General features: G+C 45.9%; 5 protein-coding genes across 6 annotated transcripts; 4 read left to right on the plus strand and 1 right to left on the minus strand.

The window, feature by feature from the left end:
- The first annotated feature begins 4,144 nt into the window (after positions 1-4,144).
- Positions 4,145-14,685, plus strand: LOC124470841 (metabotropic glutamate receptor 2-like). Its single transcript, XM_047024998.1, has 4 exons — positions 4,145-4,932; positions 6,856-7,919; positions 12,487-12,664; positions 14,236-14,685. Exons 1-4 carry the CDS (start codon positions 4,227-4,229, stop codon positions 14,307-14,309), a joined length of 2,022 nt encoding a protein of 673 aa, XP_046880954.1. The 5' UTR covers positions 4,145-4,226; the 3' UTR covers positions 14,310-14,685.
- A 1,504-nt stretch (positions 14,686-16,189) lies between these two features.
- On the plus strand, positions 16,190-22,480 carry parp3 (poly (ADP-ribose) polymerase family, member 3). Its single transcript, XM_047024999.1, is given in 12 exon segments — positions 16,190-16,408; positions 17,270-17,467; positions 17,567-17,692; positions 17,783-17,912; positions 17,915-17,961; positions 18,841-18,979; positions 19,620-19,861; positions 20,000-20,158; positions 20,260-20,346; positions 20,558-20,735; positions 21,012-21,155; positions 21,393-22,480. Coding segments are annotated over 11 exon segments (1,599 nt in total). The 5' UTR covers positions 16,190-16,408; positions 17,270-17,290; the 3' UTR covers positions 21,563-22,480.
- Positions 22,481-26,158: 3,678 nt separating this feature from the next.
- Positions 26,159-27,466, plus strand: gpr61l (G protein-coupled receptor 61-like). The gene has a single exon (XM_047026482.1). It carries the CDS (start codon positions 26,159-26,161, stop codon positions 27,464-27,466), a length of 1,308 nt encoding a protein of 435 aa, XP_046882438.1.
- A 10,304-nt stretch (positions 27,467-37,770) lies between these two features.
- On the plus strand, positions 37,771-40,845 carry cav3 (caveolin 3). The gene is made up of 2 exons (XM_047026008.1): positions 37,771-38,061; positions 39,716-40,845. The coding sequence occupies exons 1-2, from the start codon at positions 37,903-37,905 to the stop codon at positions 40,055-40,057; spliced, it is 501 nt and encodes a 166-aa protein (XP_046881964.1). The 5' UTR covers positions 37,771-37,902; the 3' UTR covers positions 40,058-40,845.
- Positions 40,846-40,935: 90 nt separating this feature from the next.
- Positions 40,936-51,670, minus strand: oxtra (oxytocin receptor a). 2 transcript variants are annotated; one of them, XM_047026007.1, is made up of 2 exons: positions 51,589-51,670; positions 40,936-43,156 (listed from the first exon to the last, which is right to left on the minus strand). In XM_047026007.1, exons 1-2 carry the CDS (start codon positions 51,599-51,601, stop codon positions 42,903-42,905), a joined length of 267 nt encoding a protein of 88 aa, XP_046881963.1. In that variant the 5' UTR covers positions 51,602-51,670; the 3' UTR covers positions 40,936-42,902. The 2 variants fall into 2 exon arrangements, with proteins under 2 accessions (XP_046881963.1, XP_046881962.1); XM_047026006.1 differs by lacking the exon at positions 51,589-51,670 and adding an exon at positions 49,505-50,822.
- Between the last annotated feature and the right edge of the window lie 19,555 nt (positions 51,671-71,225).

Consider the following 71,225-nt stretch of genomic DNA (forward strand, 5'->3'; position numbering starts at 1 on the left):
ATGCAGGAGTGTGTGTGTGTGTGTGTGTGTGTGAATGCAGGAGTGTGTGTGTGTATGTGTGTGTGTGAAGGTCTGACCCAGGGAGTGTGCTGAGGGAGGTCTGTGTTATTGCTGCTTCTCCTGGGAGAAGCAGATGGGCTTTTCATGTTGAAAAAATCATGACGTCTACATAAGGTTCTCTCTCTCTCTCTCTCTCTCTCTCTCTCTCTCTCTCTCTCTCTCTCTCTCTCTCCCTCTCCCTCTCCCTCTCCCTCTCTCTATATTGCTCTCTTAATTCCACTCTCAGTCTCACTCCTCTCCTTCTACATCCCCCAATTCCATCTCTTTCCAGCCTCTTTATTTCTCTCAATCTCTCCTTCTTTCACGATCCATTCCTAGGATGTCCTGAGGCTCTCTGTCCTTCTGAGGCCTCAGGCTTCAGTGTGGCTCACCCAGACCCCTGATATGGTCATCTCACCCAGACCCCTGACATGGTCCTCCCACCCAGACCCCTGATATGGTCATCTCACCCAGACCCCTGACATGGTCATCTCACCCAGACCCCTGACATGGTCCTCCCACCCAGACCCCTGACATGGTCATCTCACCCAGACCCCTGGTACAGCCTGGCAAGCTGGATTCCTGGGTTTCAGCAATCCCATATAGGGGAGACAGACAACTTTGTCATCGCACACCTTACACTCCAGCTGTCACACGTATTACACAACACACACGTATTTGGCTGGTGCAATAACAAAGGCATTTTACATGTTGTACCTTCATACTGTTCAATACAACGAAATAGAGTCTGTCTATTCTAGTTTTGTTGCCTGCAGAGAATCTCCTTGTGAATTCGTAACTTTGAAATGGTACAGGGCCATGCTGTAGGCAACATCAAGATGTCCATGTCAGAAACCTTCCAACTGTGAATCCCATCATACTGAATCCCATCATACTGAATCCCATCATACTGAATCCCATCACACTGAATCCCATCATACTGAATCCCATCATACTGAATCCCATCATGCTGAATCCCATCACACTGAATCCCATCATACTGAATCCCATCACACTGAATCCCATCATACTGAATCCCATCATAATGAAACCCATCATACTGAATCCCATCATACTCCCTTGGCAAAGGGGAAGGAAGAAGCAGCTGTAGTCACAATGGTGATTCTGATTTCAACTGCCTGTACTGTGAACCTCTAGTCCATATCCAATAGTTTCAGGACCTTTATATGTTCTTTTTCTCCTGCTGTATTAGCAATGAAGCGATGTTCGTGTAGCTCTCTGCTATTTCCAGACTGTTCTCTCTGTGGTCTTTGTGTGGTGTTTTTTTGTATAGTTTCGCTTGCTCTTGGAGGGAGGGAGGGGTGGGTTTGAACCTGTGTGAGATGAGCTGCACGTCTAACAGACCACACCGAAGGCTGCAGCACGGCGTGAATACAAAGTGATATTTAGTCACCAGGGTTGGGAGTGAAACTACATGAAGCAGAGGAACGCTAGGCCGCACATCCAAACCTCTTGCAATTCCACTTTACGTCAAGATTTGGAATTCCGTGCAGTGAGGTGCAAAGCACTTGGATTGTCACCCCTGGGAGACAAACCTACTGTTGAAGATGAAGGTGACTTGGATGAGGAGGACAGGGATGAAGGTCTGGGATGAGGAGTACAGGGATGAAGGTTTGGGATGAGGAGGACAGGGATGAAGGTCTGGGATGAGGAGGACAGGGATGAAGGTCTGGGATGACGAGGATAGGGATGAAGGTCTGGGATGAGGAGGACAGGGATGAAGGTCTGGGATGACGAGGATAGGGATGAAGGTCTGGGATGAGGAGGACAGGGATGAAGGTCTGGGATGAGGAGGACGGGGATGAAGGTCTGGGATGAAGAGGACAGGGATGATACCCTCTGTCTGCTTCCCAGTTCCCCTTCATCCCCTCAGGGTCTCTTGTGTCCGCCTGCCGCCCTGGAGTCTCTCCTACGAGGACGTCAGACTCTGACCAAACTAGCGACAGTTGGTATATGGAGTTTTAAAGAATTCCCACGGCCATCTTTTCCACTGGATGCCCTCAGAGTTATCTGCTACACTGCAGAAATGCCCTTTCAAATTTAATCAATGTTTGCCAAATTACTTAGGAGCTTTCTTGTGCTTAAGACAAGTACATGTGGCTGCCAGTTCAGTGCATTTCATTTGATGAGATTTATTCAAAGAATGTTTTTCAATGTGGTTCAATCAAGTCAAAGGGCCAACACTAGATTAGCCATTCCCAATAGAAACAAATCCGACTAGATTTAAAATCTAAAAACAACATTATCACTCTCAGGTAGATGTCCAGTTTTTGAGGTGTAGAATCTCTCCAAGGACACAGTTGATTGCTATAAACACAAGGCAAGCAATACTATCTTAAACATCCTGCCCGGATCAAGATCAAACTCTTCAAACTCTAAATTAAACAACAAACAGAAGATCTCAGCTCAGTAATCGCAGCACCACTACAGAGCTACAGCTCTCGTCTTGAGTCTGACAACATGTTGCCCGTTCATCCATTAGAGAGGATATAGTTCATAAATTTAAAAAAAAAAAAACGTTTGAAAACAAAAAATTAACTTCCCTCTTCACTTAAAACACACTGGATGTTGAAGAAAGACGTGCGGGAAGAATCTCAACACCTGTGCTTCATCAACAGTACATGTCTGTCGCCAGCAGTTAGGACTTCTAGCTCACTGAGGTTCTTCAAACGCCTCAACATGCTGATTCAGCAGACAGCTGTTTTGCGACCCTCCAGTGTAAATGAGTTTCTTACTTCAACCTCACAACTGAAACATCGTGGAGCGCCCCTGCAATCCATCATCTGTTATCCAGTCTCCTGCTGACAGAGTAGACCTGCCCATCATGTGAGTGTTTGTGCATGCGCGTGTGTGTGTTTGTGAGAGAGTATCTGTATATTGCTGATATATACATTAAGCTTGCATACAGAAGCTTGCAATCATAACAAACACTTCCTGGCTGTGCTTGGTGGGGATCGAGACGTCAATTGCAGCTCTGTCGCTATCGACAACACGCTGCCATCGGAGTAGGATCGAAGTCGCTGCGGTGCATCCAATTAGCGTTCGTCTGAAGCTTCTATTTCTGGACTGCTCTGGAAAGTTTGAAGCAGGGGCGTCGTTAGAGCCTTTTTACTGGGGCACGTGCCCCAGTATAAATCTGCTGTGCCCCAGTAAAATCTAAAGTTAGAGTTTTAACAATTTACTTTATTAGTCAGTGCATTAATTTAGATTGATAATCCCGGAAAAAATAAAATGCAGTATCCCAATCAACGCTTGTTAAATCAAAGCAGTTTAACCGAAAACACAAACCGATGCTGGCAACTCTGTGACCTTGAACACTTTTCAGACAAACTGTCTTAAATGGTGAGATCTTTCTTTTTTTGGGATTGCTTGCTCTTTTTATTTCTCTCCCAAAGCACAGATCTGTGGTTCAGCATATTTATAATAATAAAACATTCTACATTCTTGCGTCATTCTACTAAAACACCAGATACTGTAACATATTTCTGTAGTTGATTGATGGACCGTGTTGACAGGTTGGCTGATCCGATATGACAGGTTGGGGGTAAAGCTACACAGGCAAGCTGCCCCCGAAGCCTATTTCAACCCCAGGAACTAGTCATGTGATCGGAAGAAGATCTGATGTACAAAGAAGTACAAATGTACAGTATATCTACATTGATATAATATGTTTTGTGAATGGTGTCAGTGCAGTTTGTTATCAGTTTTCTCTCAGTGAAATATTAGAACAGTGTGCTGTCTTTCTTTACTTGCTTTGATAAAACAACAACCCTCATCAAACAACAGTCATAACCATGCTCTCTCTCTCTCTCTCTTTCCCTCTCTCTTTCCCTCTCTCCATCTCTCTACCTCTCTCTCCCTCTCTCTTTCCCTCTGTCAATCTCTTTCTCTACTACTCTCACTATCTTTCTGTATTTTTTCTCACTGCTTCTCTTTCCTCCCTCCCTCCCTCCCTCCCTCCCTCCCTCCCTCCCTCCCTCCCTCCCTCCCTCCCTCCCTCCCTCCCTCCCTCCCTCCCCCCCCCCCCCCCCCAGGTGGCCAACCTCCTCCGCCTCTTCCAGATCCCTCAGATCAGCTACGCCTCCACCAGCGCCAAGCTGAGCGACAAGACCCGCTACGACTACTTCGCCCGCACAGTCCCCCCGGACTTCTACCAGGCCAAGGCCATGGCGGAGATCCTGCGCTACTTCAACTGGACCTACGTGTCCACCGTGGCCTCGGAGGGCGACTACGGCGAGACGGGCATCGACGCCTTCCAGCAGGAGGCCCGTGCCCGGCAGATCTGCATCGCCACGTCCGCCAAGGTCAGCCGCTCCATGAGCCGCTGGAGCTACGAGGGGGTCATCCGCTCGCTGCAGCAGAAGTCCAACGCCAAGGTGGTCATCCTGTTCACCCGCAGCGAGGATGCCAGGGAGCTGCTGGTGGCGGCCAACCGCATGAACGTGAGCTTCATCTGGGTGGCGAGCGACGGCTGGGGGGCGCAGGAGAGCGTGGTGAGAGGTAGCGAGGCGGTGGCCGACGGGGCCTTCACCATCGAGCTGGCGTCTTACCCCATCCCTCAGTTCAACGACTACTTCACCAGCCTCAACCCCTACAACAACACTCGCAACCCCTGGTTCAGGGAATTCTGGGAGAACCGCTTCCAGTGCAGCCTGCACGACCTGGGCTGTGGCAAGCACTCGCTGAAGGATGGCCTGTTTGAACCCGAGTCCAAGATCATGTTTGTGGTGAACGCAGTGTACGCCATGGCCCATGCCCTCCACAACATGAGACAAGCGCTCTGCCCCAACTCCACCAAGGTGTGTGAGGCACTGAAACCTGGAAACGGACGCAAGTTCTACAGAGACTTCATCCTGAAGGCTAAGTTCGACGGTAGGTGGTTTGAAAAGAACGTAAAACTTTTGCGTTGAGTTATGCAGTTACAGATAGTGGCTGTTCGACCAATCTGGGTTCGAATCCGGCCCAGGTTTTATACTAATTACTGCCCCCTCAACAAAAAAAAGCCTGTTCAAACTGTTTAGATAATAGTTAAAAAATATCTGATTCGAACTGGTCAATATCATCAGCTCTGTGAAATCTTTAGGACCTTCCTTTCCCTATCCCTATAATCTTTTAATCCTTTTCACCCAGAGTTTTAACAAAACAGAATCACTCCAGGTTGTCTTCTCGTATATTCTACCTACCTAAGTACCATATTCACCGATAAGTATAATTACAGCACATCAACTCAGAAGTATTGTAGCAGTAGCTGCTATTACACCGGCTCACAGGGAGATATGGAAACCGTCCAACACTAATCCCAGTTGTTTTAATGCTGTTGGTGTAGATAGCAGCTTGTAAGGATTCATGCTGCTGGTGTAGATAACAGTTTATAATGATTCAATTTACCAAAATGAAACATCCATTTTCAGCCTCAAGCTTCCAAGCTTGTTTTTTGTTACGCATCTAACTCAGAGTGTGGGAAGTGATTTGAAAATGCCAGATAAGGATCATAGGAACACTCTCATCCGTGCACACGCATGACTGCATCATACAGGTGCTGCCAGAGATAGCTGTGAACTGTAAAAGAGCGATTATATAGAAACATTCGCTTCAACAAAATGTTGATAACACACCCTTACCGACTGAACCCTATCCCTAAATGGAATTTTTGATCGTCTGTTCTAGAGGGTGTTGATGAGGAGGGAACGTTGGGTGGGTAGGATGGGTGGGGGAGGGAGGGAGGGCGGATTAGGATGGGGGTGTTTGTAGTCCATGAAGCGCTGCTTCAGTCCATCTATCTATCTCAAGCATCCGTGTTAGTGAGATGAGCTCCGGAGGGGAGGTCCTGTCGGTTGGGATTGAGGTGGATTACAAGCCCCTCGTCTCCCAATGCCCTTGAGGATATGGACATGGTCACAGAGAAGGCAGAACAGCTGGGGAGGATCACAAATCACTTGTGATGCACTTTGAAACCCGCTTCAGTTTTAAGCGAGACATGTTCTCTGTGTAGCAGCTACTTACACGCCGTCTGGGCGTGCATTCAATTAACGTGTTGCCAAATCTGGGACATGTATAAAGGGTATTTTAGTGTGCTTATGCCTACTGTATATAGGCATATATTGTATACATATATTGTATGTAAAATAACAAATAACATGCAGTATATTATACCAGGAGCACTCTTTTTAATACACATCAATTCATTTAATTGACATTGTCTCGACTCTAAACCCTCAGTAGATGGATCTAGAATATAAACATTTCCAACCAATGAAGACTGTCTTGGAGATTTTTCTTCCAGGTCAAGTACAATGAGATTGTGTCTGCCAAGAAGCCTGGCTTCAATTATGTAAATGTGATGTTCACATCTGTGTCCAATATAGCAGCCTCTGCTCATTTCGATGTAAAGGAAATAGAATTTTGTTGAGATATTCTGATTGATTCAAAAATATACAATGAAGTGAAAAGAAAGAAAGGAAATCCTCCTCATATCATCACATGCATATTCTGAACACTCAGTATCTAGGGAAGGAAAACACAATCAACTGAAAAGTCTAAAACGAATGAGTCTACCGAGGTGATAACCCTTTTTTTCTCCCCTCTCCTCCTCCCTCTGTCTCCTCCCCCCTCCTCCTCCCTCTCGTCCTGTCTCCTCCCCTCTCCTCCTCCCCTCTCCTCCTCCCCTCTCCTCCCCCCCATCTTCCTGTCTCCTTCCCTCTCCTCCTTCCCTCTCCTTCTCCCCTCTCCTCCTCCCTCTCTTCCTGTCTCCTCCTCCCTCTCTTCCTCCCTCTCTTCCTGTCTCCTCCATCCCAGCACCCTTCCGCCCTGCCGACACGGAAAACGTTGTTCGTTTCGACGGCTTCGGTGACAGTCTGGGCCGGTACAACATCTTCCACTACCACCGAGAAGACAGCCGCTTTGTCTATCGCAAGGTGGGCTACTGGGCCCAGATCCTGACCCTGAACACCAGCCTAATACCCTGGGTGGGAACAGGGCTGCCCACCTCCCAGTGCAGCGACCCATGCCGGAAGAACGAGGTAAAGAGCATGCAGCCCGGAGAGGTGTGCTGCTGGATCTGCATCCCCTGCCAGTCCTACCAGTACCTGCTGGACGAGTTCACCTGCGCCGACTGCAGCTTCGGTCAGTGGCCCCTGGCCAACCTGACGGGCTGCTACAACCTGCCGGAAGAGTACATACGCTGGGAGGACGCCTGGGCGATCGGGCCGGTCATCATCTCCTGCCTGGGCATGCTCTGCACGCTCTTCATCATCGGCCTCTTCCTCAAACACAACGAGACTCCCGTGGTGAAAGCCAGCGGGCGCGAGCTCTCCTACATCCTACTGCTGGGGGTGCTCATGTGCTACAGCATGACCTTCATCTACATCGCCAAGCCGTCCGCGGCCGTGTGCACGCTGCGCCGCCTGGGCCTGGGCACCTCCTTCGCCGTGTGCTACTCCGCTCTCCTCACCAAGACCAACCGCATCGCCCGCATCTTCAGCGGGGTGAAGGACGGAGCCCAGCGGCCCAGGCTCATCAGCCCCGCCTCCCAGGTGGCCATCTGCGGGGCGCTGATCTCCTGCCAGCTGGTGGTGGTGGTGGTGTGGCTCCTGGTGGAGGCTCCGGGCGTCCGGAAGGAGGTGAGCCCCGAGAGGAGGGACGTGGTCACGCTCAAATGCAACAGCAAGGACTCCAGCATGCTGCTGTCGCTCACCTACAACTGCATCCTCATCATCCTCTGCACCGTCTACGCCTTCAAGACCAGGAAGTGTCCGGAGAACTTCAACGAGGCCAAGTTCATCGGGTTCACCATGTACACCACCTGCATCATCTGGCTGGCCTTCCAGCCCATCTTCTACGTGACCGCCAGCGACTACAGGGTGAGTTACTTAGGAAGAGGGTCTCTGGTCTTTTTTATATTTGTATTATTTTTCATGTTGCCGTTTTCATGCTTCATTGGCTAGAGACAGTTCATGTTCAGGGCAGAGGGGGGAGGGAGGGGGGGGGGAGAGAGAGAGGGGGAAGAGAGAGAGAGGGGGAGGCCATGCAGCAAAGGTCCCGGGCCAGATTCGAACCCAGGCTGCCGAGGTTAGGCCTCGGCCCACTCACTATGTATAAGCCAAAACAAAGAAACCAAACTCTCTCTTTCACATGACTTAGCACTGCTTTCTTTTTTACACTTATTCTTTGACTATTTAATAGTGTTTCTGGTAGTTAGTTACCAGACCAAAATAACCACTCTTGAATTTCGCTGCATTCCTCCATTTTTTATCATTTTTTAAATACACAAGCTTACACAAGCTTCTTTTTAAGTTGGGCTTCTTTTCCGTGACAGTTCATCAAGATGCATCTCAGACACCCCCACCGCTTGGGGAACAAAAGAAAGGTGGTTGTTGTGTCCCTATAGTGGCAGTCAGACAATATGAGCTTAGTGAATCCTCTCTTTCCCAGCACCTGGCAGTGAGTTGAGATGACAGATATCAAATTCCTTTGATCGACTGTCTTCACCCATGATAAAAGCAGCCACTCTCTTTTCATGTGTTTGAGAAATCTGTTCCAGTTGAGAACAAACGCGATGGGAAGATCCTATCCTGCCAATTGCCGGGCTTGAATAGGTGGAACAGAAGAAAGCAAGTTGTTGACTTGATCACAATCACACGTAGCATACCCTAAACATCCCCTAAAATTCCCTAAACGCAATTCCTCTTGGAGGATTAATAGCATGGTTTCATCTGAACCTTGTGTGTGCAAGTCGTTCCTCTGACAGGAACAGTACTAATAGGATTACAGATGCCGGAAAACATTCAAAAGTTTTTATTATACAGCCAAATAATAATAAAAAGAAAAATAATAGTAAATGGCTCATTATTTTCTTGTTACCATAACGACGTGTTCATCGCGAGGAATGTGGTCTCAAGAACACGTGTAACGTACTAAACAGGTCCGTGCACATGTATGTACACATGTATGTTCTGGAGAACTTTTATCATGCTGTGTGGAGCTACGCAGATGGGTTAGTTCAGGGTCAAACTGGATCTGTTTAACCCAGAGAGAGATCCAGAGATCCTGGGTTCCTGGGTTGTTTGATCCCCCGAGGGTCTCCTCTGAGTGCTTGGAGAGAGGGGGTAGAGGGGGTGTGGGGGAAGGTGGGGGGGGACTTACCTCTGCAGACACAGAACATGAGTGGAGGGGTAGGGGGGGTAGCCAGGAGAAAGCAGCCAGGGACAGGATGTTCCTTCCTGTTTGTCCGCGTGCGTAGCTGTGTGGACTGGAGTGTGAAAGAGAGGGACGCGTGGTTCCAGCTGTGCCCATGCGCTGGGGGACCGTGGGGGGGGCCCTGGGGGGCCCTGCCTCCGGGGCCCCACGGGCAAGACGAGGGGGGTAGGGAGGGCATCTGAGCGGGGGATTATAGCATCTCGACACAGCTCTCTGACCCAGCAGAAATCACCTATGGAACAATGGGAGTGACACGACGGGTCAACCGAATTTCATTTCTTATTTATATTTTTTTTAAATGACTTTTTTATACATACTGTGAAGGGACATTTTTGGGCTGTGTTACCCTAGTTGAACACTCATTCTTAGAATATTCTCACAGTTCTGAGACTTTTGAACTTTCTGTTAGAATAATCACAGATTAATTTGCATGTTGTCTGGGATGAATTGTTAAAGCTAACAAAATATGATTCACTGAAGCATGAACGGCACATTTGATTATTTAATAAAATATTAAAGATTCTTCATACCCGGGGGGGGGGGGGGGGGGGGGGGGGGGAGAGAAGCTCTGCTTTACTAACCTTCATGAAAAACAAGTGTTTGCCATCTTATTCCAGCAGCAGATGAAACATCTCTAGTGGAGCACCTTGTCACCTTGTGAAAACCCATCAGGGAATGATTACGAAACATTTACACACAAACAAAGACACGCACGCTACCGCACTCAGAGCCGTGGTCTAGACCGTGTCAGACCTCCCGCTGGTTTGAGTCCAGACCTCTGCTCTACATCTCCAGGCACTATCCTCTACTCTCCACAAGAACCATCTACTGCATTATTGAAACCACTTAGTGCCTCATTCCTATGCAACACTGTCATCGTTCCTGTGTTGCTGAACACTATTCTAGCACAGAACACTGGACACTATTCTAGAACACAGAACACTGGACACTATTCTACAAGACAGAGCATTGGACACAATTCTAGAACACAGAGCATTGGACACTATTCTAGAACACTGGACACTATTCTATAACACAGAACATTGGGCACTATTCCAGAACACAGAGCACTGGACACAATTCTAGAACACTGGGCACTATTCTAGAACACAGAGCACTGGACACTATTCTAGAACACAGAACACTGGACACTATTCTAGAACACATAGCACTGGACACTATTCTAGAACGCAGAACACTGGACACTATTCTAGAACACAGAGCACTGGACACTATTCTAGAACACAGAGCACTGGACACTATTCTAGAACGCAGAACACTGGACACTATTCTAGAACACAGAGCACTGGACACTATTCTAGAACACAGAACACTGGACACTATTCTGGAACACAGAACACTGGACACTTCTAGAACAAAGAGCACTGGACACTTCTAGAACAAAGAGCACTGGACACTATTCTAGAACACAGAGCACTGGATACTTCTAGAACAAAGAGCACTGGCCACTATTCTAGAACACAGAACACTGGACACGTCTAGAACAAAGAGCACTGGACACTATTCTAGAACACAGAACACTGGACACTTCTAGAACACAGAGCACTGGACACTATTCTAGAACATAGAACACTGGACACTTCTAGAACACAGAGCAGAGGGTCTTCATGCCCGTCGGTGATGCTGGACCATCTTTTGTTAATTTTAAGAGATTTTGTTTTGATTTTGAGAGTGTGCTCAACGCTTACACCGACATGAGTCTCTCAGTAGACTCATCATGCAAGCTGTTACATCCAGTTCTGTTTACGTTTCAGTTGAAGTTTAGATTTACCTTTTGCAATCACATAAGGATCACAGCTCACACTTTAGAGAAGGGCTCCTGTGCAGGACACATGTACAGAGTTGGTACTGTGGCGTTGAGGAGAACGAGGCCAGTGGTCTGATCAGGTCCGGTCGTGTCCCAAGTAAAGTGTTTACAGATCAGCCCTCCATGACCACCTAATGCTAATATTGAAATTAGTATTCATAGAGATGGAGAAACACAGCTGCTGTTTCTGGCAAAATTATTGCCGGGGGTTTTCTGGCAAGATGCATACAGTTCCCATCATGCAACATTGAGACGCACATACTGTGACAGTCATTTTGTAAAAAATGAAAGACAAATATCTTCGGATTGAAATCTGATGACATGTAAACGCATGTGGACGGATGGAGGGAGGGGAGGTAGAGAGGGAGGAAGGGAGGGGGATGGAGAGAGAGAGAGGGATGGAGAGAGGGAGGGATGGAGAGAGGGAGGGATGGATGGAGAGGGATGGAGAGAGGGAGGGATGGAGAGAGGGAGGGATGGATGGAGAGGGATGGAGAGAGGGAGGGATGGAGAGAGGGAGGGATGGAGAGAGGGAGGGATGGAGAGAGGGAGGGATGGATGGAGAGGGATGGAGAGAGGGAGGGATGGAAAGAGGGAGGGATGGATGGAGAGGGAGAGGGATGGAGAGAGGGAGGGATGGAGAGAGGGAGGGATGGATGGAGAGGGATGGAGAGAGGGAGGGATGGAGAGAGGGAGGGATGGAGAGGGGAGGGATGGAGAGAGGGAGAGGGATGGAGAGAGGGAGGGATGGAGAAAGGGAAGGATGGATGGAGAGGGAGAGGGATGGAGAGAGGGAGGGATGGAGAGAGGGAGGGATGATGGAGAGGGATGGAGAGAGGGAGGGATGGAGAGAGGGAGGGATGGATGGAGAGGCGGGCGGGGGGTGAAGTGAGCTAAGGATGAGATGAGGAATTGACAGGCAAATAAAAATCTCGTTTACACCACCCTCAGAAGTATGCTGGCAGCATCAACGCAATCTTACTTTGTTGCAGAGAAAGTCTAAATGCTGGATTATAATACTGACATTAGGTTTACAGCAAACAGGTTAATTATAAAAGGAAATTAAGGGCCCATTTGAAAGCTGTAAGGAGCAGTATTAATGATCCCTCTTTTAAACTGTTCTAATATCTGTCATCTAATATCGTGGCTCCGCCATGGAACCTCCCTGTGTTTTCAGAGGGTTGTGCTGTCTTCTTGTGGTGCATGTGAGGTACACTATTAACCCTTTAAAAACGTTCTCTTCCTTTCCAACCCATATGCCCTTTCTCCCCTTCACCTCTCCTCCTCCCCTCCACCTTTACACTCCTACACTCCTACCTCCCTTCACCCTCCTCCCCTACCCGTAACCCCATCACCCTCCCCCACTCCTCCCCCTCTCTTCCCCACCACCCTTCCCCCCCCAGGTGCAGACCACCACCATGTGTATCTCGGTCAGCCTAAGTGGCTCAGTGGTGCTGGGCTGCCTGTTCACCCCCAAGGTCCACATCATCCTGTTCCAGCCCCAGAAGAACATCACCACCCTCAGGGTGCCCACCACTCGTTTCAGCGTCACCACCGGCCCCGGTTCCAGCTTCTCTCAAGGTACCCCCACACAGCCGGCCTGCATGCTCCACACAGCCGGCCTGCATGCTCCACACAGCCGGCCTGCATCCTCCACACAGCCGGCCTGCATGCTCCACACAGCCAGCCTGCATCCTCCAAACAGCCAGCCTGCATGCTCCACACAGCCAGCCTGCATCCTCCACACAGCCAGCCTGCATGCTCCACACAGCCGGCCTGCATCCTCCACACAGCCGGCCTGCATCCTCCACACAGCCAGCCTGCATCCTCCACACAGCCGGCCTGCATCCTCCACACAGCCGGCCTGCATCCTCCACACAGCCGGCCTGCATGCTCCACACAGCCAGCCTGCATCCTCCAAACAGCCAGCCTGCATGCTCCACACAGCCAGCCTGCATCCTCCACACAGCCAGCCTGCATGCTCCACACAGCCGGCCTGCATCCTCCACACAGCCGGCCTGCATCCTCCACACAGCCAGCCTGCATCCTCCACACAGCCGGCCTGCATCCTCCACACAGCCAGCCTGCATCCTCCACACAGCCGGCCTGCATCCTCCACACAGCCGGCCTGCATCCTCCACACAGCCGGCCTGCATCCTCCACACAGCCAGCCTGCATCCTCCACACAGCCGGCCCGTCTCAGCGCAATCCTCAGCATCGTCAGAATAGTCTCTCATCATGTCCTAACTGGACACGGGCGTCTGACTATACCCTTGGATACTCCCTGTCCACACTGAACCCGTCAAACTCACTTCTGTTACGTTGTGTAAACTGACCACGTTCCTACGACACAGAGTGCTACAGACGGGATAGTCCGACGCTCGCTTCCAGTTAGGAGACGGTGTCAGAAGTTACATGGAAGAGTTATTGGTTTCCAAATGAGTGAACCAGGAGAATACTGGTCTGATTCAGGGGTGCTGTGTGGCTGTACCTCCCCGAGACCACACCTCTTGTATGAGTCGCAATACCAGGGGGTTCAGCCCTGGTCCTCAGGGGCCACCGTCCTGCATGTTTTAGACGTGTCCCTCCTCCAGCACATCTGATTGAAATTAACCATCATTACCAGGCTTCCAGAGAGCTTGATAAGAGCCCATTCATTAGTATCAGGTGTGTAGGAGCAGGGAATCATGTTTTAGAACATATAGAACATGCAGGATGGCAAACCCTGATGACGAGGGCTGAAGGCCCCCTGCTATATGCTAACACCTGTGCTTGAGTCGCCTGTGCTTGAGTCGCCTGTGTTTGAGTCACCTGTGCTTGAGTCGCCTGTGCTTGAGTCGCCTGTGCTTGAGTCGCCTGTGTTTGATTCGCCTGTGTTTGAGTTGCCTGTGCTTGAGTCACCTGTGTTTGAGTCACCTGTGTTTGAGTCACCTGTGCTTGAGTCGCCTGTGTTTGAGTCGCCTGTGTTTGAGTCGCCTGTGTTTGAGTCACCTGTGTTTGAGTCACCTGTGCTTGAGTCGCCTGTGCTTGAGTCGCCTGTGCTTGAGTCGCCTGTGTTTGAGTCGCCTGTGTTTGAGTCGCCTGTGTTTGAGTCGCCTGTGTTTGAGTCGCCTGTGAATAATCACCAGACTAAACCTGTTCTGTTGTTGCAGTGTCGGCTGCCAACATTGTGCCAACGGTGTGTAACGGCCGGGAGGTGGTGGACTCCACCACTTCCTCCTTATGAGCAGGAAGGAGGCTCCGCCTGTCAAGCGTGGTACACTTCCACTGAGCTCTATAATCACTAGTCAAGAATCAGGTGTTTCAGATATTAGGAGGTCACACAGAACACCGTCCTGATTCCGTGGTCCTCTGAGTGCTGTGAGTACAATGTCCCGATTCTAGTTTTTTTGTTCTCTGACTAGTAGTGGTTTTGAAAAAGAGATGCCAATTAAAATTCAGTATAGCCTTTTTTATTGACCATTCTACTTGCGACATGGATTAAATAATAGTAAATCTGTTAAATGTAATATATACAAGATGTTTTTCATGTAGATTTTGGTGAACCGGTTTGTGTTTTTCTTGTAATTATTGTAAATAAAATGTGTTTTTTATTAATATGGAAACTACCAGTGGTTTGACTGTTTTTTCACAAAACGAAGAGACACCGATGTAAGTTAAGCATAGAATCTTCTATAGATGCTTTCAACTCTAACAACATACACAAACGGTACAGCACATGTGGTTGTTACGGCCCAAACTCTCAACCGAAATCATGACAGCTTCTGTGTTCCAGTTGCATGGATACACACTCTGTCATCGACTCCTTGTTTGCTTGAATCACAGTGGGGAAAGGTAAATTAGACTTGTGACATTTAATTACTGAATACCATCACCCTGGAGCCTTCTGCATATGTAGCTAACCATCTGAATTCCTTCCAAGTGGTTCACATTCTCTAAACGGTTGGCCTTTTCAAGCATTTAACAACATGACATTTCAAGATGATCCAAATTCACTGTCTTCGATTGTCCTAGACACAGCTGATGAGAACATGCTAGAACATTTCATACTTACCTGTTATTCATTGTCTGCACTTGTGGCAGACTTTGTTTGGGCAAAAGGAAATAACATAAATGTACATTCTGAACAAATACCTTAACAGGGGAGTATGAATTTGATAGTCATATTATAAACCCCATCAAAACACTGGGTTAAATATGATTCATCAGTTCGTTTTTACACCACAGAAAACAAGTGCAATACAGTACCAAGCATCACACTATGATAATATAACCTTCCAAAATCCTTCTAGGATACACACACACATAAAAAAATGTTTGGAAACTAGGGTAAGTGGGAGTCAGATGGCTGAGCGGTGAGAGAGTCGGGCTGGTAATCAAAAGGTTGCCGGATCGATTCCCCGCCGTGCCAAATGACGTTGTGTCCTTGGGCAAGGCACTTCACCCTACTCCCCTTAGGGGGAATGTCCCTGTACTTACTGTAAGTCGCTCTGGATAAGAGCGTCTGCTAAATGACTAAATGTAAATGTATGTGGACGGCTCAATGCTTCCACGGTCGCACCTCTGATGCAACAATGACATCTCGTGGACTTAGTGGGCAACAACATCAAAATAATGCAGATGTGACTTGAATGAAAATACATTAGCATTAGTTTATTACTGTAATATTTGTACCAATATTACAAACTCTATAAACAAGAATCTAGCTTATAGAGGACATTAAATATACAGCAAATTTCAAACGGCCCTCAACACTCTCATTTATATCTATATATCTATTCATTATTATATGTACGGTAGGTTAGAAATACAAATGGTTAAACCAAGAATTTCACTACAGGTCGAACTGTGGATGGTTATGTGACCAATAAACTCGAATTGAATTTAACTGTAATGTAGCCAATATTTCATGTCATATGACAAAGTATGACTACATACAGGATTTTTAATGACCTTTTTTAATTGTATATGTAATAGGCTATGAATAATAGGCTATGGTCTGAATTAAAGTCTCAGACCAAATGAAGTTGTTAGAATTGGCACCATAGACATTTAGCACGATCAGCTCTTTGTTCGAAACGAGATTTGATTGGAGTTGTGTTCCGGGTTTGAACACACCCAGAAGTACTTCGAGTATCCGCCTTGTGCATCGTTTAAATTTCATAGGGAATACCTCTTCAATTTGGTTATGACTTTGTGTTCGTGACCAAACTAGTTTCAGTCTTGGTAACTCAGTGCGTGTTTCTGCTCGAGTCTCTTGACAGCTGACAGCTCGTGCAGAGTGGCTGTCACTGCACAAGCACCTAATCGGTTGCGCAGATAAAAGTGAGTAATTTGTTTTTAAATAGTTCTTGCGTGCGGTGTCAGTTGTTTAAAGGGTATTTTTCAGTAAGATATGTAAGCATACTGCGGACCAAGCTGACGATTAGTTGGACATTGAGCCACAATCAGATGTCGAGCAGATTGCTAGCAATGGTGCCAAAATTATAGTTAAAACATAAGTAACATTGCGTGTTGCTTTAAAGTAACATCTGAATAGACCTAGTAATATTCACATAAAGCTAACACTCCTGAAAACGTTTACTTATACGAGGCTATGGATGATTGCTTGCATGCTGCTATGTTGTGCAGTGTAATATTAGCTATCTAGCAAAAGTAGCTAGCTGGGAGGCCCTGAACACGTTAGGATATGCGAGAAAAGAGACGACCTTTGCAGTTGATATCGACTTGCAACGGCTTTATTAGCGTAAAATATACGATTAGAACCCATGAAGAGTCCTAGATTTCTTCTAACATAATTTCTTCCGATTTTAAGATGCCTGTTAGTGATCACATATCAGGTCTGTCTTCGTCATGATTGGTCATTTCAAGCGGCCGCTTCGTCTGTAAAAGTTGAACTGTTTCCAACACCTGCGCTCCGCACACACCACATGTTATCTGCATGCAGCGTGTCATGTAACTTGCAAGTCAGGGCTGTCCAGGTAAAGTGCCTTGAGTGGCCGTGTACAGTGTTGTCCTGCAGGCTGTCTGGCACTACAGCATCAGAGGCGATAGCAGGCATGCCCGAGCTTGCCCCATGACGTGAGCTCCCACAACTCAGATGGAAGAAAGCCGGGGCGTAAATTTCATTATACTCTTTTAGTTTTGCTAAATCTTTCATGAGAGAACACTACCGTGCGTTTGCAGGAGGGTAATTACAGAGGGAAGATGGCGCCGAAGAGACGGGCAGCGGCATCTGCCAAGAAGACAGGGGCTAAAAAGGTGAAGCAGGAGGAACCAGAGAAACCCAAAGACGCCTTCACCTCAGCCAAGGAGGCCCTGAAGGCTGCAGGACCCCAGGTGAAGGCCAAGAAGATTGACCAACACTGCAATGTTGAAGGAGAGGTGAGATAAAGATGTGAAGATGCAGCGGTTAGCCTACATAGGAACCAGCCGGGCCGCACTTTTTCAGATTGTCGTGTGTTGCGGTTTGTCATTCAACAGATCTACGAGGATTATGACTGTATGCTGAACCAGACCAATATCGGTCACAACAACAACAAGTTTTACGTCATTCAAGTCATCTTATCAGATTCCCAGTACTATTGTTGGACCCGATGGGGGAGAGTGGTAAGATTTGAAATGATTTGCCTACAGGTAGCCAATAGTATTATATTGTCTTTAACTATTATAAACCATTTTTTTCCTCTTTACTGCCAGGGCGAATCGGGACAGTCCAACCTGTCTAAACTACCCAACGCAGAATCATCCGTCAAAATGTTTGAGAAAAAGTTTAAAGAGAAAACGAAGAACAACTGGAGTGACCGTGATAATTTCCAGTCCCATCCTGGAAGTACACCCTGATTGAAGTGGACGGGGATGAGGATGCAGAGGTCAAGGTAACTGAACGTTCTGGAAAGCCGAGGGAGTCATGTCATGTGACAGGAAATAGGAAGAAGGGCAGTTATAGATGGATCTGTACCAAAAACGGTAAAAAAAAATAATATTTTTAAATAATTTAAAAGCATTTTGGTTTCATACCGTAGCACCACCCTAGAAACTACAAGCCTCATTACACAGAATATAGAGATGCCTAAAGTACACGCATCTTTCACTGGAGCAGAAGGGGGACTACAGGTAGGCCTTTACTCATGTTTAAAAACACTTGAAGTTGAAGTACTGACTACATTTATTCACTCAAGTTAAAGAAGTGGGCTCTTATGAAGTACTGTAATCAGAAAAATCTACTTAAGTACAGTAATAAAGTATTTGTACTTGAAGCATACTAGAAAACTAAGAAGCTTCCTTGTCATTCATGGCCACCTTTCTGTACTGCAAGTGCAGTGTTTCCCCTACCATTATATTAGGGGGGCCCCCGCCACCCCAACGCCCCCCCTGGAAGGTCAAGTATTTTATATATATATATATATATATAGCGACAGATCACAAAATAGGTAATCTAAGGTTACTTTTCATATAAAACAGGTCTATAGCTTGCTCTTTTATTAAACAAACTAAATGGCCTTATGTTATTTATCTTATTTACACGACGGCATGTCATTTCTGTCTCTACATGGTCAGTCCCACGCCCCCCCTCCCCTGTATACCTAGGGGAAACACTGAAGTGACATGTGTCTCCATAGCAACAGTAACTGCCATTCTTTCTATTTCATGAAACACAAGAGGGTAGTCATGTTGTTATCACACTTGGTGGTCATGTTTATGGAGCTTTCACACAAACTTCCATGTCAAACGTATTTCCTGTGGTTCTGGTACAGGTGGATACTGTCGATGGTGCAGCTGTAGCGGTCAGCAGGAACGTCCTTCCATGCACCCTGGACCAACCCACTCAGAAACTCATCGACCTCATTTTCAGCAATGACATGTTCAAAGAAGCCATGGAGATCATGAACCTGGGTGGGTCTCAGTAACAGTCAGTTGGATTCTTTCAGCTCCTTGAAAGAAATGTACTAATGTCTTAAGTGTTCCTGTCAGTCAGTGTACTGTAGGTTCAGGTGGGTAGGTTAGGTTAGTGAACACAAGCTCTGTAATATTACCTGTTGCACTGGTTTGATGTTGGCACTGCTAAGCTTTAGGAATGCAAGTGTGAGATGGTGATGGTGTGATTCCCACAGCTCTCTGGCAGTCCGACTCAATCCAGTCAAGTTCAAGGTTCCATCTATGATCCAACTGACAATGAGAGATAATGTCAGGTGATAAAAGGTCACTAAAAACCACATTTCTGTCTAATGTACATCTTTATTTCCTGCGGGGTTCTTCCGTGTAGATTTGGATGTTCGTGCAGTCGATAGGATTATGACAAGCCTAATCAACATTGAGCTAGCAATGTAGACTACGTTGTTCTGTCCTTGACAAGGTTCTTAAGAAGAGTTTTTACGTTTCTTAAAATCAGTTTGGCAGAGAATTCATCCACTAAGTGTCCCATCGCTTTCCGTTCGTCTGGTTGTGTATGTGTGTTTGTCTGATTGTGTGTGTGCCCGGCTGGTTGTGTGTGTGTGTGTGTGTGTGTGTGTGTGTGTGTGTGTATGGGAAACAGACGTCAAGAAGATGCCACTGGGGAATCTGAGCAAATTGCAAATCGCCAAGGGCTTCGAGGTGTTGGAGGAGATCGAGGCGGCCTTAACCAGCAGCGGCAGGTCTCGTCCAAAGAGATCGTCCAACGTGCTGGAGGAGCTCTCGTCCAAGTTCTACACCACCATCCCACACAACTTTGGCCGCCACAGACCAACCCCCATCGACATGATGGAGATACTAGAGAAGAAGAAGGAAATGCTTCTGGTGAGACCCTCCTGGCTCACGTTTTAGCTGATTTGCCAGAGAAAATCCCAAAGACTCGGGAGTACATCTCGCCTGCGAGAGTGTGGGTGTGGTCGTTTGTGAGCGTCATGTCTGTTTTGCCTCTGCTGCCCCCTGCAGGTGCTGGCGGACATCGAAGTTGCCCAGAAACTGAAGGCAGAGACGGAGAAGGCCCAGGAGGAGATGAAGGTGGAGACTGTTCCCCACCCTCTGAACCAGAACTACGACTCCCTCAAGTGCAGACTCAGCTTACTAGGCCGAGACACTCACGAGTTTAAGGTAGCGTCACTCTACACCCAGCTCTAGAATCCAGTAAACATGGAGTGTGTGTGTGTGTGTGTAAAGAGTACACACCCCCTGTTGTGTTTTCTTATTTGAAGGTCATTAAGACATACCTTGATGTCACAGCGGACACAGACCGAAAACCTGTTATCATTGATGTCTGGGAGGTGGACCGTGAGAGCGAGGTGGGTCAAACAACAGCATGTCAGTTAGAAAGAGCAGCTCCAATATCAGTCTTCTGCACCTCAGGACTTGGTGTTCCAGTAGGTTCACACCACACAGCAGATGCCTTCGGAGCCTTGGAGCCATCCCGTTCACTCAGTTTTTAAAAGCCTTACATCAGCGGCTTGTTTTAACCCGTGTTAACAACGTAGCCCGTGTCTCCACGGCTCCTAGGCGGAGCGCTTCAGGGCGAACGACAGCCTGGACAACCGCCGCCTGCTGTGGCACGGCACCAACGTGGCGGTGGTGGCGGCCATCTTGAAGAGCGGTCTGAGGATTATGCCGCACTCCGGCGGCCGTGTCGGCAGAGGGATCTACTTCGCCTCGGAGAACTGCAAGTCAGTGGGATACGGTGAGACGCCCTTTACCCCCAAATGCTCCAGTCAGTCCCTTTACCCCTTCCTCCAAACGCCCCAGTCAGTCAGTTAGCCAGTCAGTGAGACTGTACTGGGTGTGCCATCTTGAGATCTTGTCCCTTCGATAATGTAACAGAATATACGTAAATACACTATGTATACACACACAGTGAATATACTGTATATTGTGCATCTATGATGATGAGATGTAGATGATATCTACGAGAAAGTCTGGCTGTAGTTTCAGCGTCTGTTGCGTGTGTTCTCCACAGTGAGCACCTGTAAAGGGACAGGAGTGATGTTCCTGAATGAAGTGATCCTGGGGAAGGAGCACCACATCACGTATGATAACAGCTCCCTCAGGAAAGCTCCGCAAGGCTACCACAGTGTTGTGGCCCGGGGCAGCGTGGAACCAGGTAGAGTACACACTCAACTCAGTACACAACCTACACTTGGACTTGTCATCGCTCTTTCAGTGGGTATTCATGAATGATCTGAATTTGAAATCTGTCATGATTTGGGGGGACTCCTGTGTTATAGATCCACACCCAGTTTGGTGTGAGTTCTTTGAGGGGCGGAGGGGGGAAAACTGATGTCCTGGGTAAGAAGCGTGGTGCAGATGTGTGGTAAACACGTGTGTGTGTGTCTTACAGACCCCTCTAAGGATGTCTCCATCACCCTGGATGGTAAGAAGGTGATGGTGCCCCAGGGACCCCCCATAGAGCAGCCCCAGTTCTCCGGCAGCTCCTTCGATAACAGCGAGTACCTCATCTACAACGAGAACCAGTGTCGCATTCGATACCTGCTGGAACTCAAGATCTAGCTGGCAGGACTCAGGCTGAGGGGATGAGATCCTCCTCTCTGCTCGACGACACACGGTACAGATTACGCCGTTAGAATCTCCCACTGCCTCTCCCTCCCAAACCCAACCAAAGTGTCCTGAATGTTTAGAAGACGTTTCCCTGTGCCTTTTTCCCGCTCTCCTGGAAGGGCTTGTTTCTCTCCTCACAGATATTTCTCATGTGTGTGTGTGTCACAGTATCTGCTGTCAGATTGTACCGCACCACGTGTGTGTGTGTCACAGTATCTGCTGTCAGATTGTACCGCACCACGTGTGTGTCACAGTATCTGCTGTCAGATTGTACCGCACCACACGTGTGTGTGTGTGTGTGTATGCATATGTACACAGTACCTATGTTTAAGAAACATTCTTCAAGGCCTCTCAATATTGAATCTGTCAACTGTCACATAACGGTTGTGCTTATTTTGCTCGCTGCACTGTCAGCCCTGCTCCTGTATATTAGCTGTATAACAGCTTAGTCTTGAGTTGACGCTACTGCAATTTCCACTGGCTTGAGGGATATACTGTATAATAACCAAAATGTTGTCTATGCACGATGAATAATATTCTATACATGACTGTATAGTGTGAAGTACGTAACGTAGAAGGTTGACCTCCACACAGTATGTATAAACTGTATGCCTTTAAGTTTTTCTTTTTGGAAGTGTATGAAGGATGTTTCTGCTATTAACCGTATGCAAGGCCCTGAAAGTGTCTGTTAGTGTGCTGCAGTGTCATGTAGCCTGGGTCATTTCTCTGTCCTTAGGACCTGTGTTTAGAGCTGGGAAACACTTCCCTGCCTCCCCAGCAGAGGGCGTCTGCATTAGTGAGCTAGAGATTGAGGATGTTGGACGCAAATCCCTTATTATGCAAAACATTAAAGACAACAATTATACTACAGTCAGTGTCATGTTGTTTATTTTAAATGTATTTGAATTGATTATTTTAACCTGTGAGTATTGTAATGCAGTCACATACTGATCACTGTGTTACTTTGCTACATGTCAGTGTCATTTATCTCACCTCAGTTTTCATTTAAAACGCAAATTACATGTTTCATATTAGCCTTCAAACAGTCGCCATGGTTATCGTGATGGCATGGCCTGTGAAAGCCATGGAGGGAAGATGAGATCTGTTGCCTACATCAGGGGTTTTCAACCGGGGGTCCGTGGCGGCATTGCAGGGGTCCACGGCCCCCTGGTGGTCTGCGGCGGCATTGCAGGGGTCCCGCGACACAAGCCTATGTTGATCAGTCCACCATTGATTTTTTTTCAAATATAAATTTGCTACCCAGATTTTTCTAGATTTGTTTGAGTTTTTCTTTTTTTAATATATATATTATTAGTGTTCAGAATCTCACATACACATTTACATTTTTCAGATTTTATGTATATTGTTTGAGGTTTTTAAGTAGATATTTCTAGATTTGTTTGAGGTTTTTAAATAAAAGCAACATGGAAAACCAAATGTTAAAACTTCCTTCTATCCACATGCAGGCACACACACACGTAGGCACACACGCGCAGGCACATCAGTGGGCCGTGGATTACTTTCTAGTAAGGATGGTGGTCCCTGGGACAAAACCAGTTGAAAACCCCTGGCTTACATGACTGACATGTCAACTCAGAACACGTGCCATCCATGTGCATGTTTTTATTCTCTCGTTGTATGACTGTTTAGCCTGTGTTCTGCACCTCTCTTTCACCAACCGTCTCTGGAGGAGGGGTCACTGAATAGCTTCTACCAAGGTTTCTTCCATTTTTTCCTCAAATTAGTTTTAACTTGTTGTTTTTTCCTTGTCTTGCTTGAGGGTTTAGCTTGGTTGAGGTGCAGTTCTATGGGCGTAAAGCTCTCTGACAAAATACACAAAAGGGCTATATAAATAAGACTTGATATACACAGGCGTCGGTGATGACAGTCCTGTAGAAGTGTGCATCAAGAATCCCCGATACTCATCTAGGCTGTAGGATCAGGGTCACTGATATTAACATGCAGGTAGGCATCATCTGCAAGTGTTCCATCCATAATACCTGCACTCCGAACATCACCTCCTGTAGATAGAAACTAGGGATGATTGCCAAGGCAACCATCAACAGAATGTACAAGTCTCTTGTCTCACTTGGTGTGCACTAGGACCCAGAGCAGAGCTGTTTCTGGAGAAGACACAGAGGAGTGAGTGTCTGTTTGAGGGGGGAGAAAATGATCACACAGAACACAATGTGTGACAGTCACAGCTATACACAGGACAGGACAGCGATGGAGTGAAAGGAGGAGGAGGGATGAAGCGAGAGAGAGGGAGAGAGAGAGAGACAGAGAGGGAGAGACAGTGAGAGAGAGGGAGAGACAGAGAGGGAGAGACAGTGAGAGAGAGAGAGAGAGAGAGAGAGAGAGAGAGAGGGAGAGAGGGAAAGAAAGAGAGAGAGAGATAGAGAGGGAGGGAGAGACAGTGAGAGAGAGGGAGAGAGAGAACCCACATTAGATGGAAGGCAAAGCTCCGTCCTGTGTGCGTCCTTCAGGGATAAACACCGTCTTCCCTGAGTGACCGTCTGAGTTGTAACCAAACTCAGGCAGGTGCTCACCACAGCAGACCTGGACTGTCGCATGGCCAAAGCAGCCGTCGAACCTTTGGTGATCGCTGGAAAGACGACCGAAACCTTGATATTTATTCTTGGACCTCATCTGGACAGCTCCCTGGACCCTTACGCAGGGACACCTGCAGGGCTCAGTGGAGGAGGACTTCCTAAAGACACCTGAGTTCTGAAGCGTTACCCAGTTGGAGCTTAACTGTTGTTTTTAGGGGGGCTGGAGGGCTCGTGTATGGACTTTACTAGGTGCGACATCATACACCTTAGGATAGCTGCCTCTTTCAGACTTCTACTGGAGTCTGCTGGAGTCTACTGGAGTCTACTGAACTGTAAAATGGGTAGGTCATACTAAACGCTTTCATCCTTTCATCGTCATTTCATCCAAATCTCCCATGCTAACCCCTTTGACCATTTAATCCAAAACACCCATGCTAACCCCTTTGGTCATTTAATCCAAAACACACATGCTAACCCCTTTGGTCATTTCATCCAAAACGCACATGCTAACCCCTTTGGTCATTTCATTCAAAACACACATACTAACCCCTTTGGTCATTTCATCCAAAACACACATACTAACCCCTTTGGTCATTTCATCCAAAAAACACATGCTAACCCCTTTGGTCATTTCATTCAAAACACACATGCTAACCCCTTTGGTCATTTCATCCAAAACACACACGCTAACCCCTTTGGTCATTTTATCCAAAACACACATGCTCACCCCTTTGGTCATTTCATCCAAATCACCCATGCTAACACCTTTGATAATTTCATCCAAAACACACATGCTCACCCCTTTGGTCATTTCATCCAAATCACCCATGCTAACCCCTTTGGTCATTTTATCCAAAACACACATGCTCACCCCTTTGGTCATTTCATCCAAATCACCCATGCTAACACCTTTGATCATTTCATCCAAAACACACATGCTAACCCCTTTGGTCATTTCATCCAAATCACACATGCTAACCCCTTTGGTCATTTCATCCAAAACACACACGCTAACCCCTTTGGTCATTTCATCCAAAACACACATGCTAACCCCTTTGGTCATTTTATCCAAAACACACATGCTAACCCCTTTGATCATTTCATCCAAAACACACACAAACCCCTTTGGTCCTTTCATCCAAAACAGACATGCTAACCCATTTGGTTATTTACTCCAAACACACATGCTAACCCCTTTGGTCTTTTCATCCAAAACACACATACTAACCCCTTTGGTCATTTACCCAAAAACACACACGCTAACACCTTTGGTCCGAGAATCGAACCGGAAACCTTCTGATTGGTAGCTGCATTCCCTAACCACTAAACCATCTCACACACATAACCTATGGTTTATCCACAAAAAAAGTATGATTACTTTTGATTATTGCTGTACTTGTTTCGAATAACCCTAACCACTTTACCATAAAATATGTGCACGAAAATAAGATATTGTTTGCTTTAGTGAGTGATTATTTGTGATGGCACAGAAAAAGGAGGGCATTTGTGTAACTGCATCTACGATAATCCCTGTTATTGGATTATTGCCTTAAACACTAATAAATTAAAAATATTTTATTTTTGTGGTGTTGTATTTATATAGATTATCCATGTGTACACATATTCCATCAATACGGCATATGTGAACATTTTTTTATGTAAAAGCACTTTCACTGTCAGTTATAAAGTCATGTGACTGGTGGTTTCCAAATATGGTCATATCCTCCTTCTTTAATGGATCTCAAGCGATATACAGGTCACAGATTTAGCCTGTGCCAGACAAGTACTGCATTAAAACCATTAGAGGAGATTTTCCATAAAAAGGGACAATGTGATATATCCCATCATCCTTTGGCATATTCAGCTTTTTATCTGTCAACAAACCCACTCGTTTAAACTTTGTGCTTTGACTTGTTTGGACAGGGAGCCTCCAGTGTGATAGCCGCCTCCTGAGTGGAAAATGGGGGATTCTTGAGTGACCAATCGTGTTTAAACCATGGAAAAGTCTGGTCAGATGTTCGCCTCTCCACCCAATCACACGTCTCGTGGCCTCCCCACCAGCCAATGGGGACCTCATCCCACCGTCCCAGGAGAAGTGGGCGTGGTCACCAGCTCCCAGTCAGAGATCAAGGACCTAATTGGTTTATTCTTTATGGTGACCCTGAACCTCATCGCCCTATTGGCCAACGCAGGAGTCATGGTGGCCATTGCCCGCGCCCCTCACTTGAAAAGGTTTGCCTTTGTGTGCCACCTGTGTGCCGTGGACATGCTGTGTGCCATCCTGCTCATGCCCCTGGGCATCCTCACCAGCTCCCCCTACTTTGGCACGGTGGTGTTCACCGTGCTGGAGTGTCAGGTCTACATCTTCCTCAACGTCTTCCTCACCTGCGCCTCCATCCTCACGGTCACGGCCATCAGCGTGGAGCGCTACTTCTACATCGTGCACCCCATGCGCTACGAGATGAAGATGAGCATCAACCTGGCCATGGGGGTCATGCTCCTCATCTGGGTCAAATCCATCCTGCTAGCCCTGGTGCCCCTTTACGGCTGGCCGGCCTATGGGCCCCAGAGCTCCATCGCCGCGTCGCACTGCTCCCTCCACTGGAGCCACGGCCGGCTGCGTCGTCTGTTCGCCGTCCTCTTCAGCGTGGTGTGTTTCCTGTTCCCCGCCCTGGTCATCTTCACCGTGTACGGCAGCGTGTATAAGGTGGCGCGCTCCGCCGCTCTGCAGCAAGCCCCTGGTTCTGCCTGGGCCACCTCCACCTCCTCCTCCTCCTCGGGCAACCCCACCAAGCGGCGCTCGGACTCCATCAACAGCCAGACCACCATCATCACCGCGGGACGCAACCTGCCCCAAAGACTGTCCCCGGAGCGGGCCTTCAGTGGGGGCAAGGCCGCCCTCACCCTGGTGGTCATTGTGGGCCAGTTCCTGCTCTGCTGGCTGCCTTACTTCATCTTCCACCTGCACCTGTCGTTCGGAGCCTCGCGGCAGAGCCCGGGCGACGTGGAAGAAGCCGTCACCTGGCTGGCCTACTCCTCCTTCGCCGTCAACCCCTTTTTCTATGGCATGCTTAACAGGCAGATCCGGGAGGAGCTGGTGAAGTTCCGGCGCTGCTGCGGCTCCTCGCGGCCCGTGGAGCTGGGCGCGTCCGGCCAGGAGGGCTCCCTGCAGGAGAACTTCCTCCAGTTCCTCCAGAAGACCGGCTGCTCCACCTCCAGCCCCAGGAACAGCCTGGAGCAGGGGGCCAGGGTCCCGGTGCAGGAGGCCAGGGTGCCGGGACAGATTCCGGAGGAACCTGGCTAGGATCCGGCCAGAACTGCAGCGGACAGGAGATCAGACAGCGTGACTCGCATGCTGTGTTGTTGTAGCAAATGAGACTTGTTATATACTGTACCACTGTATGGACTACAGCAAGGGTGTTCAATCCTGGTCCTCAGGGTCCACTGTTCTGTATGTTCTAGATGTTTCCATGCTCCAACACACCTGATTCAAATTAATGGATTGTTATCAAGCTCTGTGGAAGCCTGGTAATAACCCATTCATCTAAATCAGGTGTGCTGGAGCAGGGAAACCTCTAGATTCTAGAACATTCAGGACGGTGACCCTGAGGACCAGGATTGAACACCCCTGGATGACAGGATCAATAACTAGCAGCACTGACCTCAGCTGAGATGCTTGTATGGAGGAGCTGGTGGATCTAGGTATTACCTTACATGGTATTCACTTCCTCAACTCTATCCTCTGGTGTTTAGCTGTCACAGTTTCAGGTTGCATGAACTGGATATTCTTACCTTATCAACCGTTTGAGTCCAAGGTAATTTTTGAACTTGAACTTTTGCAGCTCTTCCATACATCCAAACATTTCCTGTACAGTATGCCAAATAAAACAGTACACTGTGGGTGTTTTTTGTCAATATGATTTGAATTGAGTGCTTTTGTAACGTCATAATGTCAATTGTAGAATTCTATGTTTTTTTTATAAGTTAACTTCTGTAACCACATGTATTTGCCTGTGTCTCTTCGGAACACAAATACTGTATGCTGGTTGGTGTAAATCTCTCTGTTTATACCAACCAGTTCTGTTTATAATAATGTTTGTTTCTGTCATATTAATAAAGTGAATTAAATGAAGTGATGAGGTGTAGGAATGTTTACTATTATATTCACAGATTAGTACAGTACACAAAGGCAAAATCTGTATGTTCTTCAGGCATCTTTAATGTCTTTAATCTTTAATTTAATCTCTTAATGTGTATGGACATAATGGTTTTCTTCTGTGGTGTGCATGTGTGTACATAATGGTCTTCTTCTGTGGTGTGCATGTGTGTACATAATGGTCTTCTTCTGTGGTGTGCATGTGGTGGTTAGTGTTCCTGCCGAGAGTAGTGGATCACGTTGGTTAGGGGACTTATTAACACACAACACAAGAGTCAACATAAAAGGATATCATTAGTCATGGGATGACCATTGCAGAGAGATGCAAAGCACACAAATCCATACACAAACAGCACGAGGGTCTTGATTAACAAACAGAATCTACGTTTTTCTAAAATCATGTTTATTTTTCAATCCAGGAGGGCGGTTTCAGATTTGCCATCCTGTGGGCTCGCAGAAACATCTGGAAGACCAGGTGGGACACAGGGTTCCTGAACCCCGCTCTCCAATCCCTTGAACGAGGGTGGAGCAGAGAGAGATAGTCTTTTAAGCGTGGTTTTAGGATGGGAAAGGCCAATAGCTCGCTGATGTACATTTGAACTCTTCTCAGAGCGCTTAATAGAATCCTTCACAGAGAGACCTTCACTGAGAGACCTTCACAGAGAGACCACCATTATATTTACATAATCTTCTTCATCAGCTGTCTGTGCTGGTGGCTTGATTGAGGTTAATCCAGAGTGTTATGACAATGAGATCATTCCCTCTGACAGATGTTCAGCCTGGCAGACTGTTTTGCTGACCGGCTGGCTGACTGGCAGTTTTTTTTTATTAACTTGTTACCCAATAATTAAAACCCCGCTGAGATGATAATCTTAGCCACAAGATAGAGAGTAATCTCTACACAAGGTCATAAAGACAGTGATGAACACCTACTGATCATACAGTAGCGTCAAAGTTGACTTCACTGTTTACTGGTTCATCGAGCTATGGTTACAAAGAGGGCATAGAAATTACTAACAAATAATAGCAGGGACCTGAACACACAACAGTGTAAATATAGTGAAAGTACACACACACACACACAGAATACGCACAATAAGGCACAAGTACGCATACACACGCACACACTCACTTGAAAGCTGCTCATCAAATCCTTTGTGCATGCTTTCTTGTAGCCATTCAAAAGAGAGGACCTGGAATTGACTTCCTTTGTGTGCCAGTAGCTACAACCAGAGAGTACAATCACCAACATGATCAAAGACAGCAAGCCAAGAGGACGACATCACGTCTATGAGACAAAGATTACCCCACTGTTGCTACTAATCCAGGTCAGGTCAGACAGTCTTCTTAATGACCAACAACAGTCTTTGATCATGCGGTGGTTGGTGAGATGGTGGATAAGAGTCAGTATCCTGATTTTGTGTTGACGACACCCAACAAAGGTCACGGCCCCTGTTGCTGCGACTCTGATAGGGGAAGACATCTTAGAGGGACTGTGATAGGGGGGAGACATCTTAGAGGGGCTCTGATAGGGCGAGATATCTTAGAGGGACTGAGATAGGGGGGAGACATCTTAGAGGGGCTCTGATAGGGCGAGACATCTTAGAGGGACTGAGATAGGGGGGAGACATCTTAGAAGGGCTCTGATAGGGCGAGACATCTTAGAGGGGCTCTGATAGGGCCAGACATCTTAGAGGGACTGAGACAGGGGGGAGACATCTTAGAAGGGCTCTGATAGGGCGAGACATCTTAGAGGGACTGTGATAGGGCGAGACATCTTAGAGGGACTGTGATAGGGCGAGACATCTTAGAAGGGTTCTGATAGGGCGAGACATCTTAGAGGGACTGTGATAGGCGGAGACATCTTAGAGGGGCTGATAGGGGGAGACATTTTAAAAGGGCTCTGATAGGGCGAGACATCCTTGAGGGGCTCTGATAGGGCGAGACATCTTAGAGGGGCTCTGATAGGGCGAGACATCTTAGAGGGGCTCTGATAGGGCGAGACATCTTAGAGGGGCTGTTCCTCATTTCCACCCTTCAAGAGATGAACAAGGCACACATTTCACCTCATTATTAAACAGAGTGAGGTCCACCATGCTTAACAACCAACCCTGCTTTCTGCAGAACAGAAAGACAAACCTGGTAACAACCCATTCATTAGAATCAGGTGTGCTGGAGGAGGGAAACATCTAAAACATGCAGGACGGGGGGTCAGGACAGGACCAGGGTTGAGAACCACTGGACTAGTTCATCATCTCTTTCTTCACACCCACCCGTCAAATTGACACTTCCAAGTCTGGCCAAGAGAGGGCACTGTGGGTCCATGTCTTCCACCCCGCATCTCTCTTACCTCCCCTCTCATCAGACAGTTTCCAGGAACCGAAGGAGTGATGCCCAAAACAGACAAACGTCCTCCTGTCATCATGCCTGTTAAGAGGGTTAGGGTTAGTGCCATGGGTTAGGGTTAGGGTTAGTGCCATGGGTTAGGGTTAGGGTTAGGGTTAGTGCCATGGGTTAGGGTTAGGGTTAGTGCCATGGGTTAGGGTTAGGGTTAGTGCCATGGGTTAGGGTTAGGGTTAGTGCCATGGGTTAGGGTTAGGGTTAGTGCCATGGGTTAGGGTTAGGGTTAGGCAACTCACCAAACCCAGCTCCGGAGGACGATTAATGTCTCTTTGTTTTCAGTCGGTTTCATCAACATCACAGGAACATAATCGCAAGTCTCTGGGTAACAAAATAAAGATTACGAGCCAGACATGATCTGTACCCTGAGCTGTCATCAGAGCTCCCCTGATACCAGGCAAGATCAGATTTCTTAGAAAAGTGTGTAAATATCTAAGTTTCAACAAACTCTTGCAAGTCACTGGTGTATTTTTCCTCTGAGCCAAATGAGTATTGGGTGACACACTCAGTCGACGCTGTGCACTGTTGTGGCTGTTGTCGTTTCTCTGCATTTCCAAGAACGCTTCCTGCCTTGTTATCATCGAAAACACAATTGATGATCACTTTGATGATCCCAGCCTGTCAGCAGAGAGGGTTAGGGTCCAGACCAGACCACAGTCCATCAGTGTGCTGTGACCGTCCCTCTCCACCACCCCAGGCTCCCTGCTATTTCTCACACAGGTCCAAATGAGCTCCTCCGCTGGGCGTGGGAGGTGTCAAGTGCCGTAAGTGACGGCCTCGTTAATCGCCCCTGAAGGTGGTCCCCAGCGAGCGGCCATGAGGTCACAGCTCCACTATGTCCCACCAGGGTGTCTCCCGACTGGGATGAGGCGACAGGGTACTGGGATTGGTCCTCGACCACCTTCCAGTGCGGTTCCAACCCTGGGATTGGCAACATCTGCTTTCAAGGGGGGTTCCAACCCTGGGATTGGTCGACAGCCACCCTACAGGGTGGTTCCAGCCCTGGGATTGGTCGACAGCCACCCTCCAGGGTGGTTCCAGCCCTGGGGGCCCCGGCCTCATGCGCTGTTGCCTCCCAGTCAGGCTTCACAGCCCTCAGACACACCATGACCACAGGGGGGACCCCGGCCCAGATCCAGCTCAGCCTGGAGGACATCGAGGAGCAGGAGGAGAGCCCTTTGTGGGTCCCTCCCTCAGGGATACCTCTGGAGAGACCGCAAGAGGGAGCGTCTACAGACCAGGTGGAGGTGGATGTGGAGGAGGAGGAAGAAGAGGAGGAATCGGTTTCAATCACCCAGAGTGACACAAGGCCTCTGGTCCAAAACCGGGACCCAAAAGGAGTCAACAAGTGTCTGAAGGTAACACACACACAGACACACACAGACACACACAGACACACACACACACACAGACACACACAGACACACACATGTAGACGTACTGCAGGTCCAAACATATCTTGGTACACAAATGGTGTGGTAAAGTGTGGAGCAAGTTCTATCTGAGATGAATGTATTGTTTGCACATACTCTACACACTTCTCCTCCTGCCACTGTTGACTCTGAGATAACAAAAGTACACAGACAACCAACAAGTAACAGATCCACTCTGACGGTTATGTCTTGATGCTCAGAACATGCCAGAATGTGTATGAGATAGAGGAGAAGTTTTCAGGTGTTTTTCACGTTGAGCACACACAAAATTATTAGGTGTTTAGAGTTACAATGTACACTTGCACTGAAAACTGTCACATTTGTCTGAACTGAGTTCTGTATTACACACACTGCATTCTGAGAACCACAGGGAGTGAGATCTGCTTCTTATCACCGTGAGCTGATTCTGAGGTTGGATAATGGGTGTGTAGTACAACACTGTTCCCCAGTGGACACTTTAAGAATTACACCTCCTATGTTCTTCCCTCCTTGCATATTGAAGTTTACTTAAGCTATCTCGATACAATTGGGAAAATGCATAAAGAAATGCAAATGCCGCTACAAAAATAAAAGATGCTTTGTAACACGTACTATTATCACAAGAAACGACTAGTTGGGCATTAAACTGACTGTCCACCGTCTGTCTCGAGGTGAGGTTTGAAGACGTGATCGCGGAACCGCCGTCAGTACGGAGTTTCGATAAGGTGTGGATTGGGAGTCACGCGCTGTTTGAGGTGTCCCGGTTGTGGTTCTACCGCCTCATCTCCCTGGTGCTGGCGGTGCCGGTCTCTCTGGTGGCGGGAATCCTCTTCGCCCTCCTCAGCTGCTTTCACATCTGGTAAGCACGGGAGCGCTCCCGACTGACGCTTCCATTTGAGGGGCTGTTAGGGTTAGTACACTGATTTATGAAACACTCAAGTCTTATAAGGATAAATAAGAAGCTTTGAGAATGTAAGAGTGTGAGAATATTTTCACTGTATCCGGAAGGCCTTCCAGTATTTCTGGAGGTCAGTTCAGTATTTCCGGGGAATTTCCGGTATTTCCGGAGAAATTTCGGTATTTCCGGAGAAATTTCGGTATTTCCGGAGAAATTTCAGTATTTCCGGAGAAATTTCAGTATTTCCGGAAGTCAGTTCAGTAGTTTAGCAATTTTACAGAAACTATGCATTTCACATATGTGGATGTGAGTTTTCAGTAGTATGGATGTGTGTGAACGTTTCATATCTGTTTGTGTAAGGACAGTCTGGATTATTTCCTAAACGGCCCCTCAAATTTAGGTGCTTCTGTCATAGTTTCAACCCCCTCCTGCTGTGACGTAGGATGTATTTGTGTCGATCTTTTCCCCATGAGATTAATTCTCGTGCTCTTGTCTCTGTTTCCTCTTCCTCAGGCTGATCATGCCCTGTGTTCAGGTGTTTCTCATCCACATGCACTGGGTTCAGACCGTGTGGGCCAGCGTGCTCAACATCGTCATCGGCCCTCTCTTCAACAGCATGGGAAAGTGCTGTGCTAGCATCAATATCCGTGTTTCAAAGGACTGAAGGAGCCAGCCAGCAAACAGCCAGCCAGCAAACAGCCAGCCTACCAGACGGTCATCTAGTCAGATACAGCCTCTTTAGCGGACCAGGATGGCAGGCAGGCAGTGGTGTGAATGGTTGGTGGGCGTGGAGGTGTTAACAGAGTTCTAAAGTAGGGTTAGGGTTATATAGTACGCGATATGACACTGGTTATCTCCAGTCCTTTGTAAAAGTATGTTTCCAACCTTGCTAGAGCCCCACTTTGCCAAAAGGAAATGAATGAAAAATGAAACAAAAATAATAATATTTTGTAAATATACCGAATATATTCACATGAATTATCTTGCATTTTGTTGGTGTGTTTTGTATTTTGTTGTTTTTTTGAGTTTCAAAATTGTTCAGAATGAATCATTAGAAACACATGAATGCTCACACAAATGTATCCGCCTCTCTCCACATACACACACAAACACACTTACACACACACAAACACACAAACACACACACAAAGTACATTTTGTATGCAGGTGATGAGGCAAGCTACTCACTGCAGCATCGATGATGTGGGCAGTGATGCATGTATCCATCCTGTTGAAGCCCAGGAAGATTAAGTGAACTTGCCATCTACTCTCTGGAAAAAATAGACATTATTTAAAGTGTGAAATTGTGCATTGTATGAATGTGCAGTGAAGTTGTCAAGCTAATCTGGCATGTGTTTTTGACATCCTCATCCAGTTGTTTATAGTAGTGTAGTTCATGTTAGTTTTCAGCAACAATTCATGTGTCTACAGGGATGTAAACCATTTCGACTTAGAGACTGCCGGGTTCAGGACTGATTAACCTCAAGAGAGTCCATGTTTATTAGACCAGCAGCTCTTTCCAAAATAAACAACCAGTTTTTCCCTCCTTGACAGACTTTGACAGTTATCTCCGCTAACAAACTGTACCCTAGTGATTCAGATCATGTGCATTTAAAGCCTCTGCAGCTGTTGTATGATACTGAAGACACTATGACTACTGGGCCCTCAAATTCTGTTAACACAATACTTTGGTTTGCAAAATTATCTTTCCAGATAATAGTGACAAATAAGGCGAGGTAACCCCGCCCTTAAACATATTTTTCCGATCATTCGATTTGATGTCATAAAAGGTTTTAGAAGATAAGAGTAGAAGATGTCCTGTATGCACAGCGTCCTGAGATATGTAGGGACGTACAGGAAATGTAGGGGAGAGAGAGAGAGAGACAGAGAGATACAGAGAGAGAGACAGAGAGAGAGAGATAGAGAGAGAGAGAGATAGAGAGAGAGGGGACATGCAGAAATGTCCCTAGCCTGAATCAAACCTGTGCACCTGTGTCAGGGCCCCCCCCCCCAGACATGGCGCGCCCCACCCAGAGAGTCGCCTTGGTCACGAGTTCTCCATGGGACCCACTACAACCACTCACAACGCTTCCAGAGAAATTACTGGGCCATTAAATCACTACGGTCTCTCATGGAGATAGTTTTTCAGCTTAGCGTGCCAGTGTGGACTTCTAAAAAGAGGAGGCGTGGCCTGTTAGCAGACTGACTCTGCTTGCCGGGGCGGTTTCCACGGCGGCTAGAGACAGGCTCTCCCTGACACTTCCTGATCTATTCCTGTGCTGCCCGCTCTCTCTGGCCCGCTCTCTCTGCACTGCACTCACACCCTGCCAGGAATACTCCTCTGATTGGCTCTCATGCACTCCCATTCTGCGTCTCTTTCCTTTCCTTTCCTTCCTCACTCACCTCATCCCTTGTTTCCTTTCCTTCCTCTCCCCCGCCCCAGCCTTCTTTGACCCTCTCCTTCCCTCCAATAATCCCTTCTCCTCCCCTATCTTCTCTTGCCCCACTGCTTCCATCCCTCCTTACACCCCCCCCCCCCTCCTTACACCCTCCCTCCTCCCCCCATCCTCCCTTCTACCCACCTCCTCCCCCCCTTCCCCCACCTCCCTCCCTCCCTTCTCCTCCTCCCATCCTCCCTCCCCTCCTCCCCCCTCCTCTCCCTCCCTCCTCCTCCCCCCTCCTCTCCCCCCCTCCCTCCCTCCCCCCTCCTACCCCCTCCTGGTGTGTTCACCCACAGGGAACTGGGGCAAGGCTCACTAGGCTACTGTCATGGTTCCCTGCATTCTAATCTGGTAGAGACCCGAGGCTCTGCTAGACTGACAGGACGGTGTTGATCTGGATAAATAGCAACAGTTGGCCAAGTGGGACCGCCCGTCAAAAAGGCCATGCCTTTGCCTGCATCTCATTCCCTGCCACCACAACATCAACGTGCTGTATCTATGGGTTTGTTTATGCTACAGCATATTTAGACTGTGGTGAGTGATCGGAGCAACTGCACACAGGCAAGGACGAACGAATACTTTTTTATTACTAGGGAGGATTAGATTTTATAGAGTCATATTCAACTGGATTGACAGTTTTAATGTTGTCGATAATGTTGCATCCATCCGTGCTGCCGTGAGAACTCGTGCAGCATTGGGAAGAACAAGACGAAACATTGGAGGCAAAAAATAAGTTTGTCACTCACTGTTTTGCTTCATGTCACAGCACTGAGAAATACTTCACAGTTGCTTAACCAGTTCAGTACTGGTAGGTACAAGTAAACCCAGTACAGCGTTTTGTTTCATGGTAGCCTACAGTAGGCCTATATTATCCAAGAATGCCAGAGAATAGCCAGAAATGCTGGTACAGCACATTGCGTAGTAGAGTCCCTATATTGAGGCAGTGACGTCTACCCAGTAGTAGCCTGCGGACCACTAGAAGATAGCCCATAAATTAAAATGTGACATTTAATCAATTTCACCTGCTGGCTGTGTAGCCTATGGAACATGGTGTAGATACATCAGTGCCGTGTTGTGAACTTCACAGAAAGCGCACTAATTGTAACACTTTTTACAGTGTCAGCAGAGTTCAGTTATAACGAGCACTGAACAAGATTTTTAATCAAAGATATTTTTATCTCAGGAAGAAAGGAAGTTAAAAGCTGATTGCAGTCTGAGAACGAGGATGTCATTATCTGGCTGTCGTCAGACAGGTTCAACCAAGAACCATTCATCAACTGATATTTTATGACTACAGGTACACCTTTAATTTGAATATACGTTTTTCGTGTTTTAAATTATGAACACCTTCCAAAATGACATTTATCATGACATTATAAAATATAATATTTAAATATGACACGATGACAGTGCCCACATTATGGTTTGAATTGTGAGTAGGATCACGGTGAACTAGCTACGTGTCCATGACCGACTGTTGGACAGTAGCAAAACAAATACGCTATCCCGCATCAGTCTGAACTAATACGCAGGAGTCAAGTGAGTGGAATGAGTTCAAGCTCATTGACATGCATGTGCACGGAGGATTGGTTTCAACGTTTCATGAATGAAAAGATGAGGAGAGGAGAGTAAACACAATCAGATGAAAGCTTGACTGGGTGAGTCACCTATCCAGCACGACTCTCTACGACATTGTAGGCCTTTTTTTAAATGCTTCATTTGCACATCTACGTTGTCATAACATCCAAAATAAATCTGATTTGTTTTCTTCTGACACTAGAACACAGAATGTAGAACATAATGAAATAATTAAAACATATGACACAAATAAACGGCTTTACAAAAGATGCTAGTATAGTTATTGTATCTGAAGAGCTCTTAGTAAGGGGTGTTATAGTTGCAGTAATGTTTCTGTCTGAAAGCTTGTGGACTGTGGAAGGTTTGCGAGGTGAAGTGGGACAGAGAGTGTCCTCACAGCTAACATCACCCTGGAGTGGAAATTCATGCCACCATGCAAGCCCTGCCCGGTCGACCCCACAGCTCTGTGTGAAATGTGACACGCCTAAGGTTTCCCTTTAAGACTCTGCTTTAGCTTTAACGTACGTGAGAGTTAGTGAGTGTTTGTGTGTGGTGTGTGTGAGTCTGTGTGTGAGTGTTTGTGTGCGTGTGTGTGTGCGCGTGTCTTTTAGGTGGGGCATTTGCAGCAGCTGTCCACTGGCATTTTAGACGCGTCGTCACGGTAGGGGAACGGGATGGTCGGGAGGGAGCGAGGGGGGAGGGGGCGAGGGGGGGGGAGGGGGCGAGGGGGGAGGGTCTCGACAGTGCTGAGAGGGGTGCCTGCACTCTGCTCCGGGTGGGTCCACTCTTGCTAGCCTCTCCTCTGGCCTCCACGCCCGTCTCTGCCCCAGCCTCTGCCCCAGCCTCTGCCCCACCATGGCTGACCAGTACCAGTACAACACTAGCGAGGAAAAAGACTTCAAGGACCAGTACCAGTACAACACCAACGAGGGGAAGGTCTTCAAGGACAGCCACACCAAGGAGATTGACCTGATCAACAGGGACCCCAAGCAGATCAATGAGGACGTGGTGAAGGTTTGTGTCAGAGTGATAACTCTCTCTCAACACACTGACCAGACAGACGAGGAAGCGCGATAGATGTGCTTGAAGCAGGGAGAGAAAGGTTTTGATAACTGGAGCTGAAAGCAGAGGTTGTTCAGCTGATAATGTTGTGTGTGGTGTTATGTGAAGTCCTAAAATAGCCCTCTATTCTGTTCCTCCTAGCTTCAGCTAGACTGGCAGGGTTTATTTCGGGAGGGTGAAAAAGGGGGTGCCACTGGGGTACACGACACATTGCTGGTTTGGACTTGGTTCCCACTTCTCTGTTTGGTTCTGGGGAAAAAGAAAAAAAACGAAGTTAGAAAGAGGAAGGCACGACTATAGTAGCCTCATAGTCGTAGACCAAACTGGGGTCATGGAAATATTTTCACCATCTTTGCAGAGTGAGTCATATGTTAACTATGGAGTCTGGGTGGAAGGACAGCAAGCGTCTGTTTATTTGAGTCTATGTGTTGATCCTCTACAAATGGGAAAACTGAGAGTTAATGTTGAATGTTGACACAGACATTTATAGTGTATTTTACCTGTGAAAAACACACTCAATAAATTAAATATGTTGAACTCCTATCGTATTTTATCTGTCAGGGTGTTTTGTTTGGAAAGAAAATGTTTTGCTTGAAAAATAATTTCAGCTGCTTCTCAAATTAAGTTTTAATGTCTAATTTCAGATGTGTTCCTTTGAACTAAGCAAGGCTCCGAAGAGGAGACTACAAACACCGATATAACTCAATAGTGTGGAAAATTTACACACATAAGTGTTATTGTACATCTTCTTAGTGTACATTTTTTGACAACTTAATTGCATGTTTTTTGTATCCCACCAGCCATGACAGGGCAAATTGCAAGTCTCATGCATTTTACATGAACAAACACTTTAGAAGATCCTCATCCAAATGAGGGTTTGTCAAAAAGTTTGGGCCTAAAATAAATATTCATCAAGTGTATAGCGCATGTGAAAGAAAGCAGATAGGATGGTGTTTGAGCCGACACAATACCACACCTGTACTTTGAGCCTGGGTGAACATGACAAAGTTCTCATTGTTTATAAACAGAGAATGTTCTTTCATGTAAGAAATTACAAGAGGTAATAGGAACAGTATAATTGGTCCCACAGTTTATCTTTGTTTATGCTGTGCCTGCTCATTGGAGGCGTGTTTGTAGTCATAATCTGATGCAGAAGGAGAGAGCTTGCACTCATCAGACCTGGGTCAAGTGATGATTACTATGTTGTTTCTCACTAATTTTCCAGCAATTTAGTACTTTTTCAAACAGTCACATTGAGCCAGGAAAAATCAGTTGAGAACAGAATGAACTTTAAGATCATTTTTTGACCGAGGTTTCTTGCACGGTGCTTACAGTACTTTGACAGATATGGCCTCAAAATATGGCTAGTTTAGAGAAACAAACGTCTGAAACAATAACCTCCAACGCACCCTGTAACCATGCCAACCCTTCTCCAGTAGGTGGAGCTCAAATGAGCTTTCAAGACTATTTGCAGAACAATGTTTTGTTCACAGTGTTTACACTGAAAGATATGGACTCAAAATATGGCCAGTTGAGAGAAACAAACGTGTGTAACAGTCACTTCCAACACACCCTGTAACCATGCCAACCCCTCCTCCATCCGTAGGTGGAGTTTGAGGATGTGATCGCCGAGCCGGACGGGACCCACAGCCTAGACGGGGTGTGGAAGCTGAGCTACACCACCTTCACCGTCTCCAAGTACTGGTGCTACCGTATCCTGTCGGCCATCTTTGGTATCCCCGTGGCCCTACTGTGGGGTTTCCTGTTTGCCTGCATCTCCTTCTGCCACATCTGGGCGGTGATGCCCTGCATCAAGAGCTGCCTCATCGAGTCCCAGTGCATCAGTCGCATCTACTCCCTGTGCATCCAGACCTTCTGCGACCCCTTCTTCGAAGCCCTGGGCAAGGTCTTCAGCAGTGTGCGTGTGGCCCTGCGCAAAGAGGTCTAGCTCGGAAGGACTCTCACTGTGTTCGTTGGGAGGACTGGGAGAAAAATTTAAAAAACATCCTCTGATTTTTTCTTTTTGCGGTACCAGGGGAACGCTCCTGTGTGTGTCATTCCCCCTCCTCCCTCCCCCCCTCCAAAGACCCCCAACCCCACCCCCCCCTCATTAAGCCCCACCCCTGTGCCATCTCCCTCTCCCCTGAAGGGTCCGCCCTCGCTTCCAGCCCCTCCGGAAGCTTCCGGGAGCTCGTAGCCCTGACACGCTCAGAGTACCAGCTGCTACTAGAGGCCGGCAGCTGTAGTCTGTAGCCTGGCTGGGTGACAGCTCTGGAGGGCCAAGGGGCCAGGGGCCTCCAACAGGGGGCCACTGTCTGTCTGTCGACCTGACTGTCTGTTGACCTGTCTGTCTGTCTGTTGATTTGTCTGTCTGTCAACCTGTATGTCGATCTGTCTCTTTCCATCTGTCCTAGTGTGCAGCATGGTATGAAGGTGTGAGACAGTGAGTCTCTGTCAAAAGATCTCAGTAAAATCTCTCATGGCATAGCAGAAAACTGTATTATAGGAGAACAGGACTATCAAGTAATCAATGTTTTCATTGAATTCAAGTTAGATGTACTGCGTATGTTTTTTTTTCTTTTTTGCCGAGTTGAAGTTGTCAGAATGAATCATATTGTGAAGCTTGAACAAGATAAAGTTAACTTTCACAGAGCAAAGAGGAGAGTGATGAAAAAGTGTTTTATCTACTGAATACGTTTTTGATTAAATATATATTGAATGTTTTGAGTTCAAAAAGAATATTTCCACTTTTCTTCCACCGCACTTACAGTAAGTAACAGCCTGCTCATAACTGCTAATCCAACTTTTTATCAATTTGTTAGACTTTTGGCTTAAGTTAGAAAGTTGGAAGGAAAGAGCCAACTGAATTTTGTTTTAGCAGAGATGTTTTTTAACAACGGATTTGTTTTAACGGAGAGTGACAAGTGGAATGTTTGATTTACACATTCTAGCAGTGAGTCAAGAACACGGCAACAAGAAGAAACTCCCATTAGAACAACCGTTTCTGTGCTGCGTATCAAAGTTTTTTATTCATACACACAATTTAATGCTTCATTTGTTTCTCTACCAATTAGGAAATAGAAGAAAAATATGTCTTGTTGACAAAAGGAAGTATAGTAAAGTATCGAATGGCGAATTATTTTCCTCAGTAAATTTATTTTATTTGTTGGTCTGCATATAGTTCACGGATAACGTTATAGCTGAAAATATTTCTTCATACATAATATTGGATTTGAGTTGATGGGGCAGGTGTTTATTATTTCAAAACATTTTAAGAGCTGATAAATTCTGCATCCCGTGTACAATATCCTGCCGTTGCTACTTTGGGTCTTTCAATCATTGTTGTTGTTCGGTATGCTCATCTGACTTCAAATCTACTGAAACCACTTATCCCAAGCTTGGCTTGTCAGATACTGATTGTCACGGCTTAGTCAACAATCATGGAGTTTGAATGTGAGTTTTCCTATTGTTAGAAGTTGGGGTGAGGGTGTCGATCCAAGGCTTCTGTTGACAGAACACATAACGTTTATTTCAAATAAATAAGAGATACACGTATTACTTTCCCCAAAAAACAACACACTGCAAAACAGGAACTAGTCTAAAGTTATCCACAAACACATTCAATAGCCTTCACGAAAAGATGAAAAATAGGTTTAATGTAGAAGACTTGAAATACAATACTGCTGTTTGTGAATTATACCTAGGAACAGTGTCAAGAAGATTTAATATTAAGGCAGTGGACCCTTTTCTGCAATAGTTTCTGGAAAACATTGAATGAGGCAGCTTCCTGAAAGAAAAAAATAAAGTTTGCAGGATTTCTTCTGTATTACCTTAAATCTGAACTGGTCCTACAGTGTAAAAAATGATCAAGATAAAGTTACAATGGTTTTACTAATTCCCAGTTGGGATATTCACAACATGCGCAATCTATTTTCATACTTGCTGCCTTTATGAATAATTCACTTAGAAGGTTGGGAACACTTAGAAATCACACAGTTTAGTTACTGCATGTAGAAAAAACTTCACCAAAATACAACACGTTTCTTGATCAAAACACATCAGACATTTGTTTGCCTTGAAGGAAAATTGTGAAAAATGTTCGCGTCAATTTACGTTGTCTGAAAAAAAAAAGAAGAAAATTCATCCTTAACAACTCAAACCTCATTCTCGTTTTTTTTAAACAGAGCTTTAATGTCTCATAAACAGTTGAAACATACTGTGAGTGAGTGGTAATGCATGGTGGGATAAACAAGAGCTGAATGAACACACAAGCTATCCTACAGTACATGTGACTAACTATGTTACAGGAGAGTTCACCTTCACTTTCATACCCAGACTCTGGTTCTGCAGCTTCCAGCTTTGACTGACACCTCAAAACACCAACCAGTGAGTAGATGGATTGAGGGGGGTGTAGTTTACTGACCAATTAGAACACAGCTCCATCATTTCCTTAGCAGAGAGAGGACTGTCCTTGGGTCTCCCAGTACCCGCCCCCCCCCTCCCCCAAACGCGAAATAAATCTGTCTGCCTGAGAAGTCAGACAGTCAATGAATGATTTCGTCTAGACAACGGAGGACACTTTGTACATTCCACCTCAACAAAAACAACCCATAATAAAATCTGTACAGCAACCAATCCTTCAAACCTGCTTTCCAACTAGATCCAACACAATACATGAAAGCTGTGAAATAGTGATATAGTCAGTCTTCCCCTCTGAGGTGGGAAGTCTGGTGGCCGCATATGGAGACAGAGGTGGGTCTGGGGTCTGGGTGGTGGAGGTGGTCGGCTGGCCCTCATGTGGTGGAAGTCTGGGTGATGCTCCTCTGGCTGCTGGTGCTTTTGATGACGTAGGTGGAGGAGTTGCTCTTGCGGCTGGAGTCGTTGTCACGGTCACAGTGGCACTGCGAGGACTTGAGGTAGCGTGAGGAGCAGCACAGCACGTTCTGCCTCAGGTCCTGGAACAGGTGACCAGCAAAGCACATGTAGATCCAGGGGTTACAGCAGCTGTTCAGACTGGCCAGCAGCATGGATATGATGAAGGGCATGGCTGAGGAAGAGGAGGGGAGGAAGGAGAGACACACACAGACAGAGACACATTTAGGACCAATTGTAACAAATTGTTTCGTTCTTTGGTGCTAAATCTTTGGTTGATATTATCTGTGGACTGCGCTCATTTGTTTAAAGATGTGAGAAACAAATCTTCAAGATAAAATAATCCCACTAAAAAGGGGATTTTGTAATCTTGTCATTTCCATAAAAAAACGGCTCAAATCACTATAACTAGGTATCTTGAATCTTGCCATTGAATTAATGATAAACGCCAGTCAGTTCAATTGCGATTACAGTATCAAATAATACTTAAATAAAAAGATAAAAGATCAGAAAAACAAAACAAAGAACTCTTTTTATCTAAATTCGGTTCTCATCTCTTCCTCATCTATCAGTTACCAGCGAGCCAACTAATTCAATTCGCACGTGACGAATTGACAATAAACACCACAAACGCCTGCACAAACCTACAGATAAAAACCACAAACAAACATCTATCATGTTTTTGCATACCCATACCCACTGATAACGAAGTAGCCCATACATTGACGCAGTTTAAAGAGAAACCCTACCGCGGAAGATAGCAAGAGCACATCATGTGGTATGGCCTGCAGCATTGCGCGAGGTGACATTTACGCTGTGTCAACTCCAGGGGCCGATTGACATTTGGCAAATGAGTTTCAGATTAATGGAATTGGCTCATGTCCTGTATTTAACCTCATTTTCGCAGATTGCGAATCTCTCTGTTTCTCTGCTCCGCTGCCGTGTCGTGCAGTCTCTAATGATCGTTCCCTCAGCTCTGATATGACCGTTACTGTGACCGAGTTAAATCTGTGAGCACAATTGCCGCCGGAAGAGCAGAAATCTTCAGCGCGCGGTAATAAGGAGGTAATTGATCCTTACTCACAATGGGTTTGATTTATGAGAGCAAATGTGTCCCGATGCTGACAGTGTAACTCATTCCATTCAACATCCATTAGGGTGTCGCAGGTGTAGGGAGTGAGGCTTTGAAGGGACATAGCAACCAAGGAGTTATCCCAGTCCCTACGCTAACACGACAGTTGACCATAGCCCATAGCAATATAAATAGATATGCCTCGTCGAAATGGAGAAAATTCTAACTTGATTTGCTCAACTCATCAGTGAATATGCTTCAATCATGAGCAGCAGCCAAGCCAATTAAACTGCTACATTGATGTGTTACTTTGAATCATTTAAACCGGACCTTATCGTCTGAACACATGTAGTTAGTAGCTTACGTTGAATTAGCCTAATAAAGCTGTGGTCCCTTTTTATATTTCTTATTTCTCACCTTATGTTAATGCGATAAAGGCATTTGAACACATGCTGTCTGACAGTTGATAATACACACCACTGAGACATGACGGGTTGTTTGACACAAGCAGAGATACTCTATAGGGGGCACTGTCTTTTCCGGAGAGTCCAGATGGATTTAGTTAGCTATATTTGACAGGACTTTTGATCAAAAATAGATAGGCCTGTTGGCAAATAAGTGTAAAAAGACTAAATCAATATCAATATTTTAGGGTAGTTTACTTATTCAACACTACACTCCCTTTTGCAATTATTCCTTCCGGCATCATAATATGGTTATCAAACAACCTTAGAAGGAATCCTAAGGGTTGTGTTCCAGGGAGAGTGCTGCTGGAACGTCATTCACTAGTAGAGTTATGAGGAATACAACCTTGTGAAGATTAGCTTACGGTCTTTTCCACAGGAGTGAGTGTCACATAAATCACTAAACTGGATAATAAAAAAGATACTAATTCTCTCCTTCCTTTGTAAATCTGTCTGGTTGCCTGTATCTGGCTAACAGCCAGCCTGTCAGGTCCTATTGGCCTCTTTAGCTATTCATTAATGTGGACACAGCACCCAGCATCCGACTTCCCTTCGACCAGAACACAATTATTAATGATCTTCTGAATCTAATAGCAAGGCCATGAAGCAGAGAATGCTTCAAGTGAAGACTGATAGCTGACTAGATCTGATGTTAAACCGTACTAGGAACACCCTCATGATGATGAGTAATGATGCATGACATACTGTAGACAATAGGGGTGGAAATCTTTTGGTACCTGACGATTCGATTTGAATTGAATTGATTCTTGGGGGTCACAAATCGATTTAAAATTAAAAATAACATTACAATTAAAATACTTTTTTTTTTTTTACATTTGTGAATTGATGTGAATCGCTAGAAGACTGAATTGCGATTCAAATAAATGTTTCCCCCACCCCTAGGAAACAGTACACAATTACTCCACTGGCCAATCAGATTCAGTGGTTATTTTATTGTATTTTGTGTGTGTGTGTTCTATATCTCAGGCTTGTCCATTATATTTTCATCTCCGTCACAGTACACAGTGATAAACGACCAAGCCAGAATCCTTGTTTATTCTCCTGAGGCTGGAAGTGGGTTAGGTCAACATTCTGCAGATAAGCAGCGAGCCGGAGACCTTGGTAGGAGAGAAGCAGGGTCTGGGCAAAGCTCCCTGAAGCACAGTCATTCCTGTCAGCAGTACGGGAACCAAGAGGCATCTTTGGAGTGTAAAGAACAGATAGGGCAGGGGGCAGGAGGCAGGAGGCAGGAGGCAGGAGGCAGGAGGCAGGAGGCAGGAGGCAGGAGGCAGGAGGCAGGAGGCAGGAGGCAGGAGGCAAGGGGCAGGATGCAAGGGGCAGGAGGCAGGAGGCAGGAGGCAGGAGGCAGGAGGCAAGGGGCAGGATGCAGGAGGCAGGAGGCAAGGGGCAGGATGCAAGGGGCAGGGGGCAGGAGGCAGGAGGCAGGAGGCAGGAGGCAGGAGGCAGGAGGCAGGAGGCAAGGGGCAGGATGCAAGGGGCAGGGGGCAGGAGGCAGGAGGCAGGAGGCAGGAGGCAGGAGGCAGGAGGCAGGAGGCAGGAGGCAAGGGGCAGGATGCAAGGGGCAGGATGCAAGGGGCAGGGGGCAGGAGGCAGGAGGCAGGAGGCAAAGGGCAGGATGCAAGGGGCAGGATGCAAGGGGCAGGGGGCAGGAGGCAGGAGGCAGGAGGCAGGAGGCAAGGGGCAGGATGCAAGGGGCAGGGGGCAGGGGGCAGGAGGCAGGGGGCAGGGGGCCAGGCATATTGTTGTATGGAGAGGGAGGCTGTATGCTAGGCTACTGATGTAAAACAGCTTAAACTGGACTGTAGACAATGAATGTCCTGGCAGATGTTAGCGACTGTAAACTAGTCAAAAACATATTTCAAAAAATATACTAGATATACTAAACCCTAACTGAAAGTATGTCACTTCATTTATGCTTCTGTATTTTTAATTCTTCTGGGGATTCTTGTTTGTCTTAGTTTTTAGTTTCAACCAACCCTGTGTGTTTTTACATTTACATTTAGTCATTTCAGTTTTTAGTATTTCTGTGTGGGTCTGTGGCAGAGCTGTGACAGGCAGAGCAGCTCTACTGTGACGGGAGGCGTGGGAGGAAGCTCCGCATCCACTTGGAGGTCCAATCAGAGATATTGCTGTAGGTTGCTGTTTGCCCATCCACTTTCTGCTGAGTCACCTCTTTTCTCCAAGGCAAGACAGGAAACTGGGAACTTCAACTTGTGTTGGGTCGGCAGTTTGATTCAATACATAGAGTGAGGATGATTGTTTCTTCATTGAAGATTTGTCTCAGGGGAAAAGCTATAGAGCTGCATAACCAGAGAGCAGACAACCAGTGAAAAACATCTCGAACCAACTGAGGTTTTCAATGGACAGTCTACTGGATAGGCCCCTTATGGCACATCCATTTCATTAATGTCCGAGAGAAGAGTGAACACAAGGTATGGTAACACTTTAGAAGCAGGTAAGAAGCATTAGATCATATGTAAGAAGGCGCTTATAAGATGCCTATTAACACCAAGACTGTATAAGTGTTCAAACATATTAGTAGGGGTTAGGACTAGGATTAGTGTTATCGAAAGATGAGATAGGTGTTAGTTATCGCACGTTAACATTAATATGTGCAGCTAAGACTTACTAACACTTAGAACGTAACCCATCAATGTTTAGTGTCACCCATGGTAGGTGTTCCTGAGGCCTGGGTAAGAACTCTTTCCAGTACAATGGAGAGCTGGTACATACTTGTCTCATTGATTTGGACAGAGAATGGGGACATTTACCAAAGGTATGGTACACCAGAGAACACTGAAAGGTAGGCAGGCAAGCTGCCAAGTCTGGTGGCTAATATACCATAAGAGGATGTGTGCTGTGTAAAGTAATGGGAACTTGCCTTGTTAATGGCAGTTTCCAGTAATAGCTGGCCGTGTGGATTGGTCTGGTTCACTCTGCTGAGCCGAGCACTAATGGACACTTGATCTGCACGCGGCTGCAGGTGAGGGGAGGAATATCGACTGTACACAAACAGGCCCCTCTGGTGTGACATATCAGGCCCAGCATTCACAGGCTGACCAGTATGTGTTCCAACACTTGGATTACCTCACGTTCCCCTTGTTTTCAAACAAGTTGGCCTGCAAACAGCCTTTTTTCTTTTCTCTCCCCCGTGTGCTGAAAGTACATTTAGGCAATTCTAATTCTTTAGTTCTCCAGAGACAACAACTTAGTGGAAAAACACTGAATGTAATTACACCCTTTTGCATCATTTAAGAGAATTCCCTCCAGTCCTCTGTCAGAACCGAGTATACACCCTGTACTGCACGGACGCGCTTAACTTTACAGTATTTGGCAAATCCTATGATGAAAGATGGTCTTTAGTTGCGATGCAGTAGGAGTCATGAGACTGCTGCGCTTCTGTTTTCCTCGAAAATAAAATGTAGACTGTCTCATGCAGCTCACGGGTGAGAATAGATTTAACTGAATGACGTAGTCTGACAGTGAATATCAACAAACTAGAGTTTGGTGCAGTAGAGCTTACAATAGGTGTCTGACAAAGGCCTCTGATAGCATTATTTGTTTACCAGCTTTTCAGTTTCTCATACACTGTCTGTCTTCATTCATATCGAATGTTGACTAACTTTTTTCTAGGGTTTGTTTCTAATCTCCGAGGTCTGGGAAACATAAATAATTTCTCAGGCTGCGTCGGGAGGGCGAGTGAACAGATGTGCGCGCCCCATAGAATACTGCTATCACTCTTTGATGTCTTGAAAAAAAATTGGCAGAAGTTGACTCAATATTTACAACCTCAATGATAAGTTGTGTACATTCAAAGTGTACCTTCAGACAAATAGCATGAGTATAAGAAAAAGGCAGTCAACAGCATAGTTGACTGCAGATATCTCCCTTCACCCGTAAAAGTCATAGATACGATATCAAATTGCAACCATTTTGTACACAAGTAGTCATTTAGAGTGTGACCATAAATAAATTGCCTATAGGCAGTATAAACCCAGCCATATCTAAAGACGTGATTGTGGATAAAATGAGTTTTTGCCAGCAGACTAAAAACACATTTTCAGCGAAAGTGAAGTCGGCATTTACAGTTAGTCATTTAGCAGACGCTCTTATCTCAAGCGACTTACAGTAAGTACAGGGACATTTCCCCGAGGCAAGTAGGGTGAAGCCTTGCCCAAGGACACACCGTAATTTTTGCACGGCCGGACCTCGAACAAGCAACCTTCGGATTACTGGCGCAATTCTCTAAACGCTCAGCCTCCTGACTCCATAGGCTACGTGATCTCCTAAACTTGTGCGCGTTTTTCACCTCAAATTCTATGTTACGTTGAGAAGACACACGAAGTAGGCTGCCCTGTCTGACATTAGTTTATAAGGACCCATGTGAATAGATCTAAATTAGGTTTACATTGATAACATTTTAGTTATGGACCAAAGTGACCGCTCGTCAAAAATACTTGGTAATACGGAGATGAGATTCGAGAGTACATTTCCGAGCGGAGCAGACACCAGAGAGCATTCAGTACACGTGCTGTATCCGGTTACTCTAATCCCATGTACTATTCCATAGATTACATGTATGACAAACGCAAAAAGCCTCAAGCAAGGGGATTGCCAATTATTTAATGCGTAAAAACGCGGGGTCGGATGTGCACGAGAGACTTAATTGCATTTGAAGAGTTAATGGGAACGCAGAACTGTGTATGTGTTTAAATAGGAATTGAGGCAAACTGTAATACATGTTTTGACGTTTACAGTTTCCTCTTCCGCTTAATGCCGCATGCCCGGTCCACAAAAGTAATTGGTTTATTTTAGCCTTTCAAATGTATCGGGATGCTTTACATTGTAATATATTGGTAGACCTATACATCAACGGTAGACTTACTACACGTTATAGCCTAACATAAAACAAACAACAGACACAGACCAGAAAATCTTGCGTGTTCATGTTTGAAATGTAACTTACCTTCACGGGGCGCAGCTGGATCCCATGCAGACCACATTTGCACAGAGAAGAAAGGAGTCCAACAGACGATGTAAGCCAGAACTATCACAAATGTCATTTTCACGGTGGTTATCTTTGCCTTGGAAATCAGTTTTACGCTGCTCACTCGAGCGAGAACGTTGCCTTTTGACGTCTTTGGCGTGAGGCTTATACAATGGTCCCTTTTCGTTTTCAGTTTAAAGTTTTGCCAAATCTTAAAACTTATTAGCCCATAGCAAAGGCTCAGAATGCCCACTGGTATGATATATATCGTGAGGCTGATCCAGGTTATGTACGCTTTCGCTCCCCAAGGCTGCACAAAGTCCCCCCAGCAGTCAAACACCCCGGATCCCAGATCCCTCAGGGAGAAGATGTGCATCTGCGGGATGCTGAACAACAGGCTTAAAACCCAAGAAAAAACGACATAGATGCGGTCTTTCCTCTTATGCAGAGAGCGGAGCGGTTGACATATTGCCAAGCACCTGTCAATTGACATCAAAACCAACATATAGGTAGAGGCAAACATTCCAACGACCTGGAGGTACTTTACCAGCCTACACAGGATATCGGGTCCATAAAAACGAAAGGTTATGTCCCAAATGAGTTGTGGCAGGACTTGAAATATGGCCACAACCAGATCAGCGATGCTGAGATGCTTCATGAAGTAGTACATTCGGGACGGGCTGTGTTTGGTCGTGTGAATTGCCACCAGGACGCACAGGTTCCCGGTAAGCGCCAGAAACAGAACCAGGGCGAGCACCGTCACCTCGACTTTCGCCACCTCCTCATTCCGTTTCAGTGGATTGGTCTGGTTCAGCCCGGCGGTTCCGTTGGCAAGACTGGAGTTCCTCCAAGAATGGTTGAAGGGCAAAAAGTCAGGTTCACTTAATATACTTTCCATTCTGTGTTCTTGGAGATTCCTCCGCGGCGTGCAAATTCACCCCAAAACTGCAGTGTTCACCCGAGCATTGAGGTGTTGTTTTTGAGTCCTCTCTGGTACTTCATCAAACAGGTGGTAACGTCAAGAGTCTGGCTGAACTCAGCTGAATCAGCATTTGTTCGCAATGACAAAACAGTCAGTGCCGTGCTGAATTGATATTTTGTATTTGCGTAATTGGCAAGCAAAACGTATTTCAACTCACACGTTATAAAAGAAAGAAATCAAAAGAAATGTTACTTCTGTTGTTTAAGTAAGTACTTACATATTTGTTTTCGGTTGATCCTCTAGACAAAACGACACATCATTAAGTCTTATCATAAACCAATAGACAGTGAATGGAAAGCCTGTATCCACCATCCCTGGTCGCGGAGTGAATGGTCAGAATTCTATATACACCACTTATATATGTATCTCCAGAATTACGCACGAGAGATTTACGCATTGCAGCCACCAGATGTCCTTGTGCCCCACTCTACTTCAATGACGGCTGCATGACAGAATAACCCCCTTTATTACAAATTCGAAGTACAATAACAACTATACGAAATCGTTTTTTTTTTGTTGTGAAATACAAAGTGAAACCACCCAATGTCTGACCATAGGCTCTCATAACCAGTGAAAAAACAAGGATGGACATTTGCAAAGAACTGGATATGCACAGAATGGCAAAGCAACATCAGAGATGATAACATAACTTAATGTTATTGATCAGAAATGTGTACCTTGTTCACAAAATATTATGGCTTAGGTCAGGAGTATATGAGCAGTTGGTGTTCTGCTTCGACGCCTGTCCCTGTTCTTTACTTTAGGAGACTCCTTGGTTACAAGAATATGCCACATGCACATAGTTGGATATTTACTTATATGTCAAGAAAAATATATTTGATAATAAGAAAATCAACTCTTCTCCTTACATAATTTTAATGTTACAAATATTTGAAATGCCAGAGATTAGATTAATTGAAGAGAGCCTGCATTAGTCTAGTATTTTCCAGAGGACAATTCACAGTTTTCTAAGAAGGCTCTCAGCGTTGGCTAGCACCACTCCCCTCAAATCTGCAGGTGGGCTCCAGGTGTCACACAACGGGAAGCAATAAACCTTGATGACATGACAGAAATCACTCACCTCTTTCTGACATAATTCACAGCCAATGAAAACATCTTCATATCTATCACACACCCCACATCCAGGACTGATCCTTGCCGACTCTCTCCCTCCCTCCCTCTGCTTATCCTGCCGACTCTCTCTGAGGTCTCCAGGGAGAGACTTGACTCGTTAGCGACTTTTGCTTCAGTCTTGAGACTTGAGCACATGTGAAACCGAGAGAAAAGTCAATCTTGGACCCTGTACCGATACAGTTAGAGATTGCCTTCCTTTTGAAGCTTGTACGGGAGGCTAAACTGAACTGTCGTGGTGAGAAGCATGTGGTGTGAGCGAGAGGCACATTATGGAGAAGTTGCGTGCTGAGTGAAGGAATGACAAGTCTCATATTTCACACAGTTCCAGGGACTTTAGTATAGCAACAGCCCAATTATTGGCACAAATGCAGATCTTTATCTCACAGTAAGAGATGCATGCTAACACTGACTGTGGCTAATGTCAGACACTTGCCAGCCCATTGATTTAGGGGAGGTTTAGCAACTGGAATCTGGTAATGCATCGCACCACCCTGGGACATGTCTCACACAGGCCTCAAAGAACTGTAATTTACCAATGTCGAGGTCAGGTCAGTGGGGCACCACCACATCCGTACTGCTGTTTACACAACACTCAATCATCCACTTCCTCATGAAACTGTAACTCTTGTTGCTGGAAGACGGAGAGTGTCCCAGTTTACAAGGCCTTTTTTATACTTTATTTTTTCTTCCAAAAGTGGGACCTCAAGCTGGTTCTTACCCCCTCATAACAACAGCAGGAGGGAGGCCCCTGGTGTGTGGGAGAAGTGCCTGCAGGGGGGTGTGTCTATGTGGGTACCTGGGGTGAGCATGGAGCGGGGAGGTGGAGGGGGTGCTGGACACCGTCTGCAAAGGAGAGGAAATGAAAGAAAACCAACCAAGACAATATCCTTTTCTCCTGACACCGGATGGACCTTTTTCCATTTGCAGCCCAAAAACACAGAGAGAGAGCCACTTGGAAGTCTGACCCATCTCATGCTGAGTCCAATTACCAACCCGTCCTTTCTGTCTGATCCACGACAAAATCTGGCATCATTACAAGTGGATGAGGATGAGTCATTTGTGGGTTTATTTCCGGGAGGGGAAGATTGGAAACAACACCGTGATCAGCGATCTGTTAATATTGTTGACGACTCTGCCTGTTGTGTTGACGCCTTACGAAAATCATTTGTTTTTCCACAACAACATTTCCATAGCTGGTTATGTCTAGAAAGCTAAATGAATAGCTTTTTAATAGTAATACAAGCAGCAGTGCCTTTGGCAACAGACTGCAGAGGCCACTCCAAAGAGAATGTTTCACTTCATGAACGAAACTTTCGAGTGAGCAGTCCTTTCCTTTGCACATGCAAAGCTGTGTGAGGTCCTAGCAGACGCCTGATAAGGAGTCTGTCCTCACGGCCCCTCATCGCCTCATGACTGCTCAGGTACATCACCATGTAAACCTTGTCACCTTTAAATCAACACAAACAGCGTTCGTATGCTTCAGCCCCAGAGCTGTGACGTCCTGTACTCTGTTCTGTTCTCTCAGCGCTTGTTTAAACATCCTGCTCTGTTCTCCGCAAAGATATGGATTGACGCAAAAATACTATTGTCCAATGACTCCTGAGAGCAGAGTCTACGGGCTGAGGGGATTATCTGTGGAAGCCGGCGAGCTGTCCTCCGTCTGCGAGGCCGGGGAGCGGTCGATATCTGGTGCACGTGTCTCAGACAGTGGTCTTTAACCTGTCTTGGATCAAAATGAGGGCGGACGGGAACACACAATCGTCCGTGTCTATCGGTGCTGTTTGCTATATGTAATCGCACACACACACAGTCTCTCCTTCTCGCTCCCTGTCTCACTGTCTGGCTCATGCCTGCACAAACCTTAAAATAACTCGAACCCTGTCCTGTTTTGACAATAAAATCATGTGACTGAAACATACCAAGTTCTTTGTTACATTCAACCAGGATTTCCATCCAAAAGCTTCCCTCTCCTAACTCTTAACTTCAGGAGATGCTTCGCTTTATGACTGCTTTTTTCAGACCAACATCTGCTGGGAAAGATCACGTGGCGGAGCTGTTTTAAAACGTTAAAGACCAGGAGATGCAGATGGAGTTGCAAAACTCAGCTGGACCTTTGAAAATCAGAATCAGAATCAGAGGATTTTATTCGCCATGAATGTTTGCACAAACAAAGAACATCCGGAGCTCGTGAATCCAATGCTAACGCAAGGTCAGGCAGGTTGCAGGGAAGAGTTGGTGTGTGTGTTGGGGGTGAGTAGGGAGGAGGGGGATTCAAACTAATGGACAGAGCGTGGGCAGGGGGGTTGTAAGGGTGTACAGCTCCTTCAGCCAAGGGCACAGCAACCCAGCTTGATGGAAGGGGACATGGCTGCTTGTCCAAACCTTTGGAATTCATGAGGGATGGTGAGTCACTCTGGCTGCGGATGTCAACCAGCCGCGCTGCGCAGCACAACATGTGGCACCACAAACACTAACAGCACAACACGTGGCACCACAGACACCACAGACACCACAGGCACCACAGACACCACAGACACCACAGACACCACAGACACCACAGGCACCACAGACACCACAGACACCACAGGCACCACAGACACCACAGACACCACAGACACCACAGACACCACAGACACCACAGACACCACAGACACTAACAGCACAACGGCGCAACAAAACACAGCACAAAACTGCACATATGTGGCAGGATGGCATTTTTTCGTAGTAGAACGTAAAATAATCATCTCCTGTGATCAGGTAACCAAAGGAATGTAAGATTAGAGGTTGTCTGGATGTCTCTGTAGAGATATGTTTTTTGAAGAACCCTTTTTTCACAATGTTCCAGAAGGGTGACAGAGCAGTTCTCAGTTTGCAGTACTTTGAAAATGAAACTCGACATGTACGGTAATCCGTGTTTTTCATGTTCCAGACCAGTGAACGTGTACCTCTGGATGCTGGGGTTGATTGAGGTCAATCCCTGTGTCTTCCTGCTGCTGGTGGATGTTATTGCGGGGGCCTCAGAAAGATCCCTCCTCCAGGCTCCTCTTTGCCTTCTCAGCCCCTGTTTGGCTCAGGTGATGCAGAGAAGATGATAAGGCATGCAAGGTTATTGGACTCTGATGATATCAGCTGGCTGGGTGGAGGTTTGTGTGTGTGTGTGCGCCTGTGTCTGTTTGCATGAATGCATGTGTGCTGAATGTGTGTGTGCTGCATGTGTGTGTGTGTGAGAGGGAGAGCAAAGCAACTATTATCAGTTTTTTTTGGTGATACAACACAGCTGGTATCTACTAGCTACGGGGTTATGATGCACAGTGGGTACATGTGTGTGTGTGTGTGTGTGTGTGTGTGCGTGTGTGTGTGTGTGTGGTCACACATCACCCAGTGGGCTTGTATCCCAGGTTCTGATCTCTGCCAGGCCTCTGAGCTCCTGGCTCTCATCCCTAATGCGATTCGTGTCAGACCACCTCTCCTCTCAGTCCCAAAGTCACAAGGAGAGCTTAGGGACCAGAGGAAGCATCGCTAGCTAGCAGCAGCAGCTAAAAGCCGCCTGGCTCACATCGTTTACAAGAATGCAGCCATGACCGTGCATTTTGGAGGAGGAAGAGGTTTGTCTTGGAGACAATTGCATTAATTGTGATTTTCCACTGCCATGTTCGAAGTAATACCTTGCAGCACAGAGACGCTGGAAGATTGGCACTCAGCTGACAGCTTTTTTACACTTTAAAACAGAACGTTACATATTTCAGAAGGTTGAAAGTGGGGTAGCATGGCCTACAGACGCTGCATCCTGCGAAGCTGTTGAGATGAGAAGCAGAATAAGGACGGTTAGAAAATCATTAGTAATTACCGAAATGCAAGTCTATTAAAACACAAAAGCACCACAAAAAATCTATTTCCTATTGAGAGCTGTGATTTGGGGGGGGAAAAGCAATCTGATTTCTTACTCACTTCATTGCGTTTGGATTCAAAGTTGCTCTTGAAGACAAAGACGGCTGCTGTAAACACAAGCCAGTCTATTCTCTCTCCTTCCTGCCTCCATTGTACTGGTGTGTTGGAAGGCACTAACTGATCTCAAATGAAGGAAATTGCAGGAGTATCAAGGGAGCATCTACAGAAGGGTCGACCATGCCAGGTAGTACACACACGTGTAGTACACAAATGTGTAGTACACACAAATCTGATATAAACTTGGGGGGGCACAATTACATTGACATTTTCTCAAGAACAGTTCTTGGGACACACACACCAAAAGTTGTGCTGTAACACATAGCTTACATTAAAATTAAAAACACTTAATAGATGTCTACAATCTGCAAAAGTGCCTTCATTGCATGTTATTAATATTGAAAAGATTAAGTTATGTTTACAGTGATATACTTGGGGGGGTCGTGTCCCCTCATCAGCCCCCTTGGGATCTCTGCCCGTGTGCACACATACCACCAGGTGTGTCTTGGACCATTCTAAAACATCAAACCTCTAACCCTTCACCTCTTTAGGAAGGGATTGCTTCACTGTTATGACAAGTCTTTAGGAGATAAGAGCAAAGAATCGTATTCCCATTATTGCACGCGGGCTCCAGGAACAGACAAACTGGATCTCTGTATACGACCGGTTTACACGCGAGACAGGCTGCAGGTGGAGCAGGACTGAACTGAAAAATAAAGGTGAATTCCAAAAAAGCTCTTGAGAATAATACTGGGTAGATTGATGATGTCTGTGCGCGGATGAAAAACTGTTCACTGTGAGATGTTGGATCGGACTCCCCCTCTTCCGTGGCAGAGAAGCCCAGCTTGTATCTACGTCTTAGCTCAGCATGCATCAGGTTTCTCAACCTTGTGACCCCGGAGTCTTTTGAGCATAATTATGATATTGTTAGACGATGGGTTGGAATTACAAAAGTGAACTTTTGTCCCTTCTCTCAAGCTCCAACACCAAAGAGCAGGGAATTACTGTCTGTTAATATAATATACTTGAAACAAAAAACGTAATCCTCTTAGCGCCTGAAATCTAGTTTATTAGTCATGGAGGAGGGAAAGAAGCTTAATCTTCCTACTTCTGTTCAGTCTTAGCTTTCTCTTCAGCTTCAAATCTCTCTGTTATTAAAGGGCTCCATCTCATCAACATCAATCCAAAACACTTGTACTTAAAATATCTTTTGTAAACTTGAAGAGAACTCACTCCGGGGAAGGTGATACATAGGAACGTGCTCCTTCTAAATGTTTGCAACTTCCTCTCAATAAACTGTGTGCAGAACCCAGACTCACCAGACTGAATTATTTCTACAGGTCCCTTCCTGGGCATACTTGTTTGACTCATCATTTATTTATTTTCTACAAAAATATGGAGAAAGAAAGGACTAGAGTACTGGCACTACACAACACCTTGTGCATGCTACAGCAGCACCCAAAATAGAAATAACCCACAACCCATTAGCCTCTGCTGGGCTGCCCATTCCTGGATCTGCAATCTCTCTCCCGTTCGGTGGAAAGGAGTGCTAAATCATGGGGTAGTTAGCCCTGACCTACTCTACCAAAGTGCCTCGATGCCTACATCAAATAAGGGGTTTCCACTTAAGGTTTTCCACTCAACCGATTGGTCCTCGAAGGGAAAAGGCCAATCCTGATATGCCAGAAGGGCAACCCCGCGAGGGCCACCGTTACACGAGAACGGTCACGGGGGCGAGGCCGGCATCGTCACCTGCAAGGTGTTGCCCTGAAGCTCCCTGGATGTTAATCCTTTCCTAGCTCGTCTCCGGTTCCTCTCCAGTTCTCCCTGCTCCTTCCTCCCCTGACCTGATCTCACACGTCCCTAGTGTTGATCCTGCCCTCTCCCCCCCTCCCTCTCTCCCCCCCTCCCCCCCTCCTTTGTTTGTTCGTTCCTTCTCTTGTTATGAACTCCTATCAGGGGTTGGGTTTATTATCTCAGTCTGCTTGTCTTGGTCCCTTCCATTGGTTCCCATGGAAACACACGCCTATTGATCCTCTCTCCAGTTGCTTTCCCTCAACCAAGAGGGGATTATTACATGTCAGACATCAGTCCCAGGAAGAAGATCTCAATCTAATAAAAATACAACCAATCAGATCCAATCAAATTTTATTTGAGCAGCCCTTCTTACAAGCGGTATCACATGGGGCTTCACATACGCTGATAGATCTGCACCTAAACCAGCCTAAACCCTCCAGGTAGACAACCAGGATGGGCACAACCAGGATGGGCACAACCACAGGATGGGCACAACCACAGGATGGGCACAACCACAGGATGGGGACAACCACAGGATGGACACAACCACAGGATGGGAACCATTACAGGATGGGGACAACCACAGGATGGGGACAACCACAGGATGGGGACAACCACAGGATGGGCACAACCACAGGATGGGCACAACCACAGGATGAGCACAACCACAAGATGGGCACAACCACAGGATGGGCACAACCACAGGATGGACACAACCACAGGATGGGAACCATTACAGGATGGCCATTGAAGATGAGATCCTTAATTATCTACAGTAGATAATATCCCACTTGGAATATAAGAACAGAACTCTTGCAAATGGAGTTCTAGAACTTTGTTCTATGACTGATGTTCTATGGAATCCAGCCAATAAAAGAATCGTGGAAGTGAGAACATTGGGTTTCCATTAAACTGTTCATAAAGAAGATCTAAGTTTAGCTACACATACTGCATAATGCAAGTCATAAACACAGTTGTCTTGAACGCTGGAGGGTTACCAGCCACAAAAGTCTTAATTCAATCCCCAGCAGCAGCGTGGCCATTACTATAATTAGACATATTATTCCCATTGATGGTAACCACATTTGAGCATTAATGGATCCTCTTGCGACGAACTCCCGGTGTGATTCACTCTAATTGATGATAAAACAAAATTATTTGATCTTTTATCTGCTTTGAGGCCTGCCAGATCATTTCAATTCATCGTTACATCTATGAAAAGCCCAAATGTGATTAGACTCTATTTGATTTTGTAGTAAAATACATCGCCATCGCACTCCTGTGCCTGAAATCTAAGGCACTGACATATTTTAAATTAGTGATGCTGATCAAATAGAGCACTTGGCCCGAAGGTGGAAGTACGCATGGACATTAATAAGCATGCGGCGCACGCTGAACAATGAAAAGTCGTCACAGACGAGGCCTAATTTGGAGCGTATTAAGATGATCGTCTTCGCTAACACTTCTCAACTATGACAGCTATACAACTATTAACGGGTTCCTCAGCACAGACTGTAAGATCATGTCATGCCAGGTCTATGGAAGTACTTAATTTAATACGATTAGACTCATTTCACTTTGATTTTCAGATCTAATTTGTTATGGAAAAAGGGATTTGCGTTACGAGAATAAACAAGTGAGGTGCTGGAATTGGTTCTGAATGGTTCTACTGATAAGGACCCCAGGTATGTGTCGTTGACAATGAGTTTTGTTGTGTAGATCAATGTTTTGCAGTCTGAAAGTACAAGCTTGTGTTTCAGAGATAAGAGTTGACTGACAAGTGAAGGGTGAAAATCGTTATTATTTTTTACAACAAACCTAAATAGAGTTATCTACAGTTATTTGCAGGAAAAATCCATCTCGTCAATGATTTCTAAAGATAACGAAAACTAAAGAATTACAAATGAAATCCTTTATTTTAACCTGACATTTGCCTTACATGGGCGTTCGCTTTTGAAGACCAGCTGAATAATCAGCTTTTTCAAATAAGATTTGTGTTCATTAGATTGACTTTGAAAGCAGATTCAAAAATAATAGTTGTTTTCATTAATTCTTAAAAAAAAAACCTTAGGCTGGTAATTCTGCCCTGCAAACCTCTTTGTTTCTAAGCCATTACCTTGCTAATTTGATATACATCTGTTTGTTGTGAAATAAAATGGGGTAATTCAATCTGTGACAACAAAAACTGCCTCAGTGCCCTGAGGGAAAACAGAGAGTGAAACATCTTGGGCATATTAGACATCGTCAGCAAGCAGCAAAGCTTGTCCAGCATGTGAGTCAGGAGAAAAACACACAACTGTAAACCCAAAGCTTTGCTGCCAACATAAAGTAATATGTCTGCAATGAGCATTACACAGAATCATAATTTATGATTTAGAATCATCTTGATTATTTGAATGCTAATGACTGAACCGATGGAACAGTTTAAATAATGTGAAGCTACAATTCCATGGCTCGGCTGTGATAGATGAGCAGATTAAAATAATCTATAAACTGTAAACGCATATTACCTACGATCTCGTTCACAGAGTTGTAAATCCTTGGATGCCACTGCTGATTTCAGTTTGATGTCTGATTTGTTTTGAGCTCAAGTTAGGCCTAGCTTTTTTTCTTAAGAAACTCTTTTCCATAAACTTGCCCTTGTCAAGGATAGGGGGCACTGTGATTTAAACAAGCCATGGCAACACAAATAGACTTTTGTTGTGATTTAAGGTAATCAGTTAAGTAGTTTGCCAAAAAAATAAAACATTTAAACAAGCTATCTCAAGAATGGTGAGACAGGATCCTACTGGTCTCTCCTGGTCTGTCGGACATCAAGCTGAGTGAGCACAGATCATTGTTTCACTTTTCAGACATTTGACTTTTATTCATTTAGCTGACGCTTTTATCCAAACAACGTACGAAGTGTGCATGTAGTACGTGCAGCTGATGACGAAGGACTGAAGGAGCTCAGATAGCAGAGGGCCAAGGAGCAGCCTGGGGGTTTACACAGTACGACTACAACTTCATATCTCAAACACAACATACACAGAGAAGTCCATTTGACAGATAACACCAAGAAGTAACATTCACATAAACTGTGAAAGGTGCCCTTAAATAAAGATAATCTGAAGAGGTCAATTTTTTAAACCTTGTTGGATGGGCTCCTTCCCTCAGAATCTGCTCTCACTTTGGTAAACCGTGACTTGGATTGATACTGAGATTCAAACGTCTCAGTTTGTGTCAACCTATTGAAGAAAAAGCTAACAGTTACCTCCTGACTGTCCTGTTGCCCGTGGTCTGTTAATGTCACCAGTGTTGGATGTCTGAAGCGACAGCTACGGTGCTGAATGAAACGGCATTCGTGTTTCTCTAGGTGTGTTTCTCTAGGTGTGTTTCTCTGTGTGTTTCTCTGTGTGTTTCTCTAGGTGTGTTTCTCTAGGTGTGTTTCTCTAGGTGTGTTTCTCTAGGTGTTTTTCTAGGTGTGTTTCTCTAGGTGTTTTTCTAGGTGTGTTTCTCTAGGTGTTTTTCTAGGTGTGTTTCTCTAGGTGTGTTTCTCTAGGTGTGTTTCTCTAGGTGTTTCTCTAGGTGTGTTTCTCTAGGTGTGTTTCTCTAGGTGTGTTTCTGTAGGTGTGTTTCTCTAAGTGTGTTTCTCTAGGTGTGTTTCTCTAGGCTTGGGGCTCCTGCATAGTCTTGGTCACTGAGAAGATGATGTCCTCCATGCTTGGTATGTAACCTGACACCTGTGGTCACTACGTGCTCATGCATACAGACCTGCCTGCCCTTGGGCTAAGTGTGTGTGTATGTGTGTGTTTGTGTCCATATTTGTTTGTTTGTGTGTCTGTGTGAAAGATACAGTGTCCCTGAGGAAAAGAAGATTCTTTGTGGACCCACATTGATATGCTGTCCATTTCCACAGGCAGACTGCTCAACACCGGGTTCGCGTCTGTGCAAATTCCCCCAATGAGCAGGGTATGACTCACTGCGCCCAATCACAGAGTCAGGTCCACACCTTCCAGTAACACAAACCAAACAGCGCTCCACTTCCACAGAAAGCGCTGTCTCTGCTCGTCCGGTTCAGCGCGTTTGTCGGTGTGCTGGGTGGTCTAGCCACAAGACAGCTCTGGAGGAGATTGACAGGGTGGTCTTGGGTCCACGGGTCTCAGAAACACAGGAGAGTATGCTGTGTGTGTGTTATGTGTGTGTGTGTTTTGTGTGTGTGTCTGCGTGTGTATTTGTTGTGTTTCTGGGGGTCTGCTGTGTGTGTGTTGTGTGTGTGCGTGTGTGACTGTTAGGGGCACGGTAATGAGCTCCTCAGAGGCTAGGCTAATGATCACTGTGGAGCGTTCGTGTCCTGGAAGGTGAGGAGGACCCAGAGCTAACAATACGACATTAGGATAAGCAGCTTTAACTGGACTGCATGTACTATAATGGTCTATCCTACACTGTTGGTATTTACAGCTACGTCTTTCAGAGAAGGGATCCAACCCCCTACTAATAAACACAGCTACTGCCTACTACATCCAGGTAGTAAGTCCAAGTCCCACACCGCTGAGGGATATCATCCAACTCCAGAACAAACTGTTGTTTTAAAAGCACGGTTTGACATCTGTTGGGGTTCGTTAGCATGTTTGCTCACATGGGATCCACAATCAGGGGCGCAGGTGAGCAGGCTGAACGCTTGTGCTGCCTTCGGGTCATTGTGACCCCCTTTTTGCACCACGAAGGTGGGTCGTCTCCCTGCTTGTTTGAGTCAACTCCCCCCGAGCTTTTACCCACACCAGGCTTTGAATTTGAGACCTCGCCAACGCGACCACTAACCAGCTACGTTAACGTTAGCTTGTCGCTGGTGCGGGTGGACTGTACATACACAATGGAGGAGGGAGGTTAGCGAGACACGTCGGCTACACAGAGATTGAGATACGTCCACAACATATGTCTACAACAAATGTCCACAACATACGACCACAACATACAACCACAACATACGTCCACAACACAGAACAGCATGCTGGACCGCCTGCAGTCCCGGCTTACGAGGTCTCCCAAAGTCTCCGGTTCTGTGTTCTGACATTCCTCTGAGATCCGTCAGGAATGTTTTGGAGCTTAGCTACCCTGTGCCTCCCACAGGAGCAGGGCTCCCGGTCCGCAGGATCGTGCAACGGATTCACTCGTAAACGATCAACGGAATTTCAATGGCACGACAATGAGTCTGCTGTTTTTGTATGTTAAGTTAAGGGAGAAAGAATATATATATTTTCTTTCCTACTTTTCACCTAAGGGGTCCCAGTTAAAAACGGTTAGACTGGGAAACAGGTGGAACTCTTCAGAGAGATGTGTGAGTGTGTTTTCGTTCCCGTCTGCAAGGTGGGGAGAAGATACAGAAGAGCTTTATTGTTGGGAATGACACTTCTCACTGGTGCATCCTCAACCAGAATCAGAATCAGAATGCGATTTATTCGCCATGAAAGTTTGCACAGACAAGGAATTTGCTTTGGCAGGAAGGTGTATACAATAAACATATACGAACCTAAAATGTAAATATGTGGACTATCTATACTAAGGGTACATAAACTAACAATAATAAGTGGAATTTGAATTAAATAAAAAATATACAATAAAATTAAATATGAGTTGCCGTAATATACAATATAAAAATACAAATGTGCATGATACAATTTTGTAATGCAGTGCAAAATGCAGTGTGTTTTAAGCAGAAAGTCATTAGAGTCAACCAGCCAAGATGAACCAGCTCTGAATCCTTACCAAACCTCACTTTCCTCCCTTTACCCCCAACGAGACAAAGTGCTGACATTCTTTATAGTAAACACCGCACTGAAGAACTCAAGCCGGGTTTGTAACCGATTACCGAGTTCTAACCTAGTGACACAGAATGGTTCTCAAGTGTATAGCCTTTCTCTCATTAAACAGACGCCAAAAAAAAACAGACCATAAAAAATGATGGTCTGTCTATGGGGAACCATTACATTTCCCTGGTCAGTGTAATTAGTACAAACACAATGTTCTTAACGCGTTCACTGAAGAGATTACTTTTAAAATCTCCTATCCTATATTGGTCTTGCAGTCCCCATGACAACGGAGGTTCCTTTATCATGGGGACATTAAAACATATTTCACCTTCTTTCCATTTTCTATTCTGCCACCAGGATTTCTAAGGCCTGTCAAAAACTGGAAAATGAAATGGATGACAGAACGAGGTCTGGTTCAGGAACCTGAGGTATTTCTTTCACAAGATTTGATACTGAAACATGACAATGTACCCTGTTTCAGTTACATACCTTTTAGACCTAACCCCAGACCCTGTCTTTTTTTGTAAACTTCTACTCTCCCACGTTAAAAAGAAAAATCTGTGTTTCTCCCATTAAGGTCTTCAAACTCCCAGGAGAAATGCAAAACTCAATGTTCCATGGAGTTCAATCACCTTGTAAATCTGACCACACTATTTCACCCCAGCCTGGAGAGGGATGCCTGTAGCGATACTGCACCCCTGACAGACTCTAGACAAACATCATAACATGTTCATGAAATTCTATACCGACTGGGAGCTCAAGTAGAGGAATGAGTGACCTCTGACCTCAAGGAAAACTTCCTATGTGTTTAAAGGCACATCTGAATTCTTTGTGTGGTGTACAAGAGAAGTATGGAAAAGAATGCTAAAAAGGTGTCATATCACAGGCTAGGGTCTTCTCCTGGTTTAAGGGCCTGCAGAACACTGCAGGGAGTCAGATGGCTGAGCGGTGAGGGAGTTTGGCTAGTAATCAGAAGGTTACCGGATCGATTCCCCGCCGGGTCAAATTATGTTGTGTCCTTGGGCAAGGCACTTCACCCTACTTGCCTCGGGGAGAATGTCCCTGTACTTACTGTAAGTCGCTCTGGATAAGTGCGTCTGCTAAATGACTAAATGTAAATGTAAACACTAACAGTCGACTCTGCCCAGGGTCCTAGACAGGGACGCCACATTTAGTTGATACTGCTGGTCTGTCAAAAAAAAACATAAATGCAGGATTTCACTTCTGTTTCATTCTTGCGGAGAGCACTAGAGAGAAACTGTGAAATCCTGCTGACTTGGTACCTGTGTAAAAATAGACTCAGCCAGTCTGACCTAAGAACAAATGTCTGGAATTTAATCATGCTCAGTCTAGCTGTTTATTGGATTGATTAAATTCTAAAGAATAGTTATAATTTCCAGAGCACAAAGATGGATTAGCAGGAGTACCACTTGGACTAATGCAGGTTCACGGGTTTGATTTTGGCCTGGGCCATCACTGCCTATCCTGTCACCGTTTCTATCAACAACGTAAAAAAAAAGGTTAAACAATTGTTTAATTGTTTTATAGACATTGCTGTGCTATAAGTTTGGTTTCATGAATATACCGCATCCCGCCACAACAATAATTTGATTTACAAGGTTAACAAACAAACAACATTAGCAAGTCACCAAAACATTGTTGCCACGTAACATTTTAGATTAGTGATTCTTAACCCTGTCCTCAGGGAACCCCTGTCCTGCATGTTTTAGATGTTTTCCTGCTCCAACACAGCTGATTCAAATAAATGGGTTGTTATCTAGGTCTGTAGAAGCCTGGTAATGAACATGCATTTGAATCAAGTGTGTTGGAGCCAAGAAACATCTAAAACATGCAGGACAGGGGTTCCCTGAGGACAGAGTTAAGAACCACTGTTTCTAGATGCTACTTTGACGATAGCCATAGGTTTCCTGTTACGGCTCTAACATGCACATTCCTATTTGTGGTTGGGCTTCAATCAGCCACCGCGGATGGCTTCTGTTGAGGAAGAACGTCGACATAAAACTGTCTGTTGGCCTTCTGAAGATGCCACCGTTAATAATTGAAGTGCCACAGTGGAAATCAATCAACCCAGTGAGAAAACTACCGACATGCTGACCCTAGCTTCCCACGCAGTCTCACAAATAATAATTTGTTCTCTGGCCTGTGCGATGTTTTCGATGATGCCTGCTTTTGAACAATGTTTCCTCGCGCATGAACAAGCGCGACAAATAAACACACTTGTTCCATCGGTGACATCTCGCGCACCTCCCCATTTCACTGGGTTGAAATCTTGCTAGGCCGATTAAACAGCTAAAGTTTTTCTTTTATAAAGTATTTTTGTTTCAAAGGAACGCACAAGGGAGGGAGGTAAGTAGTCTAAGTTGACGTTAAGTGGCATGTTTTTCTAAATTTTCCACATACCCCCACCCCCCCCATCCAAACCATAAACATTTCCCGCAGTACTAATAAAACTTAAATTATTATTATTTTTATAAACAAATCACAAACAGCAGAACCGTTTCTTGCAAGGGGAATACGTTTACAGTTTTTGTTTCCTTTCTGATGATATCACCGGTCAGATGACATCAAACGGTCAGACTCCGGAAACAGCACAGTGCTGAAGTATGTGTAAAGGAACATCCTAGAAGAAGTATCTGTCATGGAACATCCTGGAATAAGTCTCTGTCAAGGAACGTCCTAGAATAAATCTTTGTTATGAAACATCCCAGAAGAAGGTCTGAGTAGTAGAAGAACAATTTGTCTGTTAGCAAACTGCTGAAGCAATCCAGAGTCGGTAGTACAAATTCACATTCCATTCAGAGTCAATATTAAACTGTGGTGTGGAGACTCTTCTCTCTCCTTCCTGCTCCGAGGACGGCTTCTCCAGCAGATAGATGAGATTAGTATTACGTGGATCCCACGGTCAGCCTGGACCCAAGACCCCGTCTGTGGCTGGAGATGGACAAGAGTCGCTTCACAACACACCAACTGTACGGCTTTCCAGTAGTTTAGGGGAATCTCATTATTTGTTTTGTGGAAGAAATTCGATTTCCTTGGAGTTGATGTTCTGTAGCCTACTGAGTCCTGATGAGTCACAGTTCTATGATATAGTATTCTCCTGCCTACAATAACAAACACCTATTCTCTGTAAGTTATCTTAGTTTTTCTCTATTCACTATAAATACCATCCTTTGACCTTCATGCCTCAGGGAGACTTTGCTAGTACCGTTGTGTCTCAACTGGTCATTTCATGTGGTGGTGTTTGATAAACTCTCTCTCCAATTTGCAGATTCCTGAACACTTATTAAACACAAAACTCAACTGAACTTTGTCAAATTGTTAATGAAGAGCGGGACAGAAGGGTTTCGTCTTGATGATAAAAGATGCCAAATTCCACATGCCCATTATAATAATAACAGGAAATATTCCATAAATATTCTAATATATTTGTTATTTAAAATATAGCTCTTTAATCACTCCTAAAAACACTGGGCTACAAGACATTGTTGCAAGTGCATTGATAGTGGTACAAGTGCATTGTGATCTTAAACTCAATTCAGTTAAATTGAGGTAATTACCTAAATTAAATCAATCAGAGCATGGCGTAATGTTCCAATTGCTTCCCCCAAAGAGTGAGAAATAAGAAAAACAAAAGACTGTGATAAAAGTAAAGTCCTATTCCAAAAAGTGACAGAAAGAGAGAGAGAGAGAGAGAGAGGGAGGGAGGGAGGGAGGGCAGCTTCTAATCATCACCTTACGGGGCTTCCTGTCTGTCAGAGAGCTTCCCAGATTTTCTTTCTCCTTCTCCCTCTCCTTCTCCACCTCCTAATTGAATTAGTGCTCCTTGCAGCCAGAGGATGAAAGGTCACCGTCACTGTATTTGATGATGTACCATGGTAGGTAATATCTGCATTGCTTTGCCATTCACAATCTAATCACATCTCCCAAGCCCCCTGATCACAGCACTGATGCCATCGCAAACGCAGTGGAAGGCCTTGCTGTAATTCTATCAGACAGTGCACACGTGACGATTCAACAGACCGCAAAAACCCAGTAACTCACTGGATTAGTGTGAGTACCCTGCAGGCTGAAACCCTTTAGCAGCAGCCTGGGCTTGAATCCAGCCGTGGCTCTTTTCTGCATGTCTTCTCCCCTCCCTCTCCCCCCCCCCCCCCCCCCTCCCCCTTACTCTCCCTCTCCCCTCCCCCCCCCCCCTCCTCCCCCCCCCCCCCCCTCTCCCCTCCCTCTCCTCTCCCCTCCCCTCTCCCCCCCCCCCCTCCCTCACTCTCTCTCTCTTTCCTGTCACACTTCACTTAAAATCCGTCTAATAAAGCATGAAAATGACCCAAATATATCTTTACAAAAAGAAAAAAGAAAAGAGTCTACAGCCAAAAATAAGTCTCGTGTTGGAATCTATTGTCGGGGTTTCTGTGTCCAAGCCGGGACCCAACACTACGAGTGCAGTGTCCAAGATGGACTGGATGATTTTCAAATGGACTGTTGTGCTGGAAGTTGCACCGTCCACATCTCATCTCAAGGGCACCCAGAGGTCACCCAGAGGTCAGCGCCCCAGCTTGTGTCCATGGCAACGGGGCTACCTTAGCGCGCGAGGCATAAGAGACGCTTACTAACATGAATTTGTATGGAAAGCTGGATGAGAGGAGGATAGTGTAGCTTAAAGGAGGGCTGGAGAGGTCTTGATGAAGTTTTCCTTTTATCTGCTAATTAACCTCCTCTCTGTCTCATTAGCTGCTGCAGCCGAGAGGGCCCCCCTCCCCTCTCAACGTTAATCAACCTGCGGAGGCTGGTGGAGGAAGGGAGGGGTGGAAGAGCGGGATGAGAGACTGAGGGATGGAGAGCAAGGGTGAGAGGAAGAACCAGGGAGAGAGAGACTTACATCAGGTCCTGTTATCTTCCCCACGTTTCAAAGTCCCTGGTGGGAAAATAAGATTAATTAATCACAAAACACCTCCAGTTGGCCTTCAAGAACGATATGCTTATTCGTCCTATGTAGAGAACGAGCCTATAATGGCAGTCCAAACAGAAAGAAGAGGAGTCAGATGTGGAGTCAGATGGCTGAGCGGTGAGGGAGTCGGGCTAGTAATCAGAAGGTTGCCAGATCGATTCCCCGCCGTGCCAAATGACGTTGTGTCCTTGGGCAAGGCACTTCACCCTACTTGCCTCGGGGGGAATGTCCCTGTACTTACTGTAAGTCGCTCTGGATAAGAGCGTCTGCTAAATGACTAAATGTAATGTAAATGTAAAGAAACAGCAGAGTTAACATCACATTTTACCTAATCCTAACTTTAACCTAACCCAACACTTAACCCAATGAAATGAAACAGTGTGGGCAAGATTGAAAACGCTTGAAAGTTACTAATAAACCAATCTGATGAGAAGGGGATATAATTGCGGTCTCTTTTTTTGTCATTTTGTGTTTTCTATGGTAACCACCATGACCTATGTGAAGGTTTTGTCTCACATTTGCTGTTTTTGTTTGGGTATTTTTAAGGCTCTGGCCACAGTAGTGAAGTGTAAATATGAAGAACAGTCTGCTTACTGACAGTCCAATTAGTTTTGCTTTGAGGATGGCAATGATAACCACATATCATCGAAAAACCCTCCAGGAATATTGGTGTAAATGAGGAGGACAATACATTCACACAATAAGGTAGCATGTTATTGTTCACAGTTAGAATGTACAGAATCGCACATTGCTTTTTAACCAAGTCAAAAAACTAAATTAAAGAAACCGCAAAGAAAAGGGCTTACAAATTGATTGCAAGAAATATTTTTACACATCTCATGATCAGTTCAATATATTTTCCATGGAGAGTGAGAGACAGAGACTGTACTTGGAGTCAGCCGGCTTTCCACAGTAAGTTGGATACGTCCAACTAAACAAGAAAAAAAAATGGAAAAAAAGGCTGTGAGAATTCAATCTGCGCTAGTGCTGCTTTTGTGATGACTCTGACTTCAACCGGACCGAGGGTGTGCCAGTGTGAGTCGAGTTGCGGGTGTGTGAGAGTGTCACAGCAGATCAAAGTCATCAGACATTGCCTGCCCCCCGTGCTGATGTACCGGGACAAGCTGCTCACGAAGCAGAACTCCTGAGAGATCTGGGAACCGGTACACGGTGTGATTTCACACACACTCCCTCCCTTAAAGAGATGTGACTGGCCGTGTCGCCTGCAGGACGAAGTCTTGAACGGCTATGTGACCAGCCGTCTGTAACGACATTGACCTTTGCTGTACTACCTTCTTTCAGGGGGAACATGCGTCACGAATACAATTGGACTACTGTCAATTGGACTACAATCAGTAGCGCTCAAATGCGCGAAATACACAAGCACACAAATAGGAGTAACTGTTCAAAGTAAAGATAGATAGAAGTATTCCAATAAGATCACAGTGCGAGTGCCATGAAATCTATTTAAAGGCTTAACTAAAAATCCGTACACTAATTTTCCAATTTTAATTCATTCCATCACAATAATTACATATAGCTATTATAGATGATATCCTGCACGTATGAATGAAAACATTCATAACCTGTGTGGTCAGGATTTTCACACAATTCTTGACTGCATAAAATAATGGGACAATCGTTGCACACACACCTCAAGAGATCTATCTGCGAAGGATGTAGGTTGCATAATGTGGCGTCAATTAGCATTCAACGCCGCGTGACAGTGTGCAGTGCGTTATTTTCTCATCGGAGGTAGTCAGTGTTTTAGACAAGCTGTCAAATTTTTGCCGGGGTCAAAAAAATCTGTTATTACAGAATCTCAACAAAACATTTCACAACATATTCCATGTGTTGGCACGTAGGTGCATTTCCTCCAAAAGTAAAACCATCTGAAAGACAAGAAAAATACGCATCTTGGTTTCCAATAAGATACCTGGCAAAACCTTGTCAGACTGTTTTGGATAGTTTTCAGCAGGCCTTGTCTTCGACTGGTCGACAGCTCTAAGGAAAAGGTTACTTTCTTCATATTTGTTCACTGTTAACTGCGTGACAGTTACATGATTGGAAGAGGTGCGTATGTGTGTAAAGGGCATAAAGAGAGAGAGAGAAGAAGTATAAAGAAATACTAAGAAAGCGAGATAGAGAGAAGAGGACAGGATCTTCAAGAGAACATTCCAGCCAGGTGGTCTCTGATCAAGGAGGCCAGAAACGGGGCGGTCCAGGCGGGGTAAGGAGCTCCGCCGCCGCCCCCAGGGCTCCAGAGGATCAAGGACCGTGGCATTCGGATTGGACACCTCTCCCCAGGCTGGGGTCTTAACTGGGACAACAGGCTGTCACGGAGACATGCTGGGACAACAGGCTGTCACGGAGACATGCTGCTACTTCAAAAGGGGGCACATGAAAGGTTCACGGTGACCTGCAGGAAGGTGAGACAAACCAACACTTTCATATTACCGTGGAAGAACACACACACACACACACAGACACACAAGTCGTACCGGCCAGCTTAGTGCAAAACCTTATTTTCCTTTTTATCTTTCCATCCTCAACCGACTAAAATATGGTGAATGCGTTCGCTGTTGAAAGGGAGGTGGTGAGTGGAAAGGTGTGTGTGTGTGTCTGGCGTATCTGGTGCGGACGATAACATTGACTGCTCTGCTGCCTCCCAGTAGCAGATGGAGATGAGGAGGTGGTCCGCTGGTGTCGAGCGGATGAGCGTGTGGCTGAGGTCCCCACGATGCTGCCAGCCCTGACGCCTGTCTGGCAGGAGCGAGCGAGCAGGAGAGAGATCGACAAGGGCCGTGAGGAGGAACAGAGGAGAGAGAGGGAGGGAGGTTGAAAGAGAGGGAAGGTGAGAGAGAGAGAGAGAGAGAGAGAGAGAGAGAGAGAGAGAGAGAGAGAGAGAGAGAGAGAGAGAGAGAGAAAGGAAGGGGAAGAGAGGGAGAAAGGGGAACAGAAGATAGAAGGAGGGGAAGAGAAAGAGGGAGGGAGAGAAGGGAGAGAGAGAAACAGAAGATAGAGGGAGAGAGGGGAGAGAGAGTGGGGAGAGAGGGGAAGAGAGCGAGGGAGAGAGGGGAAGAGAGA

Source organism: Hypomesus transpacificus, chromosome 9 (assembly GCF_021917145.1).
Source record: "Hypomesus transpacificus isolate Combined female chromosome 9, fHypTra1, whole genome shotgun sequence".
NCBI classification, from domain to species: Eukaryota; Metazoa; Chordata; class Actinopteri; order Osmeriformes; family Osmeridae; genus Hypomesus; species Hypomesus transpacificus.

Excerpts from the sequence above, each read along its gene's own strand:
- LOC124470841 (XM_047024998.1), top strand. The coding sequence starts at position 4,227 with ATGGCGGAGATCCTGCGCTACTTCAACTGGACCTACGTGTCCACCGTG. Across the intron at positions 7,920-12,486 it reads TGACCGCCAGCGACTACAGG|GTGCAGACCACCACCATGTG; the intron begins GTGAGTTACTTA and ends TTCCCCCCCCAG. Across the intron at positions 12,665-14,235 it reads CGGTTCCAGCTTCTCTCAAG|TGTCGGCTGCCAACATTGTG; the intron begins GTACCCCCACAC and ends CTGTTGTTGCAG.
- gpr61l (XM_047026482.1), top strand. The coding sequence starts at position 26,159 with ATGGAAAAGTCTGGTCAGATGTTCGCCTCTCCACCCAATCACACGTCT.
- cav3 (XM_047026008.1), top strand. The coding sequence starts at position 37,903 with ATGGCTGACCAGTACCAGTACAACACTAGCGAGGAAAAAGACTTCAAG. Across the intron at positions 38,062-39,715 it reads TCAATGAGGACGTGGTGAAG|GTGGAGTTTGAGGATGTGAT; the intron begins GTTTGTGTCAGA and ends CTCCATCCGTAG.
- oxtra (XM_047026006.1), bottom strand. The coding sequence starts at position 50,423 with ATGGAAAGTATATTAAGTGAACCTGACTTTTTGCCCTTCAACCATTCT. Across the intron at positions 43,157-49,504 it reads TCCAGCTGCGCCCCGTGAAG|CCATGCCCTTCATCATATCC; the intron begins GTAAGTTACATT and ends CCTCTTCCTCAG.